General features: G+C 34.4%; 2 protein-coding genes and 1 long non-coding RNA gene across 4 annotated transcripts; 1 reads left to right on the forward strand and 2 right to left on the reverse strand.

Moving 5' to 3' along the window:
- Nucleotides 1–34,100: 34,100 nt before the first annotated feature.
- LOC109791040 (uncharacterized) lies at nucleotides 34,101–38,073 on the reverse strand. Of its 2 annotated transcripts, XR_014431271.1 has the most exons (7): nucleotides 37,802–38,073; nucleotides 35,997–36,100; nucleotides 35,872–35,923; nucleotides 35,324–35,372; nucleotides 34,987–35,096; nucleotides 34,833–34,895; nucleotides 34,101–34,320 (listed from the first exon to the last, which is right to left on the reverse strand). It is a non-coding gene; the product is annotated as an uncharacterized LOC109791040 (long non-coding RNA). The 2 variants fall into 2 exon arrangements; XR_014431270.1 differs by having other exon boundaries at nucleotides 35,997–38,069.
- Nucleotides 38,074–42,108: 4,035 nt separating this feature from the next.
- LOC109810515 (ABC transporter B family member 15) lies at nucleotides 42,109–49,639 on the reverse strand. The gene is given in 8 exon segments (XM_083067824.1): nucleotides 42,109–42,929; nucleotides 42,932–43,841; nucleotides 45,219–46,109; nucleotides 46,255–46,795; nucleotides 47,213–47,670; nucleotides 47,916–48,094; nucleotides 49,101–49,155; nucleotides 49,239–49,639. Coding segments are annotated over 8 exon segments (3,729 nt in total). The 5' UTR covers nucleotides 49,449–49,639; the 3' UTR covers nucleotides 42,109–42,444.
- A 12,775-nt stretch (nucleotides 49,640–62,414) lies between these two features.
- LOC145954638 (uncharacterized) lies at nucleotides 62,415–63,565 on the forward strand. Its single transcript, XM_083069325.1, has 2 exons — nucleotides 62,415–62,657; nucleotides 62,750–63,565. The coding sequence occupies exons 1-2, from the start codon at nucleotides 62,415–62,417 to the stop codon at nucleotides 63,563–63,565; spliced, it is 1,059 nt and encodes a 352-aa protein (XP_082925451.1).
- Nucleotides 63,566–71,170: the final 7,605 nt, after the last annotated feature.

The following is a 71,170-nucleotide window of genomic DNA, read 5'->3' on the forward strand; positions in this document are numbered from 1 at the left end:
GACGCCATAAAAGTTCTTTTACCTGGAATGTTCGAAAGCTGGTTTCAACTCCTCGACCTGGAGTAAAAGAGTTCATCCAAACTACGAAGATGGACCAGTGTGCCCTGAAGGCAACCTCTGCAGAACAATACGTGGATTTAGAAATAAATCCATCCCTGATAAAGCTCTGACAAAGAGAAGGATATGTTGCTCTTCACTTCGGAGCGGTAAGGTTAGTCTTAACCTTACATGGCAGAAAGGGTCTTCCAGTCACTGCAAGAGTCTCTCTTATAGACTCTACCTTTCATCACTACGAGCATGTCGTCATTGGATCTGTCCTGACAACATTAAATGCTGGAAGTGTTGTTCTAACAATATTTCCAAACTTTAATGTCCAATTAAAGGATCCAACTCTCCCAAAAAGATTCAAGGTGCAGGTCCAGATCGTTGGAGCACCACAGGAAGAAGCAGCGTTGGCTGCCACTCTACACCATCAATTGATTTTCAGAGTGCAAGATCATTGTTATGATCTTCCTACAGAAGCACAATTTAATGAAAATGCATTGATGGTCATTGCTAACTCAGAAGACCAAGTACCAACCATTGTCCAAATTCCCAAGCAGATCTCGCGAGGAGATCTAGAGCTACTGATTCCACGAGAGTGGATTAGTAATTATGAAAGCTACAGGAATGGTCAGAATCCTGTAATCGCCACCGAATACTCCTACCAAAGATTAAAGGATGGCTCTGTTAAAACCATCTTCAAAAAGAAAGATCCCACTGAAGCTTCAACAAGTAATGCTGTTTTCAGCACTATGATGATCTCCCTTGGAGAAAGAGAAACAACTGTTCCCATCTATGCTTTCAGATCAGATGGAAGTTCCATTTATTCTGATAAGATAAATGGACATTTTATGTGGGACGTAGCACCAGAAATGTGCGATCCAGAATGTGATTGCTAGATGGACTGCTCAGATGATGAATCAGATTCAGATGACTCTGATTCTGATAAAAAAGATAGATGTAAACCTCCATCGCAGCATCGAAAGCCTCCTCCCAGAAGACAACCATGGGTGGCTTTCAGAACGCCTCCAAGGCCTTTGCCAATCTATGATCAAGTTCTAGAAATTCTCAGGAAAGAAAAGAGAAAGTCGTCTCCTCCACCTCCTGAAGAACCATCACTAATCACTTGGCCTCCTCCAGAAAGGTGTAGTCCAAAAGAAAATCATTACAATACAATCCCTCATGTACAAAGAACGGAGTTCTGCATGATGGCTTCTCGAGAGGAATTTCCACCACTTGAAAGAAGAACCACTCCAACAACTAGGGCAGATGTCAAACCTTTTATCACAAAGACAGAGGTCACTACTGATGGTAGAATGAAAGCTCTTTCTCAAGCAGAGGAAGTGCTAAACTGGCAGACAGAGAATGTTGTAGCCCAGAATACATGGATAAAAGAGATCAATCAAAAAATCGAAAAAATGCATATATCCATGGACCAAGATATCAAGCTTCTGTCCACCAAGTTACAATCCTACCATCAAGAACTGAAGGAAAAAATTGAACAACTCGAAAGAGAAATTGCAGGAGTCAAGGGGATCCATAAATTGAGTATGGAAGTTCTTAACAAACAAAGAAGCCTGGACAAAGCTAAAGAACAATATGAAGAGCTTGTTAGGCTTGTTGAAGAAAAGAAACATCCTACTATCCTAGAGGATGATCCATACTATATCAGACCCACAAGGATTTTTCCAAAGACCAGTTCAGGATCAGGCACAGGCATGTCTACCCCTTTGTTTCCACCAAAAAGGACTCCAATAATCACAAATCCCTTTGATTGGAGCAGAGCAGAAAAAAGAAAGGAGAAATCCCCTGAAAAGACACCTCCACCAGAACCATCAACAAAGAAACCTGAAGTAGAAACGTCTTCTCCAGAATGTACAGAAGAATTTCCTACTCAATCATTGATGGTAAATACAGAGGGAGAAGATACAGAAGAAAATTCAGATATAGAAGAAAAATATGAAAAAGATTTTTCTATATCCGAATATACTTCTTCAGAAAACTCTTTAGAGTTGACAGAGACTTCAGTTGAAACAGATTCTCAAGATAACACCAGTCATGTTATTAGATCATTAATGGCAACAGAAAGAGATGGACTGCACATCAAAGAAATTAATACTCCTGTCCCAACAGGATCTCCATTGTTTTCTTTAGATCATATACCACCGTCTCAATGGAGAAAGAAGTTTTTAGACTTCAAAGCATGGCTAGATGCAAAAATGGTTCATCTTGATGCAGACCAATATAAAGTTATTGAAGAATTCTGTGCCAACATGACAGGTACCTTAAAAGAATGGTACATGAGTTTGGGACGAGTGAATCAAGATAATCTTCACAGAACTTCCATTGATGAATTTCTTGGAGGACTTCAATATCATTTTCTTGGAGAATCAACTCTCCTGGATCAAATCATTCGGAGAGAATATTTTGAAATGAGATGCTGTTCTCTAGAAAAAGAAGATCTTGATCGACACTATCAAAGAATGTCCCAAAGATTCTACCAACTCAATGGTATGAATGATGCAAGTCTGAAAAATACATATGTCAGTTCTCTTCCAGAAGAATTACAAGAAGAAATGTGGAGAATACTACAACAGTCAAACAAAGATGTTCTCCAGATGACCATGGGAGAAATTTATCAGACTAGCATTGCTGCTTTGGACAAAATCTGCAATCAGCAGAGAATGTTCAAAAAGATGATCGATGAACAACCTAAATACAAGCAAGTGTGCAAGAAAGGATATCTGCAAATCAAGTGCAAAGACTCCAGTTGCCATTGCAAAGACAGATCCAGCAAAAAGAAAAAGAAGTTTAAATCCTTCAGAAAGAAGGGAAAGAAGAAATTCAAATTCTTCAAGAAGAAACCCTTCAGAGGAAAAGGATCTAATAGCAGATGTTTTATCTGTGGACAAAAAGGACATTTCTCAAAAAATTGTCCTAACAAGAAGAAGGCCACAAAACTAATAAGCACACTCAAACTGGAAGATGAAGATGTGGAGTCATTGTTCGATGAACAGGAAAGTCCAGATGAATCAACTTTCTTTGGTATCACACATTCAGAAGGAGATGCTGATAGCTCCTCAGAACAATCTGACTACACTGATGATGAATGCAATCATTTTCCCATATTAAAAACAGAAGAGGTATGTTTTCAAAAGGAAAAGGAAATTCCATTACTACCAAATGTTGAAGCATTCATCTTGCCATCAAAATATCATGTGCCTATCAAAGTTATTGCATTCATAGACACCGGTGCATCTAGAACAATGCTCAATCCGGCGATATTACCATCAAATTTATGGACAACTCAAGTTCATAAATTCATAGCTACAGATGGAAAGACTTATGAAACAGACTTAGTCACATCCTCAAAAATTGGAATTAAACTCTTTCCAGATTGTACAATTTGGATGAAGGTAATTGGTGATAGTCTTCATGGAAAGGATATTCTCATTGGCAGAGATCTTTTAGTCTAGAGCACAAAGTTACAAATTTTAGCTCATGGATTAAAATACAAAAGAGAATTCAAGCCTTTCTGCAAAAATTCGAACATGTTCTCATTAGCAGAACTTCCTCCAGGATTTGAAGATGTTGGAGATCAGCTCAAGAAATTATGTGCTGACAGTCATGATCTTTTCAAACATCCTCAACCTTTGTGGACAAGAAAAGAATTTTTTGTTCAACTTCCTTTCAAAATGAATGAAGATATCAATCCAACCAAAGCCAGTCATCCTGGAATGTCACCAAGTGAGTATCAAGCAGGCAAAGAAGAATGCCAACAATTACTAGAGCAAGGACTTATTGAGCCCACAACTTCAAGCTGGGCATGCACGGCATTTTATGTGAATAAAAGAGCTGAACAAGCCAGGAACAAGAAGAGACTTGTCATCGATTACAGACCTCTAAACATGTTTCTAAAAGACGATAAATTTCCTCTTCCAAAGATATATTCACTTCATGCCTACATAAAGGATGCATACTACTTCTCAAAGTTCGATCTCAAATCTGGATTTTGGCAAATTGGCTTAGATCCTAAAGATCGACCAAAAACAGCTTTCTGCATCCCAAATGCTCATTATCAATGGACAGTCCTTCCATTTGGCCTGAAAGTTGCTCCTTCGTTGTTTCGAAGACTATGGTTCGAATCTTTGAACCTATTCTGCATAGTGCTTTGATCTACATTGATGACATACTGCTATTTTCTCCAAATGAAGAAAGTCATAAAAAGCTCCTACAACAGTTTCACCAGATCTGTAACCAATATGGAGTAATGCTTTCATCAAAGAAATCTGAGATTGGAGTCAAAGAGGTCAACTTTCTTGGAATGCATTTTGTTTATGGCAAATATGTCCCTCAACCTCACATTGTAGAGAGACTCCCAGAATTTCCAGAAAAGGATATGACAGTCAAGGAGATTCAACAGTTTTTGGGAATTATTAATTACGTTAGACACTTTATTCCCAACATTGCTCCTCATGTTTCAGAATTATCAAAGTTACTGAGAAAGAATCCCCCTCTATGGGGACCAGCCCAAACTGAAGCAGTAAAAGTTTTGAAGAAGATTGCTCAAAATCCTCCTCCGCTAAAAATACCAGGCGAAGGGAAAAGAATTCTGCAAACAGATGCAAGTGATCATTACTGGGGTGCAATTCTGATTGAAGATCTTCAAGGACAACAGTTTTTCTGTGGATATGCTAGTGGAAAGTTTAAAGATTCAGAACTTCATTACCATACCATCTTTAAAGAAACCCTAGCAGTCAAACATGGAATTCAAAAATTTGATTTCCATCTCAGAGGACACCAATTCGAAATTCAACTAGATAATTCTGCATTCCCACGAATGTTAGAATTCAAAAACAGGGTGCCTCCCAATGCACAAATACTCAGGTTAAAAGAATGGTTTTCCAGATATGATTTTATAGTCAAGCATATCAAAGGAAAAGACAATTCTATTCCAGACTACCTCTCCATACCAAAAAAGCCTGATTTTGATGAATGAACCATCCTCCTCCTCTCAACCTAATCCCTGGAAAAAACAGTTTCCTCCAAAAATTACACCAGATTTCCCTATTTCCCCTGCAACATTGCAAAACTTTGCCAAACAACATATGTTATCTTATCTGGCAGCCTCTCTCCACAAACACCATATTTCACCCAAACCAAATTGGTTTAATCCAGACACACCCTTTCTGAATATCTTTGGTATTTTATTGGGAAAAACATTCCTTGAAGATGACATGTGGTATTTATGGAGCGTCTCATTACTCCATCAATATCCATTAATCTTTCCTACTCAGGAAATGATTAATTTTCTGCAAAACACAGAAAATGAAGGTTCAATACTATGGGAATTTCTGTCCTGGTTTGAGCCTATACAAAAATGGATTGAAGACCTTGAAGCTGAAAAAACTAGGATTCAACAACATCATGATCCTAGTCAGTGGAACTTAGAAAGGATGGTTACTATTGCCATTATTCATCGTCCATATTTTAAACATCCAACAACAAAATTATTATGGACACAAAACCAAGTTCAAATGTGGTCTACATATCCAAATCTTCAAATGTTTACTCAAGAAGATCAACCACTTTTTTATCAGAGTGAACTGATCATTGAACTTCACAGGTTAAATGGAACTTTTGCTGAAGTTATTAACAGAAGTTCTACATGTACCAACTTAAAGCCATTGGATATCATTTGTCCTCCTGAGCCAGATACACATTATTACAGTGTTGCTAAGAAAGTGTGTCCACCAGTCAATACAGCTCCAACGGAACAACTTATTCTTGAAAGTGCTGATACACGTGGACAAATTCTTATGCATGAGGATAATGCATATCACTGTGACAGTCCAAACTTATCTCAAGTTTACAGCTCAGCTTCAGATTCCAGCTATTCAGATCCAAACTTATCACCAAGTCATGAGCCTATCTTTAAGCATTAACTGATGGAATTTCTGACCACCAAGTGAAGGAATCTTATGCAACCAGCTGTGTATCGTTTTAATAAGATGTAACCTAACATCTTTTGTAAAATTATTGAGTCTGAGGGAATCTTATCCCTATACGTACTAGTCTGTTGGCAGATGTGACCCTACATCTTTAGCCATCTGTGTGTATTTATTGTTTTGTGAAGGACAGTAGTGAGTCATTAGGGATGAGTCACTGTACTATAGTGTCGGCCATAATAGTAATGGCCTTAAGTTTATTTTATAATGGTTTTAGGTCCGGGAGCTCAGCTCCTCTATATAAGGACTGCGTATGTAATGTTGAGAGGCAGAGAACCTCAACCATAAATAAAACTTCTGTTTTATATTATCATGAGTTTCTAAACACTTCCTTCTTTCCTGAAAACTTATTCTTGTGATTATGTCTTAGACTTTCTTCCGTGAGAGAATACTTTGCTTTACTATTAAATATAAAGTATGCTCTGCACTTGCCATGAAAATGGAACCTGTGCATCAGAAATATATTTGATCAATGATCCTTTTGAACGGTCCTTATTATTATTAGCGTTAGAATTAAAATTCTTATTATTAATATAGCTATGATTAAGAGAGTAGCAGGACCTGAGAAAGTACGCTAAGGGTGCGAAAAAGCTCGGTCGTGAAATCTTAATTATATTTATGTTCAATGATAAGGGTTTTATAATGATGTTGATAATATATAAGGCTCCCGTCCAATACGTATATATATATATATATATATATATATATATATATATATATATATATATATATATATATATATATATATATATATATATGAAGAGGGTTCAAACGACACTGATATAACTTTTACTAAGTGTTACACCGCTCAATAACTTTAAATTAAATGTGAATTTTGTAAATCTAACCGTTAGATTGAAAGTTCTTTACTCTTAGATCATATATACAAAATTTTATATTAATCCAAGATAATTTGATACTTCATTCTTATAAAATAAAATTGACGTAATATATTTATTTCAAAATATACTAAAATATGAACACTTTGATTACCCTCAAGTTGTTGTTCAATTTTAACAAAATTTGATATACACATATAAAGTGATATGAATTGTCAATATAACGGTTAGATTTACAAAATTCACATTTAATTTAAAGTTATTGAGCGGTGTAACACTTAGTAAAAGTTACACCGGTGTCGTTTGAACTCTCCTATATATATATATATATATATATATATATATATATATATATATATATATATATTAAAAGTCTTCTTAGAGTTATCCCAGTTGACGAGTGTGTCTTCGATCATCGTTCTCTACAAGGCACCTTCCCACTAAGAATACACATCACCAATCAATATAAAAGTAATTAGATTCACCTTCTGGGTAGTATGATACTCCATAGCTTTTAAGATCTTATCCATATTAGTTAGCCAAATCATAGTAGCTTTAGGTTCATATCCTTCCTTAAATAAAGGTAGATGATGATGTTGAAACCTCTCCAACCAACTAGGAGTAGCACCAATTCTATCAATTTCATCACTTGCACTAATGCTTGAAGAGCATCAACAACAATCTAGTCATTCCTACCAATCATAATACTGAATACGCACACAAAAAAAATACCAAATTAACTATCATATACTCACAAGATATATCAAGAACATTATTAAAAAACACAGAAAACACACAGCATGACACATAACACACACATCTAGTTTGAATCAAACAGGCTCTGATACCACTAAATGTGACACACTCTATCCCATATATGACAATGAGCATAATAAAAAAAAGGCTTTCATCGCAAGTTGAATCATACATAAATAACTAATTAAATAATACCAAGTCTGGAAAAGGATACTACATAACTAACTCAACATGTCAATATGCTAGTTATAACCTCAAAATAAAAACATAATAAAATAAATCTAACATCATGTTCTACGAAACAACTGAACAATTCAAATAACAAATCCTAACCACGCTCTAATTCACATATCCTATTAAAGCACTCTCACTCAAGGACTGTGCCTCATCACCAATATCATCAACATCTTGATGAGTCTCACCTACAACAATATACATACAAAAGAAAACACAATAAACGAGGAGTAAGAAATATCTCACTCTGCCTCACCACATAGAATAAAGCTAAATAGCCAAACACACAAGACCAGAATATCATCACCATATGTACAAGCAATTAAAGTAATATCAACAAGATACAATTAGATTCAACCATGATTCACCACATCATTCATCAATTTCAACATAACTCATCACATAATACACATTCACACATGTAATACAATAGACATGGATTCGATTTGTGTATGCATATGATGCCAGTCCAATATATATATATATATATATATATATATATATATATATATATATATATATATCAATTTGTTAATTTGTGTGCATATGATGCATGACACACAAAACTCAATACAATATCATGTTATCACTATGCATATTCACAACGATTGCTTAATCACAATGATTTGCCAACATATTTCATTTACAACATTCATTCATCATAACATCACAAATTAATACTCAATTATATCCTTCAATTAGCACAAGAATCATCCAAATCATTCACCATTAGCTACAACAAAGACAAAAGGTATCAAGCATAGAACAAGGTCTGACGACAACCATTCCACACGCGACATGGTGAATCCAAAGAGCACACATAGCTCTTGGGAAAACTCACACTTGACGAGATAGCCACAGGGAGCTCCCTTGAGCTCCCACACCCGAAGAGGACTAACACATGCCCAATGTGAGTGGCATGGAAAGAAAACTTTACTCTCTACCACAACGGTGCCTGACAAGCCCAAGATGACGCCTAACATCATATCAAGAGTTAAAATTGTAACGACCCGCCATTATTTCTACACTTAGTAGAATCGCACTATTACTAGTGAACTAAGAGAAATATTAACATTGGACAACTCATACATACATGTATAGGTAAGAATAAAATAACTAAGTTCTATGTACCAAAAATATAACATCATATATGTACAGTCATCCAAAATAACATCATCCTAGTGCCGGTCAAGCACAACCAACTCCAAGCTAGCACTGACCTGCTCCCGTACAAAGTATGATCATTGCAGTTCCACCACATGGAAACAGAAGGGTAAGCTAGAGTTCAAAAATCAAGCATACAAGTACAGAACAATAATCTATACTACACAATCATCCAACTATCAATCATGTTCATAAAGTCACACCATACACTCTATCCAATACTACTCATGAAAAAAAAATACAACCCACCAATCATGAAGCCAAACACCACACTCCATCATATTAACAATCATGCAATAAATGCATCTCATGACAGATAACAATGCATATCAATCATCTAATGCGTCGTCACGCATACACCTAGGAGATCTCCTTAACAATAGAGCAATATAAGTGACATTTCATCCTACCGAAACCACCCCAACCGTTTTCACGCCCAATGTGCCCGCTCGGTCACAGCTAAACAGGATATAATCCTCACTCAGGTTTACTCGGATGATGTCACTTACACAATTGGAAGTCCGGATCCACCGTCAGGTATAGCACAGCTAAGTACAGGTTTACCACGACCTTGGCATGCATTACCAAGTCAATTTTGGAATTCGCCCACCGGCAAGGATCCACGCACCTTTTCGAGTACTTGGTTAAGGAAATAACCCTCGACCTCATACCTCGCTTCAACACTAGCTAAGGACTTAAAGGAGACTCACTTAACCTAGTGGCCTACCTGAGCACCACTCTCCCAAATCCAGTGGCCTACCTGAGAACCACTATATCAGTGGCCTATCCAAGCACCACTCTCAAGAGACTCTACATGAGCTCTTCTAGTTCGAAAATATTTTTCCTCTCAAGTCCTAAGCTAGACTCATGCCATAAGGCATCACATGCAATTATGCATCACACATCATACATGGTCTTCCCACCATCATGATCAACAATCATACACATGTCATAAGACATCACATGCAATAATGCATCATACATCATACATGGTCTACCCACCACCATGATTAACAATCATACACATGCCATAAGGCATCACATGCAATAATGCATCATACATCATACATGGTCTGCCCACCATTATGATCAATAATCATACACATGCCATAAGGCATCACATGCAATAATGCATCATACATCATACATGGTCTGCCCACCATTATGATCAATAATCATACTCATATGAACATATACCCATGCCATATCATATTTAAACATTCATATATATCATTACCAAGCATACATATGAATTACACTTCACCATACATCATATATCATACATACATGATATAAAACTTCAACTTTAAACATGCATAAGCATCAATTTCAATCCAAAAACATCAAACCCACTCACGCCCGGCGCAACCAAATCACGCCCAGCCTAACATCCAACCCAAGAGCCCTAAGTTCTTCAACGCCCGGCGCGCTTAACCTGCGCCCGACCTAATCCCAGAGAGTTCAAAAACTCTCATCCAAACCAACAAATCCAGCCACATGCAAACACAAAAACACAATGCATAGGCTCCATACAACACAAAAACAAACTCAAAATCAACATGCACCCATCTGATGCATCAAAATCACCAAAAACCTCATTTTTCCCAAAACCCCGAAAAATGAGCGAATTCTCTGATCCAACCATGGATCCTCGACTTTCATGCATCAATTGAGTTTCTAAACTTACATGCAACCTAAACAACAAACATTCTAGCTTCTCTTACCTAAAAATTGGCTCAAAATAGCCAATAATTGAGAAGAAGTAGAATTTCCTTTCAAAGCTCAACCCGGAACTTCAATCCTCCCAAAGCAAGCTTCCTAGTCTGAATTTCAAGAAAAGACAGAAGACATTAGTGATCTAGAGGAGAAAAAGAATCATACAGAGAAATTTGGGTGAGAAAGGAGCTCACAGACTCAGAGTGTCTCTCTCTAAAACTTCTCTCTAAAAACTTCACTTTCTCTCCTCAACCACACAACCCCTATTTATAGAAGTTCAGGAGTGTCCAGAACGGCTCGTTCTGCACCCCTTCATCATGTGCAAAAATCACATGCAGAACAGCCTATTCTGAAACCAGAATAGCCTATTCTAGGATTCATCCAGAACGACCCGTTCTCCATCCAGAACGGCCCATACTCCGCCCAGAACGGCCCGTTCTGGGGTTTGGAACGACCCATTCTCAACTATGATTTATAGGTCAATTTAGTAGTTTGGAACGGCCTGTTCCAGTTTGGGAACGACCCGTTATGGGCTACTAAATCAATATACAGGCTTTTGGGCCTTCTGAAATAACTTACTACGTTACACAAAAATCTACAGAAATTTGAATTCCACAACACATGTACAAGATATCAATTCACAAACCCAATCGATGAAGCATTTCAAAAGGTCGAAATACACTTCTTAAAGGCACGAATTGATGAAATTGAAACCTTAAAAGGATATAATTCTAGTGTAAGTTTAAGTTTCTAAGTAATTTAATATTATCCAATCAAATCTCTAACACATATATTTTCCTAGATCAAAATTGATTGAGTATTGCACACGTCTTTGTGAATTCGATAGTTGAACTTAGATTCAATTTACTATACTTGCAAAATTTGATATGGTTGCCAAAATAGTAGCACCCTCTACTTGTATATTTTCACTCTTCATTTTTCTTCTTCACTCAAAGCTAACATTATCACCTAACCCCACAACTCGGTTACACTGAGGTACACCAAGAAAAACACATATCGAAATCCATGAAATAAAGACACTTAGATCTTAAACCTTAAACCAAAGCTTTTGCCACCTAGCCTCCCACGTGGTATTTCAAACTATCTAAACAACTTTTCCTTCCAAGGAACCTCGATCTATATAAAGTTTCTTAGGTAATTTCTAATTCATTCTCACACTTCTTACTCATATGCTGACTTTAATTAGGATCTAAACACATGCATATACAATCATCATCATATAGATTTACCGAAGAGCAATTTTTGCATTCATCACTTCATGACAACATTGTCGTTGTTGTTAGGATACAAACAAGTCTCACATCAATAAAATAAGAGAAGAAATAACAACTTATAAAACACAAGCATACTCCAATGATTGAGAGGCCTTTTTGGGTGATGACCAAAAGAAAAATTGTGAGGTCTTAGGCTCAAAGTGGACAATATCTCAAAGTGGAAAAAATAACTCTTATAAAATATCTCCTCAAACAAATATCATAAAATAACCCATCAGTGGTATCAGAGCTGCAAGATTGGATTCGGTGACAACCCTCATAACCCCTCATAACTCATAACTGATAATGTGATATATAAATACATATTCCGTTGCATAAAAGGTTAGGTTAGGCGTAAAGCATATAATATCTCATCATTGTGGAGTTGTGTAAAAAAAATATCTCTTATAAAATATCTACTCAGACAAATATCATAAAATAACTCATCACTTGTTTATGAGAGAATGAGAAAGAGGAGAAAAAATGAATGTATATTATTTCCCCATAAATAATACAAGAATATGCCAAATTTATAGTTTAACCTAAAAGAAATTACCATAAATACAAGATAACTACAAAATATTCTCATTGAGATGATTGAACTAGTTTATGAAAATCACCAATTTCATGCCAACAATATTTTGATTGAGCTAATTACAAGCTAATTTCCTACTAACTAACGAAATCCATGATTTTCGTTAAACATTCAGCTGTTGGAAACATTGAAACATTATAGTTACAAGTTTTACATTTCAACGGGTAACAAAAGACATTATCCCATATTCTAAGGATTTTCACAATGCAATTTAATTTGATTTTTTCCTTAAAAGTTATTGAATTAAATAAGGAAAGTAAGTGTAGTTTCTGTTTGATGACTTTGATTGATTTGAATAAATTATAAAATCTAAATCAAATCAAATTAATATTTAATAATTTAATTTGTTTTATATATTTTATGATTTTTAAAATTTATTATTTATAAATTAACTAAAAATATGTAATATTATATTATTTGTTTAAGATTGCATGTCAAAAATAAAACTAAAAATATATAAATAAAAAATATTTTGATAATTTAATGTATTTAATACCAATTTTTATTTTATTATTTTAGTAAAATAATTTCTTTAATACAATATTAATCATTATATTAAATACTTTTTTTCATATATATATGTATGAGATTTGATTTTATTTGACATAATTTCATATTTCAATTAAAAATTGAACCAAATTGTATGATTCCAAAATTTTAAAAATCAAATAAACCGTTAAGTTACAATTTTCATTAGTTTTTAATTTTTTAAAATACTAATTTATGATTTTTCATACAACAAAATTGATTATTACTAACAATTATTTAGTGACAATAAATTAATTATCTTTATTTTATTATTTAATATAAATATTAATGACTAATATATAATGGCTACTAAAAATTTATTTATATCACACCAAAATTTATTATTAGCGACAATTATTTATTTGGAGATACTTAAGTCTCACATCGACTAGAAATAAGATAATTAAAAAGTATATAAATGGATGATAACTCTCACCTTACAAGTTTGTTTTGTAAGGTTAAGTTAGACCTATAACTTACTATTCTTAGTTGATATCAGATTACTTACCATTACCAAACTCAATAGTCCCTAAACTTGAGGGGGTATATTGACAAAAATCCAAATCCCACATCGACTATTGATAAAATGATTAATTAGGATATAAGACAATTAAAATATATATAAATAAAAAACAATCCTCATCTTACAAGTCTCACATCGAGCAGAAATAAAAAAAATGTCACTAAAAGTTATATATGTTTTTCAACTATTATAAGGATTTTTATCAGCATTCAGAATAATTGCCGTTAAATATTTTAGCAACACTACATACAATGGCTATTGTGGAAATGCAGTTAAAAGATTTTGTAGTAATTTTTATTACCACTAAAACCATATTAAATGTCACTAAAAATGTATTTTGTTGTAGTGATTAGTTTTCTATTTTTTAAATCAGTATGTGATTTTTCATTTGAATTAGTAGAATTTTAAACATCATAAGATATATAGCAAACTAGCCAGCAAAATTAAAGATTTGGAGCATGATTGATTTCTTCTATTCTTTGATTGATCAATAGAGTTCATAAAGTGTACGGCCGGTTTTTTAATGTTTTTACAATATTTCATAAATTAATTTCTGAAATAATCCAAACTTTAAGAGCGTGTTGATCCTTCTAGGTGAAATTCATAACACTATGATTGAAGCTTGGAAAGTGCGTGTAACACGTTTTTGGTCATGGTTGATATGGAAAGACAAGGTGCGTTTACACGTCTTACTCTTACAAGACTATTCAGCCAAACATGATGGTTGCTATGGAAATTAATTTGGCTTTCCACTTCCATGAATTTTAACTATGTATGTTTTTAGTTTGATTGGATGCAACCATCTTTCTTAATGTGCAAAAGAGAAAGATATTCGACATTATTCTTTGAAGATAACAATATACTATTTTTCAAACTTATAATCTCTAATTCAATATAACACCAACTTTTAAAAAAAAAATGAAATAATAATGTATCTTAATTCAAATATACTAAAAAATAATAAAATAAATAATATTAATAGTATATTATAAAATTCATAATATTTAATTTTGAATAGTATAATATATAAATTATGAGACAATTTTTCATTTAAAGTAAATTTTGAATAGTATATTGTATTATTACTATCCTATTTCTTATCACAATCATCATTCTCAACCACGTTATTGTCCTATATTCTATCAAAATTGTTAATCTTATCACCACCAAATTTAACTTAATTATTAGTATTATTATTATTATCAATATCATTATAATTATTATTATTATCATTATTATTATCATTAATATGATAATTATTATTAATTTTTGGGAGATGTTACTGTTAGATTAGTTTGTAATGGATGTCTTTTTTTTTTATTATCAAACAATAAGTCACAAGCAACACTACAATAAAATGCTTTTAGTGACATTTAATATGATTTTTAGTAGCAATAAAAATTGTTACAAAATCTTTTACCGGCATTTCACACATTAGTCATTGTATGCAGTGTCGCTAAAACATTTACCGACAATTATTCTATATGCTGGTAAAGACCCTCATAATGGTCGGAAAAAGTGTATAACTTTTTATGTCGTTTGTTACTGGCATTTAAAATTGTCGCTAAAAGTTTAAGAAAAGATGTATAATATTATTTAATTATCTTATTTCTAATTGATGTAGGACTTGTAAGATGAGTACAAATACTTAGAAGATGAAGGTTATCTTCTAAGTATATATTCTTTAATTTTTTTGATTATCTTATCTCCTAAATACCAACTTAGAATAGTAAGTTATAGGCCTAACTCAACCTTATAAAACATACTTGTAAGGTGAGAGTTATCATTCACTTATATACATTTTAATTATTTTATTTCTAGTCGATGTGGGACTTAAGTTTTTTCTAACAAATAATTATCGCTAATAGTAAATTTTGATGTGATGTAAATACTTTTTTAGTGACTATTATATAATAGTCATTAATATTTTGATTAAATAATAAAATATAAATAATTAATTTATTTCTATTAAATAATTATCGGTAATACTAAATTTTGTTGTAGTGCAGTGACAATCCGTTGAAGGTTTAATTGATCTTAGCGTGTTCGTAATTTGATATTGGGTGTCTAAAAAATTTTCTTTCTCCACATCACAAATAGTGTCCTTGCTGCCAATGACGGATCCAGAAACTTTAGATAGTGGGGGCAATATTTATTTATATATTTGTAATATTAAAAATTTTACATATAACTTTTTAAAATATAAATATATCATAATTATTTTTACAAATTTTTATATTTACGATTACAATTAAAGATGAAAATAAATTAGGTCAAACTAGATTATATTATAATTTAGTAGGTTTGAACCTAATTTTTTTTTAAAAATTCTTATCCTAAATATGACTTATTTATCTATCATAAACATTTTTTTAAATGTTTGGTTAGAAATACAATTCACTACAAAAATGTTGTAGTTTAGAGTCGGCCAAAAGCTGACTCTAAATCATAAAAATCAATGTAATATTGTCGGTTATTCGTCGATTTTTGGCTGATGCTAAATAAGTCGACACAATTTTTTTTGTGTCAGCTAAGCCGTCGATAACAAATTTATTTATTTTAATTTTTTATTATCGGTTAAGCCGACACTACGTCGATACAAAATTTATTTTATTTTTTTCTTTATCTTCTTTTTCTAGTTTATCATTTATTCGTTCGTAATTTTAACATTCGTTAGTAATTTTAACATTCTCGGGACTCGATCTGTGAACCTTGAAGTCTTAAGTGAACTTGATAACCAAGTGATTCCAAAGAATAGCGTCGAGTTTGAATAGCGTCGAGTTTTCCGACACTAAACTTAATTTAAATTTAGTGTCACAAAAGTCCGCGCTACATTTTAAAATAGCGTCGACTTTCCAACAGTATTTGCGTCAGCTATTAGTCGACACTTATTTTTCGCAGCTATTTCAGCGTTTTCTTGTAGTGATTCTAAAGACCCACTTTATAATAATTTAACACTAATAAAAGCATAAAAATAAATATGTTAAATTTTATAAAAATCAAGTTTAATTTATTTATGATATAAAAATATTTTTAATATCTAATATAAATTTTTAAATGATAACTTATTTTAAAATATATTTTATTAAAAATTCTAAATAGAACATAAATCTTCCAATATTTTTTTATTTTAATTTTTTTAATTAACGTATACAATAAATAAAAAATACATAAGATAAACATGTATGCTATAAATTTTTTTTTATAAAAAATTTATTTTTTTAATATATTATATTATATATATGAGTCTTAATATATATATATATATATATATTATAATTAAACTTTTTGATTTTTTTTTGACAAATATCAAATAAATAAATATTTTTTTCAAATTTATATTTTGTACATATGATAATTTAAATATATATTTATTTTATTAAAATATAATTTTTATTTTTTAAAATATATTAATTTTTAATAAAAAAATTATATATGTGTCAAATGATAGTGGGGGCAAGTGCCTCCACTATCCTATATGTGGATCCGTCAATGCTTGCTGCCAATTGTTGGACAAACTAAAAGAGTTCTTGAGCATATTTTTGCTCTAAGAAGGAATTAAGGAGCGGGATATACAATACTATGGATTATTTGTTCAATCTGTCGAAGGGGATATTGTACTTGAATTTAAATTTGTATGTTAATTTATAAACGTTTCCCAATCCTAATACATCTTGTATTTGTATTTTTTATAGTATATAATGATTATATTTGGCTTAAAAAAACACAACCATCATTATTCCATTAAGATAATTAATAAAAAAAAGTTATTAAGATAATTAATATTGAAAATATACTATATATAATAAAATTAAAATTATTTTATTTGTATTCTCTATTATTCACTAAATTATTGAGTAAAAAGTTGTTTTATAATTTGAATTATTCCTTTTATATTATATCTTAACATGTATTAAACACATTACATGTATTTTCTATATTGATTTGATAAAGTACATCACAGAACATTTTTCACTAATTAACTAGTGAAAATATAAATTTTAAAACAAAATTTTACATAAGATATGTGACAATAATATTAAAAAAAAACACAATGACAGCTTTGTAATTAATTTTCTTAGAGGGTTTACACTTAACTCAATCTTATTATAAAATCAACTTATAAGATGAGAGTTGTTCCCTATTTAAATTTTTTTAATTGTCTTATTTTTAATTCAAGTTGGACTTGAATATTTTCTAATACAGTCCTCACGTATAACATTATTGGACTTGATACATGAATAAATAGTGAGTAATTCTTTTTAATGATCTAGGATATAGGCGGGATTTGGATTTTTCTTATTACATCCCCTCACACCCAATACTACTAAACTTGGTGCGTGTATCATCAACGGGTGTAGATAGCTATGATATATACCATCTTAGATAAGTGGTTAATAACTTAACTTAATCTTACAAAATTGACTTAATTGCAAGATGAAAATTATTCTCCACTTATATACTCTTTAATTGTCTTATTTCTAATCGATGTGAGATTTAAATTTTTTTCTAATACATTCCCACATGTTCATCACTATTAGTTTGACACATGAATAAATGGTGGATGACCCTTTCTAATGATCTAAGATAGAAGAAACTTTGATTTTTCCAATACACCCCCTCATATCTAATTCTATTGGACTTGGTTCGTATATCAAATAGTGAGTGACTTTTTTAGAGTGAATTTAAATAATTTTGTTATCATCTTAGATAATGAATTTAAACCTAACTCAATCGTATATCGATTTGTAAGGTGAAAATTGTCAACTACTTATATATTTTTTAATTGTCTTATCTCGATATAATACTTAAACTTTTCCCAATGAATTTAAACTTAATAACATCGGTTATTTATAACCAACAATATTATTTGATTTGCAACACTGTATTTATTTCCCAAAGTTTTTTCATTTGGGATTAATTATTTATATGTTTATATAATTCACTATTTAACAATTAAAAAAATTTACATTTGATATGAAATTATTGAACGGTGTAATATTTAATAAAAGTTATGTATCTTTTACTAAGTATTATAACTTTATATCAAATGTATTTTGTAAATCCAACCGTTAGATTGAAAATTCTTTACTCTTAAATCATATATACAAAATTTTATATTAATCCAAGATGATTTGATATTTCATTCTTATAAAACAAAATTGACGTAATATATACATTTTAAAATGTACTAAAAATATGAACACTTTGATTACCTTCAAGTTGTTGTTTAATTTCAACAAAATTTGATATAAACATATAAAATGATATGATCTTTCAATTTAACGGTTAAATTTACAAAATTCACATTTAATATAAAGTTATTGAACGGTGTAATACTTAATAAAAATTACACCGGTGTTATTATAACCCTCCTCATATATATATATATATATATATATATATATATAAATAACTAATAATGCATCATGCTATAAATTATGTGTCGCATAATCTTATTCTATCATGCAATAATCACGTACTAAATATATTATGCATCACTCTAATATTATCCAAAAGCCAGACTCATTTTTTCTTTTTATAAACAAAAATAGATGTATCAAGAAAAATATCAAAGCATAAAAAAATGAAAACCAAATTATTCCGTTTCTTCTTATCATATCGCCCTTTCATGTGTTTGAATAAATTTCTTTTTCCAAATTCACGAAGGTATTCATATGCTTTCTTCAACCTCCGACTCAGAAATTCTACATATGCTTCCACTATCTCCAATTTGCTAACACTATGTCATCCACCATATCATTCTGCGTATACTTTGAATAATGGACACATCTTTGCTTCCACTAGTTCTAGCATTACATCTTCAATTCCACATTAAAGTGGATATATACGTCTTTGCTATCTCCAATTATATAGACTCACCACTTCACTTTTATTGCCTTTTTAACCCACCATGCCTTTCACATAAAGGTGGATTAAGAAGGCACGACCACCTTCATTTGAAAAACCCTTTATATGTGTGTTAGATATAATTAATCCAACCAAGAAATTTTTATTTTGTCTCTTGGATGGGAGCTAGTAGAAATATAATCTGAATCTTCATGATTAAGGAGAGTACTTGGAATCTATACATGTTCAGCATCCACTACTAGAATTTTCTTTATTATTTGAGGATTTTCTTGCAAATTTTTCTCAAAAATTTGCAGGAAACAAGTTACCTAGGAAATTTTCTGTAAATTAAAATTTGCAGGTAAAACCTTCGTGGATAACTCATTTTTCACGGATTTAAAAATTTGTAAGAAATTTCTTGCGAATAATTTTTGCATGAAATAAGTACTTTTTTATATACCTAAAATTTGCAGCAAAATTTCTTGGGAATTTTAAAACAGTAAGAAAAATCGTAAAAAAGTTACCTGCCAATTTTCAAAATAGCAAGAAATTGTTGCAAAACTGAAAATTTGCGGGAAACTTTCCTGCAAATTTAATCTGCAGGAAATTTTTGCAATATAAATAAACATATTTTCTTATGAGAAGCGACATCCAATATTTACATTATTTTTCAATATTAACTTCAAATTTTATTTTATGTAAAAGGTTAGTGATTTTGGATTGGACATAATAGATATAATAGTCAATTTGCATAATTGGGATCGCTTCCCTCTTGACAATTGTCCTGCTGCTGCTGTATTATGTGCCAATCTTCGATTTCATGGTTTTTTTTTTGCCATGTTTAATGGGAAGCTTGTGGTGAACGAATTGGAGGGTGAATATGAATGTGTATGAAAGGAAGATTCCTAGGTGCCCGCTTATTTGTTGCAGATAAAATCTTAAAAGTTGTTGCTATATAAATAACTAACACAATAAATAAATAAATAAATAATGTTAGGTAATATATAAATATATAATAGATATTTATTTACAAAATTTTAGTTTTTAGTGATGGTTTTTTATTTATCAATATAAGTCAATTTTTTTTAATGTAAATTGATTTATATCTACGTTAAACTTAAAGATTATATTGATAATTGGTTTTACCTATTAAAGTGGCTAATTTGATAATGTTAAAACACTATAAATATTAACTCTAAAAGCTAAATTAAATATTACTTGGTGAAAAAATGCAAATTAATTGGAGTCTGGCTGGATAATAATTTTATTCGTTTAGACAAGGAAAATAGATTTGAAAAAAAAAAGAGTGATTTGATGGAGATATAAATATATAGTTGTTTATGGTGGAATTCGTTTTATGGGTTCTTTTTACTCGGACTAGCACAGTTAATGTTTCAATTCAGGTGCTTTATATCTTGTGATTTTATGAAAGACAATATACAGCTTTAATGATTACTTGTCTCTAGATATTCGTTAAGTACTATCAAGCAATAATGTTCGTACATGTAAATACCTAAACGTACAGAATGAACAATACGAACATCAGCAATGCAAATCATGATTCATTTCAGATAATGTCCAAGCATTACAAGGTTTACAGTCTATAAATGCGGAATTAAAAGGAGAAAATAGAAAAAGGAAAAGATTACACTAACTCTAACTCTATTCCTAAAAAGAGAAAAGGAAAGTGGCCAAGAAATGATCATACCCAAAGATGATTCCTCGCATGGAAGCCATATGTGCAGGCAGAGAATGCTTTAGAATTTGTTTAAAGTATGAGTTTTCCGACCTTTGTTAAGGTGCGTAGTACTTGTATTTATAAAATTAATTAGGGGCAGTTAATTTCATGCACGTACATCATTAGGGGATAACCGCTGCCCACTATGCTCACCACGTGGTTTTAACTTGTAACTTCTCATAACCGCTTATCTCACGTAAATTAACTTCTCGACCCAGTCGTTAACTCTCCTTGTATGACCGTAAGTACTTTGCACCATGTTACTATTTTTCGAGCACATCGAATGTCCCATTTCAAAAAATTACCCATTCGTTCATTGGTAGACGCGTGCCTTTATAATCTCTTTCGAGGAATCTTGCAAATATTTCGACTCGTTCGTCTTCGAGTTGCCCCAACAAATGCCCCCCTAGGAATTCGATTTTGAAGTGTATGCTGATCGGAGAGATTCGAATTCCTATAAAGACTTGCTTTGATTACTTACTTGTCAATCGAAGTACGCCTCTTTCGATGATACCCTATTTTGACCTGTACTTGAGTTTACATTTAATGTACCTGACCGTTGAAGCGACATTGATGGCAAATACGGCGCGTGTGTCCGTTCTTTTTCTATTTATTAAAATATCCTGGCGCCCATGTATAATTTTTTACTTTTGACGCTTATGATTTACAGGCCCATTTTACTTCAAGCCCATCAAACTCCTTTTACCCTAAGGTAAACTTCGTATTCACCACTTCTTTCCTTGGCGCCCAAGTCTTTCTTTGCCACTTCGTTTTCTCCAGTTTCTGAATCTTCTTCTCCGGCGAACTCTGTACTCCTCGGTTTCTTCATTCTTCCATTCTTTGCTCTTGTTTTGATGGCTACTTCTGCTGCATCCACCTCAGCTGTCGTAGCCTCTTCAATGTCTCCTACTGCCACCACTTCTTCCCCTATTTTGACTGCTACTACTTCTACTGCCATGACCACCACTCTTGTAACCACTATGGCCACCGCAACTACTACCCAGGGCACTCCTCTGCTAATGGCTGGTGCTCAAGTTCAAAGGGTCAAAGAGGGTGATGACACTTTCATTCCAATTCCAGGCATGGAGGAGGCTAGTTTGAAAATATACCAATCTCAGGTAATTCTTCCTTTTTCTCTAGCAAATGGTTCTGTTCATGCTTTCCTTGGTCCTTTTGCTGGCCAAAATACCAAGAGATATGGTAATACCCTTTTGCCCGAGGACTCCACCACCCTACCTTTCATTTATTCCTCAGAAATAGACCTAAACCTTTTTGGGGATACTACCAAAATTTTTAGAGCGTTTCCCCCCGTTAAAGAAAGGCATCTCTCTTGGTTAGCTCGTGTAGAGGCTTCTATGTCCTCAGAGTGGAAAGAAACAGGTATTTTTGAGTTTATCCAACTAGCTAAGTTCGACCTCCATCTTTTCGACCCTCAAATGCTCCTTTCTGCTATCTTCTTCTGGAATAGAGAGACTCGGGCTTTCGAGTTTCCTTGCGGCTTCATTTGCCCGACGTTGCTTGATGTTGCTGCCATAACGGGGTTAATGCCTATTGGAGAGAGGTTTTATCCTGACGCCTTTGAAGAGGAAATCTCGATCAAGGATACTTCAATTTCTTGGGATAAGAAGACCTATTTGGCTTTTATTAACGCACATATGGGACAGCCTGGCACGCCTGTCTCACCTTCAGAGCATATTGCCTTTCTTATGTACTGGTTGTCCGCCTGTGTCTTTTGCACTCCTTCGCTTCAAGTCCCAAAATATTCTTACAATTTAGCTCAGGCTCTTCATTTGCAAAGAAAAATTTGCTTAAGCAAACTTCTTCTGGCCTCTCTTTATACTTGTCTTGATGAAGCCTCCGAAAGTCTTGCTCGAGAATCTGGGCCTCGAAATCTCTCCGGCCCGTTATGGCTACTTCAACTTTGGCTCAACGCACTATTGGAGAAGAAACTTCGTTTGCCCTCGAAACCCATTCCCATATGTGAACTTGAAGGGGCTCGTTTAACAACCCTTACCCCTCGAAAGCGTCTGGTAGACAATTTCGAGAAATATATTAGAGCCATCCTTAGCTTCACTGAATTCACTAAAGATTTAGCCCCTTTCATTCGACCGAATTTGATAGGTCCTACATGGTTGCGTCAAAATAATCAAGTTGGTAGCATAAGTCCAGCCTCAACTGACCTGTGGTTTGGATTCTTGTCCTGGGATGTGATCATGTCGGGTATGAGGCAAAAAGATGTCAGACTTTATCCTTATCAGCCCCAACTTTTTGCTCGACAGTTTGGGCTTTGCCAAATGAAACCTCTTCCCCTTCGACGTAAAGAAGGCATTGATGCGGATATTTGTGTCGAAAAAGGGAATTATGAAGAGGTCCTTGACTTCATCCTTCGCCCTGATAAAGAACTTAAGCTTACACCGACCACCTTTTCTCCTTCCTTCTTAGTCTCAAAATGCTACCTTCGATGGTGGTGTTTCTATATTGTAGATAAACTCATCAATTTTGATGGCTTTCTGAAAAAGCTGATTAATTCTTCTCTTTCTTGTTCACAGGGGCCTAAGCAATCAGGTACTTTCAAGAATCAACTTATAATTTATCAATTCGAACAATTTTTTAAGGTTTGTTATCGACCTAACAATGTGCACCGAACCATCTTTGACGCTTCGGTCTCATTATCGAAAATGGTACAACGGAACATTCGCTCAAAAAAGGTAATAAACCCTCAAGGTAAAACTGATTTCGAAAAATTTTGTCCAAAGCATATACCTCCTCTTCCAAATGCCCTTTTTGGTCTAGTTAAACATGTATCTCATCCTCCTTGGGTGAAAACACTCGACCCGTTTTACCTTGAGCGCAAAGAAGTTCCTGTAAAGAATAAAGTTACCTATGCGAGATGTTCCGTGTACGATTTTCCTCGAAACAAATGGTGGCCATTATGTTGGGTCAATAACATTAACCCTCCTCCTGGTAAATATTTTTCACTTACTTCTTCTTCGAGTATACCTTAAACTTGTCTCACTTCTTTGCTCGACCCTTGTAGCTGCCATCCCTCAGCGTGTTCCTCGACATGTTGATCCAACTCCTGATTGGGAGAGTGACGATGACGAGGGTAAAGAGATATCTAAGAAAGGTCGAAAGAGAAAGACCGCTGCTGACAAAGTTTCTTTACGTTCTAAGGTATAGCTCGTTTTGATTGCAGTCTTTCTCAAAACTAATATTTTATCTTACCTTTTCGAGCTTCTACTCTACAGAGTATTGGAACCTCGAAGAAACAAAAAGTGGGTTCAGACAGTACCAAAACTGTAAGTAAATTAACTCAAATATCAAGGTTATTTTCTTGCTCGTGTTTCATAACTAATCAATTATCCTCCAATTCAGGTCTCGACCACAAAGAAGAAAGACAAAGGGAAAGAGAAGATGGTCTTGCCTCTTCCCAAGAAACCTCAACAACCCTCTGGCGAGAAGTTGCTCAAAGACGCCATGAAGTCCGCCCCAAAGGTATTTCAATTTCGACTTCTTTCTTCATTTATATTTCTCTTATGCCTTTAACCGTTCTAACATCCTATTAATAGGATATTGAGATTATCCCACTGGATTCTTCTCAAGAGATGTCTCGAGAGGTGCAGAAAAGCGTACCCTTTGCCACTGAGGTAACCCAACATGTTCCATCTTATCATACCTTGTAACTCAAATTTTCTCTTGATGTTTAGCCTGACTTCTTCATTTCATCAGTCGTCTACCCCTCAAGTGGATGTTGCGACGCTTGCCTCTGCTATGGCTTCGATAGAAGTTCCCCTTCCTGTCGAAGAGGGTAAGATTCTCCAACCCGAACCTTTGGCTAATACGGAGATGCGGCAAGACTCCGCTCAAGGTGAACCCTCTTTCGAGTTACAACCTCCCTTGAGTCCGAACAAGGGTATATTTCTTTCGACTTTACTCTTTGATATGATAACTTGTTAATGGAAGTTTCTTATGTATCTACTTTTGTGCAGGTTCAACTAAATCCCCTAGACCTTTTACCACTTCTCCTTCAACCCAGGGCGGTGCTACTTCTTCTGTCCAAGGCCTCTCCTCAATTCCTTCTCCAGATTTGGATTTGATGAGTTTCTTTAATGATGAGGACGAAGATATCAATACTATCTTTGAGGTTTTGGACAACTGGACGAGTGGTCCCTCTGGGTTAGAGAAAGAAAAATTGAAGGTTGTTGAGCCAGCTTCTGAAACACCTTCTTACCAACCCCTGCTCGACTATTTTCGCTCGAAGGCATACGTTGAAGATCTTGATCAGGCCTTCCTCGTTCCTGAGTTCAAAACGGAAGTGCAACAAATGATTGATGACTTGCTCAGTTATTCCGACCTTCCTTCTGATATTTCTTTAGAGCTTCAAGCATTTATCAAGCCCTTTAGCCGCGCCTGGGAACTTCGAACTCAGTGGTCTACTGCATATCAAGAGGTGACCCAAATTGAGGTCGAAACTGAAGGAGACCGTGCTAAGCTCGAGAAACTCCGAGACGAGTTGGTTTCTATCAAGAAATCAACGGAAGAAATGATTTCTGCTTTGCAGGCATTGCAAAAGGAGGAGGCTGATATCGAACATGCTATCGAAGCTTTAAAACAAGAGCTTGATAGAACTCGCTCGAAGAAGGATGGGGTGAAGGTTAAGAGTCAAGAGATCAAGCAACCTCAAACAGGGCTTAAGGAAGAGGGCAAAGCCATTTCTTCTCGGCTAGCAAAGACTTTGGAGCAGAAGAAGTATTTAGAAGCTCAATGTGCGTCTCGCAAGAAGAATTTGGACGAAGCTTACAAAGCTTTCGAGAACTTCAAAAAACAATTTTGTAATAATTAGCATTTTCTCTTTTTTTTTTCACTCTTTAATTTATGTTCGTCCTGCATTGAACAATTATCATTCTACCCTCTTATGAAAATGTTTTAAGTATTTCCCATTCATGACTTTGCTTGTACTCGAATCATTTATCCCTTTAATTACGTATGCATTCTTTGAATATGCTTGCTTGACTACAAAGGGGCCTTCCCAATTATATGACCATTTCCCCAAGTATCGAGATTTTTGATCTATAGGAAGGATGACTTTTAATACCAGATCTCCAACTTGGAAACGTTGGGCTTTAACCTTCTTATTATATGTTTTCTCGACTTTTTCTTTTTGTTGCACAAGATTTTGCAACGCAATTAACCTTTCTTCCTCTAAAGAAATCAACTCATCATACATTAAATCCCAATAATCCTCAACAGGTAATTCATTTTGTTTCTGTATGTGAATTGATTGTAAGTTAATATCAATAGGAAGAATAGCTTCATGGCCATATACTAATTTATATGGAGTAGTTTTCGTGGCATCTCGAGGTGAATTCCTATAAGCCCATAGTACTTGAACAAGAGTCTCGTGCCAACTTTGAGGTCTGTTTGATATATGTCTTTTGATTAAATTAATCACAACTTTATTAGCAGCCTCGACTTGACCGTTTGCTTGAGCATAATATGGTGTTGAAGTTATTAACTTAATCCCCCTCGACTCTGCATATCGAGCAATGTTTCGACCCGTAAAAACTGTGCCTTGATCAGTAGTGATTGTTTGAGGAATCCCAAACCTTGTAATAATATGATCCTCGATAAACTCATTTATGTCTTTTTGCTCGACTTCTTTTAAAGGAATAGCTTCAACCCATTTTGTAAAGTAATCTATGGCCACCAATATATATTTGTGATTTTTTGAAGAAGGTGGGTGTATTTGTCCAATTAAATCCATTGCCCATCCTCGAAATGGCCAAGGTTTGATGATCGAATGCAACTCACTCGCTGGTGCTTTTTGTATGGGTCCATGTTTCTGGCATTCTTCACAGCTTTTTGCGAATTCGATACAATCATTAATCATGGTTGGCCAATATAAACCTTTTCTCGATAAAACCCATTTCATTTTCTTCCCAGCCTGATGTGCTCCACATATACCTTCATGTATCTCTGCCATAGCTATATAACTCTCATGACTTCCAAGACACTTAAACAGAATTCCATCAAAACCTCTTCTATATAATTCGTTATCTAGCAGCACATAATTGAGGGCTTGGAATTTAATTTTTCTTTCAACTTTTATATTGAGATTCTGTAAATACTCAATCAACTTGTTCCTCCAATCTGGTTGACTCGAAGACGAAGAACCCACATTCAATGTTTCTCGATGATCTGCCCATACACTTTGTACGTGTGATAGTTTCTCCAAACACTTCTTACTTACCCTATATCCTGAAGCGATTTGAGCTAACTTGTTGGCAATAGTATTCGAGTCTCGAGAAATATGATGTAATTCGACTTCGTCAAAAGTGTTAAGTAATCGTTCAACTCGATTTTTTAATTCAATTAACCTTTCATTTAGGCACTTATATTCCTGTGTTAATTGTTTGATGACTAATTGTGAATCACCTCGGATCAATATATTTCGAGCGCCCAAATCCATTAATATTTCGAGTCCAGTTATCAACGCTTGATACTCAGTTTCATTGTTCGAGTACCTTTTGTCCATTTCAAGTGACACCTTAGTTGGCAATCCTTGGGGGTTTATGATTAGAAGACCTATTCCAGCACCTGACTCATGCTTGGACCCATCAAAATATAGCTGCCAAGGTTTTATGGTTAAGTATAAATTATCTTTTGTTTCTTTCGAGTGATCAGCAAGAAAATCCACAAGTATCTGACCTTTAATTGCTTTTAGTGGTTCGAAAGTGAGCAAATATTCAGTTAATGCAAGTGCCCATTTACCAACTCGAGAATGTAAAACAGGTTTACACAACATATACTTAATCACATTACTTTTGACAAAATATTACAACATCACGAGTCCTAATATAGTACTTCAACTTTGTACAAGCAGCATATAAACTTAAACATAATTTCTCTAAAGAAGAATATCGGATTTCTGCTCTTACTAACATTCGACTTAGATAATAGATGACCCTCTCAATGCCATTATCATCATCTTGCGCCAACATGCCCGCAATAGTCGAATCGCTAGCTGAGATATACAACTTGAGTTGCTTCTCTTTAGAGATTGGTGCAAGTACTGGAGGATGAGCCAAGTAAGCTTTAATTTCCTCAAATGCTCTCTGGTGCTCTTCATTCCATCGAAATTCTTGCTCCTTTCTTAAACGCAACAAAGGAGAGAACACTTTAGTTTTACCAGACAAATTCGAAATAAATCTCCTCAGAAAGTTTACCTTACCCAAGATAGATTGAAGCTCTTTCTTGTTCGATGGAGGCCTGGTCTCCATGATAGCCTTGGTTTTGTTCTTATCCACCTCGATCCCCTTCTGGTGTATAATAAATCCCAGAAATTCACCTGCTGTGACACCAAAAGCACATTTCAGTGGATTCATTTTCAAACCATATTTCCTCATTCTCTCGAAGGCTAGTTTCAAATGATATAAATGGTCTTTCTTTTGTTTTGAGCCAACAATTATGTCATCAATATAAACTTGCACGAACTTACCAATCAAATCATGAAAGATTAAGTTCATTGCTCTTTGATAAGTCGCACCAGCGTTTTAAAGTCCAAATGGCATCATCACCCATTCGTAGACGCCTAAGGCACCTGGGCATCGAAAGGCAGTTTTCGACACGTCATTAGCTGCAATATAAATTTAGTTATATCCAGAATAACCATCCAACAAACTCATAATTTCATTACCTGCAGCGACATCTATCATATTTTCAGCAATGGACATAGGGTACTCATCCTTGGGAGTTGCCATGTTGAGATCTCGAAAGTCAATGCAAACTCTGAGTTTCCCATTTTTCTTTATAACCGGCACTATATTCGAGATCCAGTCAGGGTATCTCGAAGTCCTGATGAATTTTGCCTTCAGCAATCTCTCAATTTCCCCCTTGATTTTCTCGATCACTTCAGGAGCAAATCTTTGAGGACTTTGTTTCATGGGTTTCCTTCCTGGGATCATTGGTAGCCTATGTTCCACCAATTCTCGATCTAGACCTGGCATTTCATCATAATCCCATGCGAAGCAGTCTTTGTATTCATGCAAAACTTGAATTATCTCCTCTTTCAGCTCCCCTTGCAAGAACTTGCTAATGTAAGTGATTCGCTTATTTTCGATAGTTCCCAGATTAACCTCTTCGAGCGGATCTTGGGATTCTAACTTATGTTCTTCATTAGTGGCCCTCTCGAACCCCAAAGGTGAATCATCGAAAATGCAATCCAGTTTGAGTTCTAGCTCTTGCTCTTTACCTTCTTTTGTCCTTTCGATCTCTAGGTCTGTTTTTTCCTTTTGCTTTTCATTTTTATCTGAGACTCCTTGGTCCCTTTGATTTTCTGTTTTTTGTTTTTCTTCGGCCAAAATGGCCGTGCTAACCTCATTGTCAAATTGATCTTTCTCGGCCAAGTTGGCCGTTTGATCGGCCACGTAGGCCGATATTCGAGCTAAGAAGCTCGAGTAAGGATCTTCGTCCTTCATGCATCCAGTGGAGCCGAATTCTTTTCGGCTCGAATCACGAATCCTCTCTTTACGTCCCAACAAAAAGTTTTCTTGACGCCTTCCTCTTCATCCATCACCCCAGAATTGTAGGCGTCGAATGGTTTGGTCTTGGCAAATGCTGTTAGTTGTTGATCAGCAAAATACATGCCAACTTCATAAGTCTTCTGATCAGCTTTGAGGACCTCTAACCCTTCATCATCGTTCCAGAAGAAAACCTTCTGGTGTACGGTCGAAGGAACAGCACCTACACCATGGATCCACTCTCGACCTAGCAACACGTTGAAGTTTGCCTTGGAAGGCGTCACTATAAACATGGTAGTCCTCTTCACACTTCCGATCTGTACATCGAGCAGAATCATACCCTCAGGATGTGAAGACTTGCCTGCATAGTCGGAGATCATGATGTTGTGGGGTTTCAAATCAGCCAAGGATTTCCCAAACCTTTTTAGCATTGTCTTAGGCAAGATATTCACAGCTGCGCCTCCGTCGATCAACACCTTGTTCACCTCTTGTCCTTCGATCATCAAGGTCAGCAAGAGAGGTTTAAGGTGCCCCTTCATTTCTTCTGTGGGAGAGTCGAACACCGCCGAGTTGAACTTGGGGAGAACCCTCGAGATTTGATTCACCCATATAACTTTCGACTCATAGTTAGGATCCTCAAAATAATCTTCTCGATGAATGTCCTTTTGTTCATTGACGGACTCCATAGCCCCAGCATACTCGGAAGGCAAAATGGAAACTACCCCACAAATGTCTTCCAGAGAATCCTCGAACCCGCTCTCAAAACAATCAGTAATCATGTCCTCATCATCCTCGATATATTTTTGGGATGATTCTCCTCTTTGAGGTACTTGGACTGAAAAACGATTTCCCCCAACACCTTCGAAAGTAGCCTTTCGCATCCTCTGTTGTCTCCTCCACTGGGTCTTAGTTAAATTATTAAATGGTTGTCGAAAACCCCGTCCATATCCTCTAGTCGAAACTTTGCCAGGTCCTGGGGACAGATTCGAGAATCTCCCAGCATTTCCCTGCATTGGGTTCTTAGGGTGAGTTACTATCTGTTTCCCTCGACCCATTCCACCAACCATGGACCTCGGAGGTGCATTCCACTTTCCAATCGGAACATTTGCATTTGGCACAAAAGTATTGCCAAACTTTGCAGAGTTGTACATCTCCATTTTCCCTATGGGAGCATTGTACTGAGGCATATGGACCTGCCTCATCATCACCCCACTGTTTGATCCAGCATTAAGCTTAGGTTTCTCTCGAAGACTTCCTGCCTTATAACTTCTCATCATATCTGATTCTTCGAAGGCTTTGGCGGCAGCTCTGTCGAAGACGACACTACATCGGGGGCACAACATTACCTCCCTATCAGTCTCCTTCTTTTTCGACAGAAAGTCAACCAAGCTGTCCCCCTCTTTAGGATAGATGGGTTCTTGCTCTTTGGCAAAATCCTCCATCAGTTCTTCGAGCTTCTCATCAGAAATGGGCTCGATGTTCTCCTCTTCTTCAACAGTAACGTCTACCATATTGATCCCCATTGTCACAGGTTCCACATATCCAGTATGGGCAGCGAATGGATCAGTATCCACTTTCATTTCCTTCTCTTCAAAAGCCAGGCGACCATCAGTAATCGCCTTCTCGATGAAATCCCTGAAACGCACACAACTGTTAGTCCAATGCCCATACATGTTATGATACTTACAAAATTTTTTCCCTTTCCTTTGCTCGAATGGTGGAATTTTATGGTTTTCTGGAAGTATAATTTGTTTATCTTTTAGTAAGATATCAAATATATTTTCTGCTTTAGTTACGTCGAAACTATACTTCTTAGTTGAGGTTCCGTCTACATTCTCTCCTGGTTTTAACATTTGACATTGATAAGTAGGGCCAAGACGTAGTTCTGCTAAGTTAATCTCAAAATCTTCATTCGAAGCCTCACCGTTAGGATTTTCACTCGATTCGGGATTTTCTAGATAAGCAACCCTTTCTTTTCGAACAAACTTATCAAATTTTCTTAATTTTTCCTTCTCAATCTTAATCTGTTCGATCCTCCTCACTTTTTCGGCCAGTTGAGCCATATCCCTCAATTGTTCGTTTACTAATTTCTTGCGTATCGAGAAATCTAACCCTGTCGCCGCAATCCTAACTAATTCATGCTCAGGTATATTGGTATAGCATCGAGATTTTAATTGCCTGAATCTATTCAAATAGTCATCCAACGTTTCATTATTTTGTCTTTTAATATTCATCAGATCGACTATACTAACTTTCGTTTCTTCTCTAAAGAAGTGTTCATGGAAATTACCCTCTAACTGTACCCAGGTGCGTATCGAATTAGGAGGTAAGGTAGTGAACCAAGTAAAAGCATGTTTAGTCAATGAACTAGGGAAATATTTCATTTTTAAATATTCATTATTTACTAAATCCCCACATTCGACCCCATACCTAGCTATGTGTTCGACTGTTGACTCAGTCAATTCTCCTGCAAATTTCGAGAACTTGGGTACTTTTACTCCTCGGGGTAGTTCTGCTTGGGTAATATAATCAGGAAAGGCTGACACGAAATATGGGCGTTCGTTTCGACCTACATCGAATCCATGCCTATTTAATATTCTTTCCACCATCTGGTCTAAATGATCATTGGGATTCCCATTAGGTCGAATTACATTCTGAAAATTTCCATGCCCCCCAAGGTTTTCTCTGTCATTCAAGTTCGCACTCATGGCTCTCGAAGGTGTTCCCTCACCTAGTTTATCCCCTATTTTGTTTATCAATTCATACAGGGGAGTCATAATGTTACGCATTTGGGTCGACAACAAATTGATCATGTCATGATTACTATGGTCCATTTGCTGTCTAAGAGCCATCATAGCCTGGTTACTAATTCTAGTGGGTACGTAACTGCCTTGTCGAATTAACGAACCTTCCTGACTCGTTCCTATATGCTGATAGGGGTCTTGCATAACAAACCCTATGCCGTTTGGTCCAGGATTATATCCCTGTGGGGATATATGCATTTGGGGATTAGGCCCTATCAAAGGTACTGGCATATCAGCATGTATAGGTTGGGTACTTCTCCAATTAGGTGGCATACCCCAAGGATACTCCCTCGTGACATCTACCAGTTCCTGAGTTGCATTATTTGGCCTTGCTGTGTTTTCGAGTAACACAGGAGGAGACCTTGCCCCCCCGGTCACATTAGTAGCGCTATCAGGATTGGGGTTAGGCTGTTCTACATTTACATTATTATGGCTTGCATTCGGATTATTAGACGTAGACATAGTTCTCCCACTCCTTAATCTCATGCAATTCACACACCTAAACTAGTCCAATTATGTTCTGAATTAAACGGGTCCCACCGGGCGTGCCAATTTGTTTATGGTGGAATTCGTTTTATGGGTTCTTTTTACTCGGACTAGCACAGTTAATGTTTCAATTCAGGTGCTTTATATCTTGTGATTTTATGAAAGACAATATACAGCTTTAATGATTACTTGTCTCTAGATATTCGTTAAGTACTATCAAGCAATAATGTTCGTACATGTAAATACTTAAACGTACAGAATGAACAATACGAACATCAGCAATGCAAATCATGATTCATTTCAGATAATGTCCAAGCATTACAAGGTTTACAGTCTATAAATGCGGAATTAAAAGGAGAAAATAGAAAAAGAAAAAGATTACACTAACTCTAACTCTATTCCTAAAAAGAGAAAAGGAAAGTGGCCAAGAAATGATCATACCCAAAGATGATTCCTCGCATGGAAGCCATATGTGCAGGCAGAGAATGCTTTAGAATTTGTTTAAAGTATGAGTTTTCCGACCTTTGTTAAGGTGCGTAGTACTTGTATTTATAAAATTAATTAGGGGCAGTTAATTTCATACACGTACATCATTAGGGGATAACCGCTGCCCACTATGCTCACCACGTGGTTTTAACTTGTAACTTCTCATAACCGCTTATCTCACGTAAATTAACTTCTCGACCCAGTCGTTAACTCTCCTTGTATGACCGTAAGTACTTTGCACCATGTTACTATTTTTCGAGCACATCGAATGTCCCATTTCAAACAATTACCCATTCGTTCATTGGTAGACGCGTGCCTTTATAATCTCTTTCGAGGAATCTTGCAAATATTTCGACTCGTTCGTCTTCGAGTTGCCCCAACAATAGTGCACCGTGAATTGATGCGTGTTAAAGTGAAACGTACCTATAGGTTTGAATTTTGAGTTGTACGTCTCTCTCAACAAAAAGATACATGCCTTAATGGATTAATGCATATTAAAGTGAGTACCGAAGCATGAAAATGAAAGAGAATACAAAGGTTGAACTAAAGTCGTAGTTGTTACTTTTGAATAAGAACAGGAGTCCAAGAAATTAAACATAAAGATGAGTATATAGTATATAATGTGGAGGCAAATGAAGTGATTAGCCTATGTAAAAGTAGATCTTAATGGAGATCAAGAACAAACAAATGAGACCAAAGTAGAGGAGAGAATGAACGAGAATGGAAGCACCACTTGTCTTAAAGTTTCCACCAGGCACCTGAAAAAGCAAGCCAGGCATCAAGAGCACGCATAGGATCACAACCACAACCACTGCCCCACAGTTCATTCCTATTGCTTAATTCATGTGTTTTAGTATACACACACACACACACACACACACACACACACACACACACACACACACACACATATATATATATATATATATATATATATATATATATATATATATATATATATATATATATATATATATATAGCAACTATTGAACCCAAATATAGCAGTCATTTCCCAAGTTCATAGCAAGCTAAATATGAATTTTTCTGAGAATGAGGTCTACAATAATAGTAAATGATAAACCACAGTAGTAGAGTATAAATTGTTACTATGCCTAGGTGAGGAAACTTTGCCAAAGTTTGAGCCATTGATAAACTTCTAAATACCATGTATGAAAAAATAAATGATATACCATGTAATAAAATCAACTTGTATCTACAATCAACCATAATGTACTAAAAAATAAATGATATAGCATATGCATGATATACCATGAACTAGAGTCAACTTGTATCTACAATCGACCATAACTTGTACTTATAATCAACCATGCCCTGCATAAAAGTAAATCCTCTTTCATTAAAAAAAATGAAGATATTAAAAGCAAAATCCTCTTTCAAAGAATGAAAAGGTATCAAATATCACCTTCAATATGATCACTATATTCATCACCATTGTCTTCATCATCTTCGTCATCACTTTCATTATTATGTTGATGTGTAGACATTTCTATGTTCAAATTGACTCCAAAATCACTAGGACACAAGAATCAAACAATAAATTCTCAATCTCAAAAGGTTAACTCATAATAATGAAAAACAATAAAATTAAAAGAATACCTCTAACAGAAAATAAAATATATTTTAAAATATATTATTGAATATTTATATCTAATAATAAAAATTAAAAGAAAATAAAATACAACAAGAGTAAATAAATTAGAAGCAGGACTATAATTTGGAAGTTAAGGAAGGAAACATACCTCTAACAGATAATTAAACATCCAAACTATCACAAGGCACTTCATAGTACTGCATTATAAACTTAGATAATTATAACATTATCTTTGAGTACTACATAAACAAAATAAAAGTGGCCTAGTAAAAAGGATAATGACATAAGAAATAGAAAATAAGTAAACACTCCTTTTAATTACTCAATTTAAAAAAGATGTTATTATATTAACAAGAAGGGTAGTGTTTTAACAAGAAAATTTATTGCCATATATTTTTAAAAAATTACTTATATCTAGAAGTATAAAGAAAAGAAAAACGAATTAATATAATTTAACAACTTAAAATGAATAAGTATTCGATATTTTTGTGCAATATCCATCCCTACTTCTGAATGACTCGTAAATGATAAATTTTCGGTAACATTATTGGTTAAGGTTGTATGTGACAAAGTGAGTGCAACAAAGCAAGGTTGTCATGTCACGTACTCCAACAGAATAAAGAATTAGAGCTATGAACTAGACATACTATCTAACTACATTTTCATATATTCATGGAAGCAGCTACTAAAGCATACCATCATTCCTCTCTGCATGCGTTGTTGTTTCTTTTTAGTCATCCTCAGAACCCTATAGTAAGATAACATGAATATATCAGAACTATTGTATCTCAAATGCCTTATGCAAAATAAAACACTTTCACCTGTTTTTTAAGCCCTTTAGAAGATCTGCTTTAGAAATTTCTCCGGTCTTTGCCAAAGTCCACACTATCAATACGTCGAAGTGCCACTCTAGGTACCAGTTTTCCTGTACATATAATATACATCCAAGAAATGCACAAGAAACATGTAGAGTGAATATACTTAAACTGCCCAAAAAAGAAAATTTTTCCAACATCATACTTGAGCGAGTGCTCAAAAGCTGCATCAAAATCATCACTAAGAAACACAGACAGTACATTTTTAAAAGTTTTTCATTCAAACTCATGTTTTATATGTAATGTGCATTCCTTCTTGAAAATTATAAATTTATGGGCTTTAAAATAGTTTGATATTGTTAAATATATATATTTTTCTTATTTGGTAACTTGGTACTTAGCATTCAATTTGCAATTTTTTCTTAGAAATTCACGTGCCTTATTCTAAACAAATCTTAGAAAATTTCTAGAGACAATCCTAAACTTCTTGCACCAAGGCCAGGATCCAGTAAAACCACCTATTATAACCATTATATATTTAACTTTTCTACAGAAAAGAAAATGAGGAACTATTCTGCAATGGCTCACAATAATAGATAGATATATAATCTAAAGATAAATTACCAAAATTCTCATTCTAAATAAAAGTAAAAACAATTTTACCAGTCATGCACTCACAACAACAGAACAAAAGCTACCCAACTTTCTTCCAGCCCAAAACTGTGCCTAATCATCGTTTCTCACTGTGTCTAAGAAAACCTTTAGTGGAAGAGGCAAAATCCACTTCAGTGATCTCTGTCTCAAAAGGAATTAATCTCTCACTGTCAACTCAATAATTCCCTTGTTACACACAAACAAATCACCATCTCCCACTCCATTAAAACGGGTCTTATGATTCCGAGCATTAAATTCATAATTGCAAAATAATTGCTTGCTTATAATTTATTTTGAAAGATTCTAGCTTCTACTGCTCAATGCCCAGTTCCCTCTATTAGGCTTTCCAGAAATACATTCAATTAAAATACAGCAAAAAAGAATTTACATGTGACCAATAAGAATCAACTAGAACATATAGTGAGAATGAAGAATAGACATATTTCAGCAAATCCAGAAGTCAGAAACAATATATCACCTCTCAAGTATCAACTAATGTACTAGTCAAACAGCAAACTATCAATATGTATTCTGGATATGAGTGCACTTCAGCAATTTTAGAGTTTGAAGGTTTGGAGTATGCATTTTAATTTGCTATAGTAGGATAAGATTCTTCACCCATGTTCTGTAGTCTAAAGAGTAATTTTTTGTTCCAAAAACCAGAGCATTTTCCTTAAATTTGATATCCGATTATGTTAAATGGTCTACTAACATATTAGATTGCAATATAGCAATAACAGTTGTTCACGTGTTCTTATTCAGCTACACAAAGAAAAAATGGTCATTTTTTAAAAAGGTAGAAACTCTAGAATCTCTAGTCATAAATTGTCATTCATTCTTGAGAAAACTCCACTTTCAATAGGGATGAAATACATATAATGAATAGTTCATTCTATGAAAGTAGCATTAGAAGAATTCTGCACTCACATACTTGATAAAATTCAAATCAAAATCCACCAAGCCTAGCCAAATTGAAATTTAGTTAATAGTTCTACTATAACTGAAGAAGCTGAAGCCTGAAGACAGTGTTATTTGTGATATATATGAAACATTGTTAACTTTGTCAGACCTATAAGAGTATGTTCGGGTGAAAGAGTTTTGACGAAAGGCAGCACACATTTTCATTTTAAAATGAAAGGAACAAGAATAGATATTACCTTGTAATCTCCCGGTCACCCCTTATTCATTTTTGTAAAAGAATTATAACTCTTACAAAACCGAGAAATTAGCATTCCATTCCCTCTCCTGATTTGATTTTCAAGAAAAAAACAAAAATTAATATATAGATAATTGTAAGTTTGATTGAATTAAAATCACATGCAGCTGAGTGACTTATATTTCTCTCTGATTTCTTGTGAATGTGAATATGAATATATCTAATCTTTTATATACTGTTTATCTTGTGTTCTGAACTGAATGAAGTGAACCACCCTAGTTTCTGTAACACCCAACTTTTATTATTTTATTATTATTATTATTATAATATTATTATTAAAGGTATTTTCGTAAATTTATTAAAGTTATAGGGGTAATTTAGTAACTTGGAACGGGGTGTTCCAAAAGTGGAACGGGCCGTTCCAAGAATTAAAAATGTGTTGTTTTTGTTGTCCCAGAACGGGTCTGGAACGGACCGTTCTGGAAGGGAGGACGGGCCGTTCTGAAAGCAGAACGGGCCGTTCTGAAAGCAGAACGGGCCGTTCTTTTGGGTTTTAGAACGGGCAGTTCTGGTTTCAGAACGGGCCGTTCTGATTTTTGGGAACGGGCCGTTCCGATTTTGGAACAAGCCGTTCCAGTTGTACATTCTGCACAGATTCGAAGGATCCGGAACGGGCCGTTCTGAATTCAATACGGGCCGTTCCGGGTACACCAGGTTGCCTATAAATAGGGGTCAGGGGTGAAAAATTTTATATTCAGTAAGAAGTGAAAATTTTAGAGAGAGAAAGAGAAGAGAGAGAGAGAGAAAGAAAGAAAGAAAGAGAGAGAGAAAGAAAGAAAGAGAGGGAAAGAAAGAGGGAATCCAGAAGAGGAGGCTCTGCCCAAGTTTCAACTCCGCTTATCCAGGTAAGGGGGGGAGTGAGAAACCTCGCTCGGGGGTGTGGGGATAATTGTTGGATAGTTTATTTGTCGGATTGGCCCCTAATCCCTTGCCGTTGTGTTGTCTTATTTTCTGTTTGCTCTACTTTATTCCTTGTTGAAAATAATAAATGATTATGTAATCACAATTCCTTGCCGTTGTTCTGTTGAATTTTCTATTTACTCTACTTTGCTCTTTGTTGAAGGTGTCGTTGTTCTGTTTGATTTTCTATTTACTCTATTTTGTTTTTTGTTGAAAGTAATAAATGAGTATGAAATTAATGTTAATAATAAATGAGTTTTAATATGAATAAGAATACTCTCTGAATCTCTGTGAATACCTATGCGGACCTTATGAGGAGTATTTATGACATGACCATGGAAATATGGACAAATGACATGAGACCTAAGAATGGACTATGAGACCTAAGAATGGACTATTGAGACAAGCTGTGATAATAAGAATATGAAAAATAATGACATGATATACTTGATGAAATCTTGTAATAAGTTAAATGTTGAGTTCATGAAATAATGAATGTATGACATGCATCATATGCATATATTACTCCAGGTGTGCCGCTGAGGCCGCATACCAACGATGCTAACAAGGTGTACCTTAGGGTCACCGACAGTTGATGCTAACAAGGTGTACCTTAGGGTCACTGACAGTTGATGCTAACCAGGTGTACATTAGGGTCACCGACAGTTGTAACCAGGTGTGCCTTAGGGTCACCAGTGATGAATTGTGAAACTTCCTTATGGCGCCAAATGCATGCATTTATGAGTCGAGTCCATGATATCATTGCATGATAAATGAATGTATATGTGATATTAATGATGTATGTGTATTTGTTGTGTGTGTGTGGGTGCTATCTAACTTTTATTTCTGCACCTGAAATTGAGTGAGATGTTTCTCACTCCCTTGTTATTTTTGTATATGTTTAAATTATGTTGCAGGCGATCAACATCATGAGGATGTGGTTGATGAGGCTTAAGGCTTCAGTTGGGCATGCTCTGATAGGATGTGACATCGGGGCATAGTTAGCTTAGTTTAATATGTTATTATTTTAATAACTTTAGTTTCTCTTCTTTTGTAATTTCTAACGAAGAGACAATGTAGATAAAGTATATAATTCAAGGAAAATGTATGTTAAGAATTGTAATTTAAACGTTCTTGATAAAAGACCAAAATGTACATCTTTGTTATATTTTTATTACATGATTTGGGAGTATAAATTAATCCCTAACCAGGAGGCACTGCCACCTTTACTGGAGTTAATTTATATTTCCTTTATTATTATTTGTATATATATGATTTCTTGTTTTTCACTAAATTGTATTGAAAATCTTAACTTCTTTTCTTTTATAATTTCTACACTGGAGTTATGATTTATGAGTTACGAATGTGAATCTTCTACCTTGTGATATTTGAAATATTTGTCAACTATGAAAGATTTTATTTACCCAAAAAGAAGAAAAGAAAAATTTTATTGTTACATTTGTTGTATATTAATAATGGGGTAGAGGGTGTCACAGTTTCAATCAAATAAAAATTCCTTAATGTATTTTCAATGTACAGAGATGTCTTCCATAGTGAAAAGCATATTCATAAGGAGCACAGGGGATGTGTGCAAGAACAATAATAATATGGTTTTGAATGGGAAGAACAAGTATGTGAAGTGGCAGTTTCAACTTAGATCAAAATCAAACAGGTTCAGAACATGGAAGAAAGCAAGGAAATCATATCAACCTTCAATTCGAAGCCAAGCCATCCTTAGCCTAGCAACCCCACCCACCACCAAAAAGGTACTCTACACTGAGATAGCTTTTTTTACAGGATCTAGTTAACATTGTCTAAATTTTCACAAATACATTAATTACTCCATAAAGTGCAAGAAATCAATCATACATTAAAATGAGAGACAAACAGAGACACGTGATTAAATAGATAGACATCACAATAACAATAAGCACACACTCCCTCCCTTGTTTCTGATTTGTTCAGTCACTCCTCTCCTTATATTCACACTTTCACATGCTATCAAATCCTAGCTAGCTCTTAACAAACAAAAATGTGGTTTAAAATAAGGTATGCAATCAATAAACGAGACATATATCCAACCAACATCTTACCTCCAGCCAAGCCAACATCTGCTTCTATATTTTTCAGATTACAAGCATTGTCTTCTATCTCGTTGAGTTAGTACTTTAAATCTACATTCAAAAGCACACAAAAAATGAAGTTTTGTGCGGTGAGAAAAACTAGGAAAAGGAGAAAAAAATGAAAACCCTAACAAATGTTGTGCGGTGCGAGAAAAGGGGAGAAGTGTTGTGGATGTGGCATGGTGGAGGTGATGAGGAAAAGTTGAGAGAAGTGTTATGGTGACTTACTTGAAAAAAAGTGTGTGGTGTACGGTGATATTGTGGAAAAACAGTGTTAATAGTGATGTTGCGGTGGTGATGTAGTCGATGCAATGCAAGTAGTGTGGTGGCAAGGAGACGGAAGTGTGTGTTTACGGAGGATTCAAAAATATTTTTAGTTTTTAAATTAATAAAAAAAATCATGAATAGGAAAATTTGCAGAAAATACTACTTAAAAAAATAAATTACCTGCGAATTTATATTTAAAACAAAATTTGTAGGAAAATAAAAAAATTCCTACAAATTTTTTTAGAAATTTTTATTTGCAACAAAAAATTCATATAATTAATATTTTTTTAGTAAAATTTGCAAGAATTTTCTTTGAATTTAAAATTACAAAAATATTTACAATAATTTATTATAGATTCACATTTACAAGAATTTTTACAATAATTTCCTACAAATATTTTTTCACATGAAAATTCTTAGGTAAATAACATATTTCTAGTAGTGATTACTTGGATTTCTACTTAGAAAGTGACCAATGATAATTTACTTAATTAGATACACAACACTAATATAAATAAGTGGATTATTGTGTAATTATTTGGTATTTTTATATTTTAATCAATTACGTAATGAGTTACTTTTATGATTCTTTGATTTTACTTAGTCCCTTAGACAACAAAGAGGAATGAATACATTCTCCTACAAATTCTCCATTTATCCAACACAACACTTTGATTAGAATTCCTTTTGGTGCTCAATCTATAAATCACCACCGTAAGAGTCAAACAAGATAATATATATATATATATATATATATATATATATATATATATATATATATTATAACATCATTTTTAATAGTTAAAAAATATTACCTGCAACTAATTAAAATCAAAAGAAGATCAACTAATAATCTCAAATTGACAAATTAAATAACTTGACTTAATTTGGATTAGTTAGTTAGTATTCATTATCATTAGCACTTGTGGTTGTTTCATTTCTTTGAAGACTCACCAAAGAGCAATAAATTCCACTAAATCCCTTAGCTAACAAAGAGGAACATGTCCATTCTTCTACAACCCTCCCTTTATCCGACGCAGCAATTCGATCCCAATTTCTTATAATGCTTATCCTATGAGCCACCACCATGTGTGAGTGTGTCTATGTGTACGTAGGTGAGAGTGTGTGCATGCTCATGTGTTCGTGGTCGGAGGGAGCACAAGATATATATCTTTTTAACTTCCTTTTCCATAGTAAAAAAAAAAGCAAAAATATAACTTGACTCAAAACCAAAACAAGATCAAATAATAATCTCAAATTGTCAAATTAAACAACTTGGCTTGATTAGGATTAGTTAGTATTCGATATCAGTTGCACTAGTTGTTGTTGTTGCATTTCTTTGAAGACTGACCAAAGAATAGTAATTTCCACTTGGTCCCTTAGCCAACAAAGAGGAATGAGTCCCTTCTTCTACAACCCTTCCTTTATCCAATACAACAATTCGATTACAATTCCTTACGGTGCTCAACCTATGAGCCACAACCACACTGGTCCTTCCTACCATTACTTTCTCCAAAGCATCTTGAACTACATTCTCGGATTGACTATCAAGTGCACTGGTGGCCTCATCCAAAAGTAACACTTTTGGGTTCTTCAACACAGCCCTGGCTATTGCTATCCTTTGCTTTTGGCCCCCAGATAACTGCACTCCTCTATCTCCACACCATGTGTCATAACCATCCTTCATGCTTGCAATAAAGTCATGAGCATTAGCTATCTTTGCTGCTTCAATGATCCCAACTTCATTAGTCTTATCAAATGCTCCATATGCAATGTTGCCCTTATGGTCCCATTAAAAAGTGTTGGCTCTTGGCTCACAAGTGCAATGTAGTTCCTTAGTGACTTAAGGTTATATGACTTTATGTCTCTACCATCCATAGTCACTATCCCTTTAAGTGGGTCATAAAATCTCTCTATTAAGCCCATTATAGTTGATTTTCCAGACCCACTTCCCCCTACCAATGCTGTGGATTTGCCTGCATCAATTTTGATGGAGAAGTCTTGGAAGATCATCACATTGGGTCTTGATGGGTATGCAAAATAAACATTTTGGAGTTCTATATGGCCTATTAACTTTTGGGGCTTGTATGCACTCATTTCATCAGCCTCTATTTTTGTGTTTCTATCTAAGATTGTGAAAACTAGGCCAATGGCATTTGCTCCTTTAGCAAGGTCACTAGTGAGACTACTAGCATCTGCTATCATCCTACCAGTATTTGCCATTATTAAATTGGTCTCAAACAATGCTTTTGAAGTAATGTGGCCATGGTAAACAAGATTTCCGCCATACCAATATTCTAAAGCCCGACTGAAAGTTGTAAGGCTTCGGGCACATCCAAGCCCAATGCCAGCAAACCATGACTGTCGAATGCTTTCATGGCTTGGGCCCTCTTGGGCTTTTTGTAGCATTTTTATGACTCGGTCTTGTGAGGAAAAGGAAGTGATGGTTCGAAGGTTGGAAATAGCTTCAACTGCTATTTTGCTACTTTCATCTTGGGCTTTGATGGCCTTTTTAGACAAGCCCTTTAGGATTACACTTCTTGTGTAGAAACTTGCAATGGATATAGGTTGAACAATTATCAATACAATGGCAAATCTCCATGCAATGATTAGGCTCACAGTGCATGCTATTACCACGGCGGAGGTAGTTTGTAGCAACAAAGACATTCTATCTCCCACTAAAGACCTCACCTGTAAATTATAAAATGCCATAATTAGCATAGAAGTTTCAAAATTAGAACTAAAACATGAATCACAATCACAATTGACAATAAAGTACTCAAAGCAAAACTAACAAGGGATAAGACCCAACAAAAATGTCAATCACGATAACATAAAATAAAAGTTATAAAAATATGCTTAAATATATGGTTTTAATTTCTTAAATTTAAGATAAATATATTTTTAGTCCCTCAATTTTAAAATTGATCTTTTTAAATTTTATAATCTTAAAAAATCTTGTTTACTCAAGGTCATTAATAACACAAATAACACTGATAAATTAAAATAGTTATTTAATATCAAATGAATTTAATGAGATTTTTTCATTAACAAACAAGGAAACTATCAAGTAAATTTTGTGCAAAAAATAGTAATAAATGGATTTTAATTGATAGACCTATTTTTTGGTAAAGATAGGAAAGATTACAAAGATGGTCACAATGAGGATTGAACCTAGGTCCTCATGCTTCTAACTACCCCAACCCCTCCCCACCCAACCACTAGGCTAACCCTAGTGGTCAATTGATAGACTTATTTGAGTAAGTGAACTAAAATAACATTTCTTTAAGATTATATGGACTAAAAAACTCACTTTTAAATTGGAAAAATTGCCCTGACCTTCTCTGAGATATTTTTAAATGACATACACCTTCCCTCTAATTTTTAAGTGAATATTAACCTCCCTTATTTATTTATCTAAGCTATACATATAACCTCTTATATAAGATAATACCATTTTTGTACTATTAAATGAGAACAAATTATTAACGTAAGTGTCAACAATTGAATGAGACTTAATCTCTTACTAAATTTTAACTCCAAAATGATATCCTAAATATCATGTGTTGTGATTTAAAAAATATACCTTCAAAAAACAATTTTAAAAAATGGACCAAAAAATTATTATTTTTAAAATTAAAGAACAATTAAAATTTTCATAAAAAAGACACAACATTATACATGACTCAAAAATGAAAGATAGACGCATATATGATTGGCATAATATAAAGGGGAGGTGATTGCAATTTTCCGTTTTAAATTTAAGGGGTGAAAAACAAATACACCTCACATCTAAAAGACTAAAAACATGTTTAAGTTTATAAAAATATCACTTTGTTTATAGAGTTTGACTAATATGTAAAATAAAAAGGGGGGAAAAAGGATAAACAAGGGAAAAACATCTTCTCGAGATATAACATCAATTGATTTTAAGTTTTTATAAACATCACATTTTGTAATTGTAGTTTTCTAAATCCTACTTTAATTATTTCATTTTCGTCATTGATAAAAAAGAGTGAAGTAATATGCAACATTGCATGGTATGTTTAGATGAAAACAAGAACTTACTATATTAGCTTCTGTAGATAGTCTAGAGCAAACAACACCTGTGGAATTTTCATCTTGATCGAACCATGCAACTTCAAAACTGAGTATCTTGGCAAGCATTCTCTCTTTGACCCTTTTGGTCAAGTATTCTCCCATGTAAGCCAAATTGTAATGTTGGACGATATTAACAACCAATTGAAACACAGTCAACCCCGCAAAAAATATGCAATAGGTTGCAATTTTCCTTTTAATCTCATCATGATCCGTGAGGAAAAAAATTGATATCATGGACCCCATTGCAAATGCATACATTGGCTCAATTGCTCCAAAAAAAACTGCACTCAAACACCCCAAACAAGCTTGTTTCCACTCAGGGAGATTCAAGGCTAACAATTTCCAAAACGAAGGAGATGTGTGTTTTTTATCATCACTAACTTTTTCAACACTATCACCATCAACAAGAGAAGATTGACCCGTTGATTTTGAAGAAATGGAATGACTTAGAATATGTTGACTTTTGTTTTGCATGTCTTCAATATTTGATGTAGGAGGGTGAGAAGGTAGTGTGTCACTTTTGGATTTCTCAACTTGTTGAAAATGAACAAGAGATTTGTAAAACCCATTTTCGTTTTGCATGAGCTCATCGTGAGAACCCATCTCCATGATGCTCCCATTCACCATCACAACAATGGCATGTGCATCTCTTATGGTGGATAAGCGATGTGCTATAGTAATGGTGGTTCGATCCACAACAATTTTATCAAGAGCTTGTTGCACTTTTCGTTCGGATTCAGAGTCTAATGCACTTGTTGCTTCATCTAAAAGAAGGATATGAGGTTTTTTTATTATTGCTCGTGCAATAGCGATCCTCTGCTTTTGTCCCCCTGACATTTGAATTCCTTTCTCTCCAACCTACATAACAAATATTTATTGCAAATAAATTTAAATGAAAAAGTTTAAGAATAGTGACAAACTACTAAACACTTAATTTTATACCAGCTTATAGTAATGTTGATTCTCTATGTTATTTAACAAAGAAATTCTTAAACTCACTCACCTGGGTATCATATCCTTGTGGCAACTGGGAAATGAAATCATGAGCATTGGCTGCTTTGGCAGCCTCAACAATTTCTTCCTCAGTGGCATCCTCTCTCCCAAAAAGTATGTTCTCCTTAATGCTAGTTGCAAACAGAGTAGGCTCTTGGCTCACCAAACCCATCAAAGACCTCAACCACTTGAGTTGCAACCTATGAATGGCCACACCATCGACACATATCTCTCCCTCAATTGGGTCATAAAACCTTTGCAGAAGTGTCACCACAGTGGATTTTCCTGAGCCACTCCCTCCAACCAATGCCACTGTTTCCCCTGCTGGAATCCTTAGGCTGAAATCATTCAGAATAACACTCTCTGGCCTTGATGGGTACACAAATTTAACATGCTTAAATTCCACTTCCCCTAAAACCTTGTCTAGAATCTCACCACCCATGTTTTCAGAATCAATCTTCGGAACTCTCTTTATCATTTCCATGATGCGTTCCCCAGCAGCACATGCTTCTGTGAAGTACTTCAAATCAGATAAACTAGAACCTAATGCCCTGCAATGCACACAAAAAATAAATTGTGATAAAACATTTCACAGTCTTACAAATTAGGATTTGCCTCATTTTAAAGAATAATGCAAGTAGTCTATCGCTGATGAAAGAAATATTATTACGTGCATAACAAGTTATGAACGTGTTAGAATATCAACTATTAAATTGTTTTCATCAACGGTCAAGATTACTTACTTTATTCTTGTTACATGTTTGCATAAAAATTTAGAAGAATTTTTTAGAACTTCTTCATTGAAATTAAAGAGCTTTTTCCAGTAAAAAAGTTACTTTTTTAGAAGAACTTCTGCTTATATTTATACAAACTTGTTGTTTATGATGGCTTTTGAGAAGTGAAATCTTATGAATTATGAAACTTTTGGGCTGAAATGAATGCAATGAGATAAAGGTAGGTATAATTACGATCCACCAATACATATGGATGATCCAACTGCAAACACAGTTCCTCCTTTAGCACCATGGTACATGACCAATCTGCTTCCATAATAGCACATGAAAGCCCATATAGAAAACACCACACCATTGCATCCAATGGCCAAACCTTTGGTTAAGCCTTGTCTTAGCCCTAACTTGACAGACCCTTGTAGAGCATCAGAGAAAGCCTCTATGGTCTTATTTTCCCCCACAAAGGAATAAACGGTTCTTATGGAAGATATTGCTTGTTCTGCTATTGTACCAGCTTTGTTACTCTCTTCTCTGATCTTTCTAGCCAACCCCATCATTGTCTTCCCATAAATTAAACCAGGGATCAGAAGAAGCACCACAAAGGGAAACCCCACAATGGCCAATCTCCAGAACAAAGCAAAAGCCACTAGGTAGCTCCCAACAAACCTAAAGAAGTTCATCAAGAAATTTGGAACCTAGTTTCCAAAATGGAACAAATTGTTAAAGTCACAATTGTAATAAAAAATCACAAATTGAAAAGGCTTATACACAAAACATGGTAATGAATTACGATTGCTGTTGAAATTGGGATTGTGTCATGATCCTTGACATTGCTGCAAATTATGGGAGAATACGACTGATGTAGCACAATGACAGTTGCATACAACAATTTAAAACCATGATACAAAATAAAAATAAAAATTGATTTTTTTTCTTATACCTTTTCACTAAGAACATCTTGAATTATGAGGCTGTCACTAGAGACACAGGTGATGACCTCAGACGTGTTTGTGACATGCAAATCAAAGTATGCTACATCTTGTCTCAACACTGCTTTTAAATACTTAACTCTCATTCTTGTAGCTTGTCTTTCACCTGTTCTTGTCCAACAGTAACCCTCTATAGTTCCCCAAAGTGAAGGAGAGAGAGCACAACATTAGTACCATGTTCCATACAAATGAAAGAAAAATTGGGTGTTTAGATTAACTTATTTAAAAAATAATATATTTTTATACCACCACTCAATCATACATTTTTAAAACATACATATTTAGATTAATTTATTTTAATATAATTAGAAACCTTGTTAGAAATCCTACTTCGAATATAATATATAAAAATTAGTTATGTAAAATTGAATTAGACTTAAACTCACATTCATTTTATCAAAGTTTATTTTAACGATTAATAATGAGCCTACCTACCACTCATTATCATATTAGTACTCAATGTGATGGGGTGCGCCTCAATGTTAATGGGGTATGATGAAGATTTTATGTTAACTAATATGATCAAGATAATGTACATGTGAATAACAACTAAGTTTACTTGTTTAATAAAATTTTGCATAAAAATAGTACCTATAGTGTCTAAAGAGCATTTGTTTCACCGAAAAATGTTATATTCTTGAAATTTCGAGATAAAAATAGTATCTATAGTATCTAAAGAGCATTTGTTTCATCAAAAGATGTTATATTCTTGAAATTTTGAGAATCATATTCCTACAAATAATATAACCCAAAATTCTATTTGTGTGAATATAAGAAAGGTGTTTTGTTTATTTTAATATTTTTAAAAATATTCTCTAAAATTTATTTATTTTTAATTTTGAATAAAAATAGAATTTACAAGAGTTATACGAAATAACTTCTAATATTCCCTTGAAAATATCACATACACACTCTTTTGGCATCGGAATAAAACTCTTTTCCTCGTGCGAATATAATTCACATAACTTTTCTAAATTAGAAATGTTGTTACATGACGTTCAAACAACGTGAAAATAAATATTTCAACCATCACATTTCCAAGATTAGAACTGAAACTAACACTTCTTGAGTAATTTTTCTTCAACATAAACAATTTATTTACCTAAAATTAAAATGATACAAAAATCGAAACTCACCAAGGAAGGAAGCAAAAAAGGCCGCACTAGCCAAGTAGGACAATATCACTGAATACTGCATCAAATTGATCATAAAGCTAAACCCAATAAGCCACACACTGCATGAGTTGAGGTAGCTAGAGAGAGAAAATATGTAACCTTATTAACGTTGTGGATGAAAGTAGTTGGTGTCTTTTTGGAAGCATCACCAATGTTGTTCATGATTCCACTCAAGATGTACATGGTGATAGGGGTGGTGAAGCCATCACCAATGGCACCAAACGTACCCAAAACCATGTAAAACCAATCCAATGTATCAGCATGCATGAAAATTGATCGAAAAGACCCATTTTTCTTCTCCGCACGCATTTTGCACCTTGATCCCTTCACCCAACCAGCACTTATATAGAAGGTGCTTTGGGTGGATGATCGATGTGGGAGTCTAATGGACACAGGGCATATCAAATTTTAAATGCCGTATCATGTACGAGAAAAAGTGACCTAAAGCAAAACTTTTGTAAATGTGTGCATATTTTAGTGAGATACGTCACCTATTGTGAAAGCTGTAGATAAGATTTTTTTCGTGTAAAAGATTTGTAACTGTTATTGCTGTTGAGATATTTATATTTATATTTTAAAAAAATAGGTGATTTGTTTTTTTATTATTGAAAATGGTAAATTGGAGATGACACTCTAATCTATGGTTCATGGACATAGTATGGACTCTAATCTATGGTAAAAAAAAATTGGATGTGCAGTTAGAAGGTCAGATGCAAAAATTCCAGAGCATAGGATTAGGGATTTTATTTTACTAAGTTGTTATAAAATGGTTTTTAATATCTAGTGACTTTTATTGAATAAAACTTTAATTAGATAAATTTAATTAATTTGTTTAAGTATCTTTTCTACACATTATAATAATATAAATATTATTAACCATAAATAATTAGTTATAATTAGCATATGTAATCTGGAGAGAGGGTTACACATAGCGACACCAATTGGGCTGAACAACATGCAGACTGGAATTCCATTTAGAAAGACAGATGCAAACATGTTATTTTTGGGGAACCACTTCAGGGACCTCTCCAACACACTCCTGAGTATTTGCAATGGTTTCGTGCTAATTCTAAATTATTTCTTTGTAGCCAATATTCTTCATCTTGTGCACCCACTTCTAGTACACAACTCCCAACAACTATAGGAACAACATTCCCAGTGGCTGGAGATAACCACCCACCTTATAGTGTGGAACAACATCCCCAGTCTAATCCACCATTTCATACGTACCATGAACAATTCATGTACACCCCACCATCAACAACAACTCCAACAAGGGACTTCATGAGCAATCTTTTCGGCGTCGACGTACACACGCCACAAAGTGAATATAGCTACATGCAAAGCATGAATTTTCCTTCATTTTCTTCTTTTCACTCTGAGGTCGGTGGAAGTGATTCGTTAAATTCAACCACCGATACTGTTAATATAGAACATGATGAGAAGCAAGTTGAACCACAACAACCACGCATTGGTCTTCGAAACCCAACAAGGAATTGACAACCTCCGAGGTGTGGAACTAGTGGGCATAGACATCATTAAAGTTGGATTGTAATTTCGTGGATTGTAATTCTGTTGTTATTCTTTTTTATTCGATCTCCTATTTTATTGTTGTTATTTTATTTTTATTTAAAGTTGTTTTTATTTAAAGTTGTAATTTATAATAATATTGTCATTTATTTAAAATTCTATTTAAAATTAATTTGATTAGATTTTATTCTTTAAAAATTATTTTATTTAAATATTAAATAAATTTTTATAATCTAAAAACAAAAACTAAATAAATTTTTTAAAAATTCATTATAATTTTTTTAAAATCTGAATATTAAAAACTGAAAAATAAAAAATAACAAATTTGAAAAAAAAAACAAAAAAAAATACCTAAGTGAGAAATCAGTTACCCAGTAACCGATATCTCAAAGGGATTTTGAAAAAAAAAATTCAAAATTCCTTTGAGAAATCGGTTACCCAGTAACCGATTTTTCACTTGGGCTTCAAAATGGGTTATTTGGGTAAATAATAATCAGCTCGGGTTATTTAAATAAATAAAAAAATTGATATATTTTTAAAAAAAGTCTAATTTTCCCATTCAAAAGTATTAATCACTTGAGTTTAACTAAGTTCACTTTATATTTCGAAGAAAGTATTAACTATATTGATAATTCACATTCAAAAGAAACTAAAAATTATGATTGTGATTTTTATTGTAAATACTTTTATGATGTACTTGATAAAAGATAAATATTTTTATATTTATGAATATAGTTGTCAAATGGTTTAGGCTAATTTGACATTAGTTGACCCTCATGAGTTACATGGTGTCTTTAAAGAAAATGGATCTTGTAACTTTGTAGTGTAAACGTTACACCACATTTCATTTATTTTAGACTTTTCAATCAATCTAATATTTTAGATTTTGCCATTAACGAACAAAATATTTGATTGTGTTACGAAAGTTACTAAAATTTTGACGCTCCTATTTCATTCCCTTCTCGTGCCATCTTCACGTTCTTATTTCTTCTTCCTTGCTCGCCTCTATTGAAGTAGTTGTGTTGGTTGTTTGTTGACTCCATTATTGCATTTGTTATTATTGTCACAACGTAAGGAAGAAGTATAACTTCCCCTCTTTCCCTTTCTCCAACTCCATCTCTTGGCAACACCTAATACATTGTTTTATCTTCAATCTTGTTTTCCCATTTATTTTAGCTTCAATATTGGTTTCCCATTTGATTATATGTTGCATTGTTATTATTTACTATTTTTTCTTTTCATTCCTTCTTATTCATAATACAATCTATAAAACTACTCTCAAATCATTGTATGCATGATTCCTATAACTTGTATTTATTATTTTGCTTATTTTTTCTTTTAAAATTTATTTATTTATTTCTCTTTTTTGGTAGGAAGTATAAAATGACATAGATAAAAGTTAATTGCAAATCAATGGTTGGTATGGAATTTGATAGTGTAGAGGTAGTGTGGAATTTTTGGCACAAATATAGTGCATGTATATACTGGCTTTGAAGTTAGAGTACAATATTGGAATAAGAAAAAAGAAAATGATACTATTGTTTCATGTAGGTTTGTTTGTTGCAAGGAGGGGATGTGAACAACAAACAAGAATGTTGCTTTAGTTAACAGTCGTAGAGTCGAGAATAGAACTATTTGCAAAGCAAGGATTTCACTTGTATTAAAGAATGAAAAGTTTGTCATCCATGAATTTATAGATGACCATAACCATCATCTAAAACTTCTAGAGACAACACACTTGCTTGTGTCACATAGAAAGATAACTAAAGTCTAAGCATGTAAGATTGATCTAGCAAATGAATCTGGATTGAGATATTTATATTTATATTTTAAAAAAAAAAATAGGTGATTTGTTAGTAAGCATGATGAGGTGGAAGGCAAGTCAGAGTGATTGGTCATGGACACGTTATGATGCAACAAAATCTGTTAAGAGGAACAAAATCATGTCACTGACTACACGCAATTATGGAAAAGGAGGAAAAGCACGATGCTTAGAGTAACTAACTTGCAGATTTCGTGCACTCGGGGTATAAGCTGTGGAATGAGAGTTGTGTGATCTTTTGGAATTGCACGTTGGACGCTCAGTTGGAAATTTGTTTATCACGGGTGTTCATAGATTATTATTTTGGGATAACAAAATTATTCGTATGTGTGGATATATGCGGATAAAATTTATCCATAAATAATAAATGGATAATCTAAGTGGATACTCATAAATAATGGATACAGATATTTTTTATCTATTTATAAATACGACAGGATGAGTATAGTAGTATTTATATTCGTGGGTGTCCATTAAATAATATTACTTAAAATTCATATTTTTATCTTATATTTTTTACATTATTTTTAATATTTCAAAAAAAATATATTAATTACATGTTCAAAAAATTAATATTAATTGTTTATCTTTAATATTTTAATATAATTATCATCAAATATAAGTTAAAAATTATAATAGTATTTTTTGTAATTTTAAAAAAAATTCACACAGATATGTGACAAATTTTTAATTGATGGGACGAGGAAGGATATCTTACTACTCACCCCATGAGACCCGTTATCATCCCTATTCTTATTCTTAGTGATGATTAAATTTTGTTTCATGGGTTATAAATGTTTTGAAAGTGTTATTTGGTAATAATTTTTTATTATAAATTAAACAAGTAAGTAAAGGACGTTTGATAAACGAAAAATATTTTTTTATATTCAAATATCGCTATTCATGGAAATCATAAATCTTAAGAATTGTGTTTTTCAGGAAAGATCAAAATTTGTTTTTTTATCATTGAAAATAGTAAATTGGAGATGACACTCCAATCTATGGTTCATGGACATAGCATGAGACTCTCGTATCTCTGCGTCCGACACTTTTTAATGTGGACACACTGTGAACACCTCAGACACTTTAACGGAATGTGTCCATACAAATCGAACACATCTCCATCTTGTACACCTATAAACCTAATGTGTTTCCATCACGAACATTTGCAAATGAATATGTCTCCATCTCAATGCACAATATCCAATATGCGGATTCAAGATTTTTTTAAAAAAAATAAAGAAGGAAGGATTTGAGATGTTTTTTAAAGAAGAAGAAGAAGAAGAAATCTCAATAAGAATAGAAACAAAAAAAAGGGAGAATTTAAGATTTAAAAAAAATCTTGATAAAATTAGAAACAAAGAATAGATGATTTGAGATTTTTTTTATAAAAAAAATGCCTTGATAAAATCATAAACAAAAGGAAGAGAATCGTTCTCGTCTCTCCTTACTTAACCTTTGCATAATAGAAAAGAAAAAAAAAATCTTAATAAAAATAGAAAAATGAAAGGAGGATTTTAGATTTTTAAAAGAATTGTTGTAGAATATAATGTCTCTTAATAACTTATTTTTTAGACTTAATAAGTTACTGTCATATTAATATATAATTTTTTTGACATGCTATTTGTATATATATATATATATATATAGATCTATTTATTTTAGGAGTAAGTCTACTTAGAGTTATTCCGTTTAATAATATTCATGTTTTACATTACATTTTAACAATTCAACCATTCAATTTAAAGTTCTTAATGCATAGATTAAATTTATAAATTTTTAAACAAATCAACGTATAAAATAATTTTATGATTATTTGTCAAAATAAATTAATGAAAAGAAGTATCAAATGATTTTCAAGTTTTTTAATAAATTGTAGACTTAATTTATGCATTAAGAACTTTAAATTTAATGGTTGGAGTGTTAAATTTTTATGTAGAATATGAATTATTAAACGGAGTAAGTCCAAGTAGACTTATTACTAGAGTAAACAAATCCTTCCTTATATATATATGTTGGGGGGGGGGGAGGAAAATGAACACAAATATTAAGAAAGTTTACAATAGTTACACACTCTATTTGATTAATTGAGTTAGATTATTTTAATCATTTACTAATATTTGATATATTTTTAATACATATCAAGATAATATATTTTTAATATATTCTTATTATTAATTAAATTATTAAAAATTACAAAAATTTATAAATCTTAATTCTTATTTAATGAGCTTCATTTATAATTTATATTTTTTAACCAACAATCAAAAATATTAGAAAATGTTTTTAAAGTTACTAACACTCCTAGTGAAACAATTTTAAAGGACAACTTACGAAAATAACATATAATGCCTGCGAAAATAATTTAACCACTAGTGTAGATAAGATATTTAACAACAATTAAAATGAACGTTATATATTGATTTCAAGACTGCTGTGGATCTCGCCCTGCAATGCTCAAGCTACTACAACAAGACATTGTTTTTTATTAAACTTTGATTTGGCCTAACCACAACGACTTTGTTTCATTCCTTTATGTCACTGCTAGAGTTTCCTTCCCCAAATTCTTCCTACTCTAGTTATAACAACCTGTCAAATTCTTACCCTTAATGGTTCACTACTAGTAAAGAAAAAATACACAACTAAATTACCTTGGATTCACATACTTACGAAGTCTAGATATACATATCATACTATATATACAATAAAAGTTTATCAACTACTGAATCATATAATAAGTGTGTATATGTATATATATACATATACATATACATTAAACCTGGCTACAATATGAAAAGAAATCTTAGTTACCAGTCAAATAATAACTAACAACCACTAGGCTACCTACTTTGAGGTAGCCCAAAAATCAGCACTGCCAACCAACCTAGTTTCCAAAGGGCTCTATCAGATAACTTATCCTTGCTTTATTTCCATACCAAATATGATCATCACAGTCCACCACATGAAAATACGCAAGGGTAAGTAAGAATTCAAAGAAATCAACATAAATAACTTGACTTAATTCAACATAGTATCAACTTACAGCTTTTCAACACAATACAACAATGTTCTTCAACTTGAACAACACAACAACAACATCTCTATACAACTCATCACAATTCAACATAACATATAAATAACACAACTCAATCAACACATCATATGTACAATATGTCAACTATATGTGTCATCAATCATTTCAACTAAGGGATATTGTACAATATAGGTGAACAGTTTAAGTGACTTGACCTTATCGAATCAATAACCCAATCTTTTCAATCCAACTAGATCAACAACCAATTTTGATAAAAATCCATAACATAATAAGGTTTCTCGAATTTCACCACTTAAATTAGGAAGTCTAGTATTCTTGTCAGGGTAAAACAACTTGGGTGCCTATAACGACATTAGTTAGTATAATTAAACTACCTATGGGATTAGCCCATTAACTACCCTCCAAATATTATGTCCTTCCAGTACTTAAAGTAGGGATTTTGGCCCTCGACCTTGTACTTTACTCTAATTTGGTGGCTATATATTTGTATGTCTCGACCTTGCCCATATACAGATCAACAATGGTTGCTTATAGTTGGTATACCTTGACTTGACCCATATGTTGTATTAACAAAGGTCTTAGAGGAGATTCAACTATCCACTTATAAGGTCAACTTTCCAAGAAGGGTTTTCAACAAACAAGACTCTCGGCGCACCATAACACAATATCCTCACAATGAGATATGCAAATTTAAAAATAAATTCTCCTCTAGCCTTAAGTCGATCAACATAGTACAACTTTAATGCCAATGCATTTTCAACATATAGCTACCTAATTGAACAACATACAACTCAACTCAACTTTCAACCATTTAATCAACTTTATACATTAAGGTACACCAAGGTATAAAGACTCAACCTCATGTATCAACATATGATGTAAAACAAAACTTAATCATCATATAACATGTCATAGATTTCACAAACTTATACATATTCAACTTTTAGCAACACAAACAACACATCTTTATAAGATAGTTTATGTCTAGCATCACTCTTCTTGCACTTAGCGTGAAATGAGGCAAAGGGTCTCTAACTTGCCCACACTCCATGCCAAACTTCCCACATCTGGCGTGGCCAAAACCTATGTTCGACCTCATTTTAGGCAAAAAGTATTTACTTGACTCACACCCGTCACCACACTAGCGCTCGACGTTGTTTAAGTAGAGAGTGCTTTGGCCTGACTATGCTAGGAACCACTCAACCTTAGGCTTATCATGACCAAGGCAGAGACGTTTCACTCTCCTTACGCCTGACGTCATTCAAACCATGCTTAATGCCACTGATCTTGTGCCTGATGTAAGTAAGGCAAAGAATCTATAACATGAGTCATTCTTGATGTCATGAAGGCGTGTCTTACGTGATGTGAATTAAGCACTTAGCAAATTCACGAATTTGGCTCTCCACACCTGAAACTCAAACAATCCCACATGCAGTAGTAGAAGAAACACAACTCATTTCTATCCGTAAAAACAACATGCAACAATGACTTAACCAAAATCACCAATTCACATCCACATGCATTAATAACACCCAACTCAACGCACACTCATTTCCCTTCAAGATTCAACCATCCAATCACCATTTCAACGAATCAAACAACATTTTTCTTCCACCAATTCCCCAAAAAAACAAGTCTAGCTTCCCTTACCCTTAAGTCTCCAAATCCAAGAGAAAAAAGGAAGAAGATGAATGAGCTTTGAGAACTCCACACGACGACCAATACAAGACTGATTCTGAGCTCCAATGGCCTTGAATCACCAGCTAGCCACTCAATTAAGAGCTTTTACAACTCTTGGGAGGCTAAGAAAGAGGAAAAAGATTTTAGAAATCCAAAGCTCTTCTCATTACTATCTCTCTAAGGTTCTCTAGGAAATGAACTTATGAAGTTCAATTCTCAAAAGAAACCTTGTATACCTTTTCCTCATGATCAAACTGGATCTCTAGCTAGAGAAACCCTTAAGACTACCTAAACCACCACAACACAATAGTTAATAAATCAATAACAACTAGTAAGAATGTACAATATTACACCAGTCTCTCCTTCATGTTTATGTCATCGTCATATTCTATCATTGCTCCAAAACCCTTAAGCAAAGGGACTTTGAGTGGATTCAAGAGAGAATCCACTATCGTGTTACTCTATGGTAAAATCCTTAATGAAGGTTTGCATCGATAATATTGTCAATGACAATGTTAAATTCACCAAGAAGGGACATTAATTTCAAGTCACAATAAGACATTGTTGATATTGAAATCACGACAACAATGGTGAAAAAAGGCTTTCATGAGGAAGCATAGGTGAAGGTTTCAAGAGCATGGATGCAAAAATGAAGCATGATGAAAATTTTAAAAGACACATTACATCAATTCTAATTTGAACTGATGTAAAATCTTTTTTTTTTTTTTTTACATCATTCTAATTAAAACCAATGTAGAAAGAACTTTTTTGCACCAATTATTTTGGAATTGCTATAATTTTTTTTTTACATTGATTACTTTAAATTACAAAAATATTATCACATTACTTTTCTACATTAGTTATTACGTAACTAAAGTAAAAATGTTATAAAATACTACCTTCATTCTTATATATGAAAAATATGAAAAACAAATACCTATTCTATTAAGTCCAATGAAAATAGTTAAATTAATTAGTTAGTTATAATAAATAATGTCATAATTTGAAATTTATTCAAAAATATCCATAGAATTAAATAGTATAGATTGTATTTATATTTAATGACATTATTTAAAAGTTACGGAATATTTTTTTATTTCAACCAATGAATATAATTTATAGTGTTAGTTACTCAATAAAATACATTCACTTTTATGAAAAAAAAAATGAATAGAAAAATTATTAATAAACTCATAATAAATTAAAGATATAAAAGATTATTACTAATTAATATATTTAAAAATAGATTCATATTTCTTATAATTAAAATTAAAATAACACTCTCATTATTTATTTTTTAATATGTAGAAATGGAGGGAATATATTTTTGCACCGATGAACCTATCTTCTTTATTGATGATGTAATATAAGTCAACTTATTCATAAGCGTTTACCTAAGGCTTATTTAATAAGCTTTTAATTAAATTGTTTACATTCGTGGAAATTAATTTGTTTACTTAAGTATACCTTATTTGGTCTTTGGCATCCTTGTATCAACATTTCCTCAACTTTAGACTTTTCTTTTTAGTTCCATGCGTGGATGATCTTTATGACTATTTAACTTCATAAACGTACACACACAACTAAGTAAAATGAGAGTTGACTTACATAACTTAAATTCCAATTAAAATTTCAAAATAAGTAAACACTTATACTAATTGAGCACATAAGGATGTTAATGGATGGATTTAGTCCAAAAGTCAAAATTGAGCAATAAAATTACACATTACCTATGATCTATGACAAGATGAAAGATTCATTAATATCGTCCTATGGTAGAAGCACTTTACGAAAGTGAAGGTGTTTGTAGACTTTGAAAAGTAATGGAAATAAAGTAAATGATGTTGATTTGTAATCGAGGGAAGCAAAAATCTTCTCTGCTCCCACATGCTTAGGGCGGCGATTTGTGGAGACAGATTTTTACACTTTGTTTTTTCATGGAGCAGCTCCACAAGTTTTTCTCTAATAAATAAAAGTTATTTTACTCTTATAATATATTTTTATAATACTATTTTGAAATTATTTTTTTCATCCTTTTTATTGCATCGTCTATTTTATTTATATTTTTGTTTTTAAGAAATTAAAGATATATAGAGTAATATTATGGTATATTCAACCAAAATTGATTAACATAAGTGATAATAATGACTTGTATTCTTTAAGTAAGAGATATTTTGTTGAGTGTCTTTTAGGCTTGTTTCGCACTCAACTTTTGGTACTCTCTTTGGATAATTGTAGATAATATATATGTTATTTCACCCCTTTATTTAAAGAATTAAGTTATACTATAAGAGTAGAGGAGTAGTAGCAATCTTAGGGAATTTCCTCATTTTTTGCAGGATTTTTGGCAAGGCAGAAGCTGTGGATCTGGAGCTCGAGCTGTGGAAGTCTGGGAAGGATATAGAGGTCCAGAAAGTTGGAGCTATAGCTGTGGATCTGCAGCTATAGTTGTGGAAATCTGAAATGCACTTTGAAGCTCCAGAGAGATGAAGCTAAAGCTGTGGAATCACAGCTAAAGCCATGGAAACACCCAGGACCCAACAAAAACTCCAGAGACCCACAGCCATAGTTGTGGCTTCACCGCTTGAGCGTTGGAGGTTTCTTAAGATTGAAGGAATTGTCACAGCTATAGCTGTGAAACCACAGCTGCAGCCTTGGAGGTTTCTTCACCCTGAAGGACTCTCCACAGCCATAGCCGTGGATCTACAGCTGCAGCCGTGGGAGTAAAAGTCACTTTTTGGCCCTGTTTTGAAGCTCATATAAAAGGGGAAAAGAGAGAGAAATAGAGGCATGACAAAAAAACAGGGAGAAAAACAGATTGAGAAGCACGTGAAGGGAGAAACGGAGCAAGAACGAAGACTTGGGCAGCTGGGTCATTTGGGAACGAAGCCCAACCCCTTGTTCTCATCTTCTACTTTGTAATCTCTTCTTTTACTTCTTAGATCTTGTAATGGCTATGTGTGGCTAAATCTTTTGAGGATTGGTCTTGGTGTAACTACTAACTCTTCTATTTCTTAAATCTATATATGCATTTCATTCTCATTACTTGTGCTTGATTCTACTTTTAATGCTTATACCGGTTTGATCACCCGTTATATGATATTTGGTTTTTGAATCCGGTTGGAAAACGTTTTTGAAAACCCGAACTGAATCTTGCACCTAAACATCTCCTGCTCTAGGAATAAACTTGATTTGTTTAGTCACCTTGTTCAAGTCATTGTTCTTAATGCAAAGTGTTAATCATAAAACATAGAGGAATCATGTTTTAGATTAATTACTTTAGGATTCAATTTTGAGGGATCTTGTTGAATTACTAAATGAACGTGGAAGTTATCAAGATGAAATCATATTTATTTTAAGGAAATTTAAGAGTTAGCAAGTGCCCCAGGGTCCAATCCTTGTTTTATATAATTGTTCTTATAACTTTTACCTTACCGTGTTAATTTTGGTTCACATTAACTTACTTCCAATCATATCGACATCTCTTTATTAATCATTGGAGTAAGAATTACTAAACTCTCAAATCCCTGAGGACGATACTTAATTACTACATCGAAACTTGGTCCACTTGCCAAGTGGTGTGTTGCAAAAACCTCATCAAGTTTCTGGCGCCGTTGCCGGGGATTTGGTGCTATTTAGTAATTCTTAATCTTGTGATTTTGTAATTGTGTAAATAATTCATTTTGTGAATATTTATAATATATAGAGATATTTGTCTTGTGTTTTGTGGACTCACCTTGCTGTGCAGACTTCTTAAAAGTGTATGCGAGGGAAAACTCCAGCCGAAGAATTGCATTTTGATCCTGAAATTGAAAGAACGGCAAGGAAGAACAATAGTAGAACAAGAAGGCTTAGACAGTTAGAAAGAATCCAAAAACAACAGCAAGATCTTCTGAGTTCTTCTACTTCATCAAATCAACCACACCTCGAAACAGAAATGGCTGAAGAAGGAACAAGCACTCATAATGGTGGACATGGACCAGCTAGGCCTCCTAGAAGGACCCTAGGTGATTATGCACAACAACATGGTCCTAGTCATTTCTCTAGCATTGCAGCTCCAAATACTTCTAGAGCCATGGAGATGAAGCCTGCTTTCCTTACTTTGGTTAGCTCACAACAATTTGCTGGCCTTGATCATGAGGACCCATACTCACACCTTTCAAATTTCTACGAGTTATGTGGAACAATGGGAATCCCTGAAGGTGATGAGGAAGTTGTATATTTGAGGTTGTTTCCATTCTCTTTAACAGGAAAAGCTAAAGTTTGGTTACAATCTCACCCAAATCAAAGTTTGACAAGCTGGGGTGATGTGGAAAACAAGTTTGTGAATAGATTCTATCCATCATCCAAATATATTAAGGCCAAGTCAGAAATTACTACCTTCAGGCAAGGTGCAGATGAACCATTTTGTGAAGCCTGGGAAAGATTTAAGTCATTGCTTAGAAGATGTCCTAACCACGGGTTTGAAGATATAACTCAACTTAATTTCTTTGTCAATGGAATCAAGCATGAGGTGAAGATGTTACTGGATGCAGCAGCTGGTGGCACCATGATGACTGTGAGTCCAGAAGAAGCTACTCAAATTATAGAATCTTTGGCATCTTCTGATCACCAAGCAGAGCATGGGAGACACCAATCTCATAAAAGAGGGGTTCTTGATCTTAGTACTAATGATGCAATCCTTGCACAGAACAAGCTGCTGTCTCAACAGATTGAAGCATTGACTAAGCAGATGGCCAAAATTCCACAACAACTTCATGCTATTGCTTCTTCTTCAACTCAATCACATTCTTCTTTAAAGTGTGATTTTTGCGGGGGAGATCATCCCAATGGTCACTGTTCTGAAACTCCAAATGAAGAATAAGTCAACTATGTGGGCAACCAACAAAAAAAAGGTAATTTTAATTCCCATAATTATAATACTAACAATTATATGTAGGGGAATTAAGGTTGGAGAAACAACAACCAAGGATATGGATGGAGGAATGAAGCTGGACCATCCAATAGGCCACCACAACAATCACAGCAACAACAACCTGTGTATCCCTCTATGCATGAAAGAACTAGTAAATTGGAGGAGACTCTGAACAAGTTCATGCAGGTACCTATGAACAACCAGAAAAACACTGAAGCTTCCATCAAGAATTTGGAGGTGCAGGTGGGTCAGCTAGCTAAATAATTAGCTGACATGTCTAAAGGCCCATTTTCAGCCAACACCAAGACCAACCCCAAGGAGTATTGCCAAGCCATAACAACAAGAAGTGGGAAGGTAGTTGGTAGTGATATTGGGGTGAGTGGTGACAATGAGGGTGCTGATAATAAGGAAGAAAATATTAAACTGAAGGCGGTTGAGGAGGAGATTGAGAAGAATGAGGGAGAAAGCAATAAAAATAAGGGTGTAGATAGTGGGAAAATAAAAGAGAAGATTGGAGTAAAGAAGGAGAAAAATAAAAAAAAAAAGGCAAGGAAGTCATTTCCACTGTTCCTATTAAAGACTTATCTTACCCTCATGCCCCATCTGAGAAAGAGAAGAAAAGACAATTTGCAAGGTTTCTGGACATCATCAAGAAGCTCCAGATAAATATTCCCTTCACTGAAGCCATGGAACAAATGCCTACTTATGCTCGGTTCATGAAGGATCTCTTGACTAAGAAGAAAAGAATTCTTGAAGAAGAAACTGTGGAGCTTGAGGCTGGGTGTAGTGCCATCATACAAAAATCTTTGCCTCAAAAATCCAGAGATCCGGGTAGTTTTACTCTCCCCGTGTCTATTGGAAATCTATCAGTGGGTAAGGCACTCTTGGACCTTGGAGCTAGTATTAACTTGATGCCTTTATCAATGCTGAAGAAGATAGGAGAAGTAGAGGTACGACCCACAAGAATGACCTTACAGTTGGCAGACAGATCCATCAAGATTCCACATGGCATAGTGGAAGATATGATAGTGAAGGTTGATAAGTTCATGTTTCCAGTTGATTTCGTAGTCATGGATATCGAAGAGGATGTAGAAGCTCCTTTGATATTGGGCAGACCCTTTATGAAGACAGCTCGAGTTATCATTGACATGGATGAAGGAAAGCTGAAGGTGAGGGTCCGAGATGAGGAAGTGAGTTTCAATGTATTTGAAACAACGAAGTTTCCAAAAGGCCACAAAGATTGCTTTAGAATTGATGTATTAGATGATGTGTACTTGGAAACTCAAAATGATTTCAAGAGCTCATCGCCACTAGAGAAGGCTTTGCTTCTTTCTAATGAAGAATTGGATAAGGTCATAGATGAAGAGGTTCAAGATGTTATTGATGCACTAAATAAAAGAGAAAACTCTTTTGCCAATGTTTAGTCAAAAGAAGAATTGAAGAAGGAGGAAAAATAGCAAGTAGTGAAGCTGGAATTGGATGATAATGTAGCTGGAAAACACAGGAAGTTACAGCTTCTTGAACTTGAAAAAATTAGGTTTAATGCTTATGAGTCTTCTAAGCACTGCAAGTAGAGAATCAAAGCATATCATGATAAGAAGATTTTAAAAAGGAGCTTCAAACCCGGCCAATCAGTGTTACTATTCAACTCTAGATTGAAGTTATTTCCGGGCAAACTCAAAACTAAGTGGTCAGGCCCATTTGTAATTAAATCTGTAAAATCACATGGAGACATTGAGCTGAAAGATCCTACCTCTGGAAGGACTTGGTTAGTCAATGGTCAAAGGCTCAAGCATTATCTGGGTGGTGAAGTTGAAAGACTCACTACCATCACTCATTGGAAGGAGCCATGATCAAACAGGGATTGTCAAGCTAAAGACATTAAATTAGCATGTTCTTGTTTTATTCCTAGTTTAAATTCTCAATTTTGTGTTGAATATTGTTTCGTTAATAGTTTTTGCTCATAGCTATGTTTAGTTTCATAATGCATGTTGTTTTGTGTTTTGAATGATATATCATGTGTTAAAACTACCACTCATGTTGACAGCTTGTTTTATGTTTTGTGTGTTAGGATATATAAAGTTAATTTGATGTTTTAGAGTGGTTGTGTAGCATTCTGAGTTTTGGGTTTGTGATTATTTTGATGCTTTGTTTTGGTAGTGGAGTTTTTGTGCGAATTTTGAATTTCATATTTGACTTCAAGAGGTGTTGCTGTTGAAGTTTACTATGAGTGGTGACTTTGGCTGAAATGTTTGGTGTCTACTTTTCAATAAGCAAGCTACTGTTATTGTTGTGCTTTATTATGCAGTTTGACATGGATGTTAGAAAGGTAACTGTCAAGAACTCAATAGGGAATTTGACGTGGCTAGTTTTCAAAGGGTTCCCTTGATTTCATACCTTAGGAAGTAAATTACATTGACTAGGCACCTTACTGTTCATTTAGAGTGTCACTAGTGGCTTTGCATAGGATTTTGAATGCGAATTGTTGTAATAAGATTGCTAGCGCTGAAGCGCCAAGTCCATGGCCTTAGCGCCAACTTGCTGCCAGGGACTCTCATGTGGAAAAAATTCCACAGCTGCAGCGCCCCACTCACGGCCTTAGCACCAATTTGCTGTCAAGTTTTTTTTTGTATACTAGTTCTCAACGCCCCAGCGCCAATCTTGCAGCTAAAGTGCTCACCCTCTGGAGCTAAATTCCAAGTTTAAAAAGTCCACAGCTACAGCGCCACACTCATGGGCATAGCGCCAAGTTTCGGTCTTGGCACAATTGCATGTTGAATCCCCAGTGCTCAAGTGTCGAATCTCACAGCCTTGGCGCTAAGTCTCTGCCAAGTTCTTTTTATATATGTTCAAATTCCCAGCGCTCTAGCGCCAATCCCATGGCCTTAGCGCCAACTCCAACGCTCAAGCTCTAACTCTCACAGCCATGGCGCCATGTTGCTGTCTTAGCTCAATTGCATATGAAATTTCTAACGCTCAAGCGCTAGTTCCAGCGCCTAGGCGCCAATTCTCTGGAGCCACTTTTCTAATTTAAATGAGAAGCTTTAGATAGTTTTGGGTCAGTTTTAAAAATGAGCCCCTCTCTCCACATCTTGGTCTCTCCTTTTCTCTCATCCCAAATCGCTCCACCTCCCTACGTTTCATGCCTTTTCCTTATAATCCCCATCAAACCTTCATTTTTCTTCATCTACTGTGCACAACAAACACAAAAGAATCAATTTTTATTGGCATTGCAAGGTAAATTTTTCAATTTTCTTTTCTCTTAAGTCATTGCATGAAGAATATTCATGAACTCTTCTTCTTTCATGAACCATCATCATTTCTGGGTTCTTTGTTCATCATGAAAACATAATGTGGAATTGATTCTCTTCTTGGATTGAAAAGTTTGAATTTTGGGATGTTTAATAATCCACCTTGCACATGCATGACCATTACATGTTTTTGCTTGCTATATGCTTGACAAAATGCCTAAGTGAAAATTGATTTCATTTTTCTAAATCAAAAGAATCTTGTGGTGGGATGATCGTGGAAGCAAGTAGGATTTAGTGCTAATAGCATTTCATTGGTGGCTTTGAAATAACTTGAGCGTTTCACATGTCAGACTGTTTATCAATCATTCATTATGTGATGGAAGGTGGCTTAGTTCCATGCACGCCCTTGATCTTGGTTCAACAAGGAGACTCCCAAAATGGTGGAAGAATGGTGGTGATGTTGGCGGAAGCACAAAGAGGATGGTTTGCTCAAGGTTGTTTCATCCAAGTGTAGGATGAAACCTATGTAGGGTTTTGCTCTCTTAGGGTGGAGATGGGAGGAGGTTAGCCAAAGACAACCTAAAAACTAGGGAAGAGTGGGTGTTTAGGGTGGTGGTGGTCACGCTCAAGGGGAGGAAGGTGTTTGATGGGGGTGTTGCTCCTTTTGGCTAGCTCACTTCACTAAGGAGGGTGAAGGCCAACCAAGGAAGGCCAAGCTCAACTCACTCATGGTGGTTAGGGAGGAGGAGAAAGGAAGGGCCGTGGAGTCCCTAGAGACTATGGAAGAGAAGTTGAGGCAAAAATGCACACTCAAATTCAATATGATCCAAAGTATGTACAAGGTGATAGGCTAGGGTATAAATAGGAGTGCTAGCATCTAGGGTTTCATTTGGTGTTGCATTGGCCGAAATTCACCAAGCCAAATGCACACTAAATGAGATGCAAATTAACCCTAGATGCTACTTGGTGGCCAAGTTTGGCATCTTTAAGGGTTTAGGTTGGCTACAACAAGGTGCATGATAAGTCCATGCATCCTTGGCCCTCCAATTGGGCCTAAGCCTACCTAACACCAAAAAAATGACCAAACAACACCACTAAGTGTGCGTCACCTCCTTAATGGATGCACCCTAGCCCAATTAAAATCCTAAGCATCTAAATTACCCCAAAATACAAGGGCAAAATGGGAAATACAAAGAAATAAACCCTAGGACTAAAATACCCCAAAATACAAGGGTAAAATTGGAATAAACCAAATAAATCCTACACTACTCAAAATTAGTCATAGCATTGGACCATGTGATGGGTTTCACATGAAGTACCATGGATGGTCCTCCATCATACCTCCTTCTTGAGAAGGATTTGACCACAAATCTTCAAGCTCTTGCATTCCATTGATCCTTCAAAAGAAGTGAAACCACAATTAGGGGAGTAAAATATTTAAAAATTAACTATGCAATCCTTAAGCACACAATTTGTTGAATGAAAGCACTAGGGGAAAGGAGAGAGCCAAAGAGGCTTCACCATTAAAATTATTGGCCCCATGCAATTCATTCACCAAATTATCTAACTTAGGGATTGGGTGCCTTTTATACAATGATGGCTTTCTAAAATGGTGCACATCCTCTATGGCCATCTTTCCTTGGCACCAAAGAAAAGAGGATGGCACAAGGGTTAAGGTTCACTTGAACCTAGCCCTTTTTCTTCAAAGGAAAAAAATTCTTTTTTTTCTTTTCTTTTCTTTTTGTTTTTATTTTTGCTTTTTTCCTCTTCATCTTTCTTAGCTTTTAATTTGAGTTGGTCCTCATTCACTTGATAAGGTGATAGAGGACACCACACAAATTTCTTTCCCAAGTGTTGGAAACTTATTTTATTGGTGAGGCCATCATGGATTATGTGCTTGTCAAATTGCCATGGCCTCCCAAGCAAGACATGACTAACCTCTAATGGCACTATGTCACACAAAATTTCTTCTTTATATTTGCCAATAGAGATTGGTATGCTTGCTTGTTGGTTAACTACAACACCTTTTTCCTCATTGATCCATTGCATTTTGTAAGGTTTAGGATGAGGTTTTGTAGTTAAGGCGAGCTTATCAACCAATCTAGTACTACAACAATTAGAAGTAGACCCACTATCGACAATGAGAGAACAAGTACTTTCCAAGACATTGCATTTTGTTTGAAACAAGTTCTCTCTTTGTGATTGGTCAATTTCACTAGATTGATTGTTAAGGAGCCTTCTAACCAACAATAGGTCTCCTTCACAAGGTAAGATTTCTTCCTCGGATGCTAAAACTTCTTCTTCATCACTTGAAAATGAGGAAGTAGCTTCATCAAGGCTACTATAGTGATCTTGGCCCTTTAAAAACATTGTTTTCTTGGTGGGACATTGTGAAGCAATGTGCCCACGGCCAAGACACTTAAAACACTTGATGTCGCTTGTTTTAGTGTCTTTGGAAGAAGCTTTAAAAGATGGTTTTTCTTTTTCTTTTTCTTTTTATTCCTTGGGATAAGGTAGGGAAGAGTGGCCCTCCTTCTTGAAATTCTTGGAATAAGAGGGAGTGGAGTCTTTTCGAAAAGGTTTTCTTTGAAGTTGGTGCTCCACCCTTGAACAAAGTTGAACTAGTTCATTCAAATCCCTATAAGGTAAAAGTTCAACTTTGTCTCTTATCTCAAGATTAAGACCACTTTGAAATCTAGAGATTGTGGTCCTCTCTTCCTCCCTAATCCCAGCCCTCATCATTAGCAACTCCATAGATTGCCTATATTCTTCCACGCTAGAGGACCCTTGTTTCAATCTTTGTAGCTTGTCCATAAGCTCTCGGTCATAGTATGGAGGAATATGCCTCCTTCTTAAGGCACTACGGAGCTCATTCCAATATTGGATTGGGGGCTCATGATTTATTCTCCTTTCTTTTTCTAAGGAGGTCCACCAATACATAGCATGCCCTTGGAAGCTAAGGGTTGCTAAAGAAACCTTCCTATCTTCACTTATTCCATGGCAAGAGAAAAGTTGTTCAACTTTCATTTCCCAATCAAGATAATTTTCAACATTATCCTTGCCATGAAATGGGGGAAGAGTGATGTTGGGTTCCTTATTGGAAGACTCCCTATGTCTATGATGCCTAGGGGGTCTTTGATAGTAATCATCATTGTGATGACTACTAAATAAAATGTCACTTGGAGGTTGGGTATGATGCCCTTCCTCCTCATGAATGCTAGAATGATTATGCCCCCTACCTCTAGAAGGTTGAGGAGAAGTGACTCTTGGCTTGGAGCCACTAGCCTCTCCTCCCACAACTAATCTTTCTAATAATCTCTTTATTTCTTCATTATTTCTTTCTTGCTCTTTTTCTTTTCTCCTAATTTCTTCCTCTCTTTTTATATTTTCCTCTTCTTTTCTCCTTAGGTACTCTTTAAGTTGCCTAAGTTCATCTCTAACACTAGACCTAGTGCTATGAGAGTTATGACCTTGTACACTAGATTGTTCACTCATCTTTGATCAAAAAGGTTTTCACAAAGGTTTTTGAAAAGGTTTGAAAAAAAGGTTTTCACAAAGATTGAGTGACACAAAAATGTTTTCACAAAAAGTTTTAAAGGTGCAAGATAAGTAGAAAAAGGCCTAAGTATACAAATTGAACCTTCAAGGGGAGGTGGACTACAAAGAATCACTTAATAACCAAGCCCTTTTCAAGTAAAAATCACTAAGCCCTTTTTACCTTTCTTACAAAAACAATTTTGACACTACCAAGTGTGTGTGTGCACGCACCCCTAGTAGGCAAAAGAATTAAGCCTTCTAAACGTTTTGGAAGCAAAAGTAAAAAAAAGACCTAGACAATTATACTAGTAAAGCTATAAAGCATGCAATGGAAAGTAATTTAGAACATACACTAGTCGAGGTCCTAGTGAAGGTTTTCAAATCACCTTCTCTACACGCTCTAAAACCCAAGTTGAAGAGGTTTAGAATGGCCAAAATTACAAACCAAAGGGAAGAAATGAATGGCCTAAAACAAAGGGCCGAAAGTAAGTAAAACAATGTAAACAAGAAAAACAAGTCTTCAAACTCCTTCAAATTTGCCTTCCCTTCACAAGTAGCAAACGTGTTAGCACCTCTCCCAAAGTGTTTACTCTCCCTTTTGGTTTAGTGAAAACCCTTCCTAAGGCTAGGTTGGGTTTTGGTTCACTCTTCTACTCAATCCACCAAAGGATTGCTACTTTGCTAGATAAGTGCGTCACCTACAAGTAAATGAAAGCAACCAAGAGCAAGAATTCCAAAGAAAGAAAACTGAAAAGGCTAATTATGAAAGGCTAAACTCAGATTGATTAAGTTGAGACAAAACAAAGAGGCCAAAAAGACAAGCAAAAATTAAGACTCAATCAAATAAAGCAAGCACACAAAGGAATAAACCTAGAATGGCACTAGAATGGGTTTGTGTTTAAGTTTCACTTGCTTAAGTCTTGTTAATGTTTTCGGTCCAGCCAAGGTATAAGTCCCAAAATGTGTCCAAAAATGTCAAATATCCAGCTCCAAAAGCATAGGTATTGTCCAAGTCCACAAGTCTAGCAACTAGTCCTTTTTATCCAAGGAAAATTTTTTTTGTTTTTTTGATTTTTCTTTAGGTCACGGTCTTTTCTTTTTAAATGTCCTTGGGTCCAGATTTTTTTTTAAATTTTTCAGCCCAATTAGTTGCTTAGGTTTTGCACTTGTGGTGGTACAAAAATTAGGTCAAAATTTTGTAGTATAGGAGCAAGACAAGTGGCACAACCTTAGAGGTTCTTAAAGAATCTTTTGAGTGGAAAATGATCTTGTACTATTTAGGTCAAGTTGTTTAGCACAAAATGTCCAGCACACTTTTTTTTTTTTTTTTTTTTTTGATTCTTTTAGGGTTCTTGGCCAACAAGAAATCAACTTAAACAAGTGAAAATGCAAAGGTAAGGTGGGCGGTTTTTAGCATGTGCAAGAAAGTTCACACATGGAAAATTATGGCAACATATAGAACATGCTAGAAACTAATAGCATGCATGAATAACCTAGATAGTATTCTATATGGCACGCCCACTTAAGATGTATGCATCATGGTATTTTTCATGTTTTCATGCAAGGTATTTTGGCACATACATGGAGAATATGTAAGACAAAATATAGGAAGTAAAAATGACAAAACAATAGGTAGATTCAAAAAGAAAAATGCATGAACATGTAATACTCAACCTAGCATAGAAATATAACAACCTAACAATGGAACCTAAAACATGGAAGGTTCAAGGAAAACAAGTATGAACCACACACAAAAATATTCGGTCAAGGGAGGAGTAGAAGAGAAATGACCGAATACACAAAAGAGAACAAAGAAGACTCAAAGGAAAATAAGGAATGGAAAACGTTTACCCTTGAAGAACCATGGCTCTAGATACCACTTGATGGAAGGTGGCTTAGTTCCATGCACGCCCTTGATCTTGGTTCAACAAGGAGACTCCCAAAATGGTGGAAGAATGGTGGTGATGTTGGCGGAAGCACAAAGAGGATGGTTTGCTCAAGGTTGTTTCATCCAAGTGTAGGATGAAACCTATGTAGGGTTTTGCTCTCTTAGGGTGGAGATGGGAGGAGGTTAGCCAAAGACAACCTAAAAACTAGGGAAGAGTGGGTGTTTAGGGTGGTGGTGGTCACGCTCAAGGGGAGGAAGGTGTTTGATGGGGGTGTTGCTCCTTTTGGCTAGCTCACTTCACTAAGGAGGGTGAAGGCCAACCAAGGAAGGCCAAGCTCAACTCACTCATGGTG

This window comes from Cajanus cajan, chromosome 2, assembly GCF_000230855.2.
Source record: "Cajanus cajan strain Asha chromosome 2, NIPB_CcT2T_4, whole genome shotgun sequence".
NCBI lineage: Eukaryota > Viridiplantae > Streptophyta > Magnoliopsida > Fabales > Fabaceae > Cajanus > Cajanus cajan.

Coding starts and splice junctions, on each gene's coding strand:
- LOC145954638 (XM_083069325.1), top strand. CDS start 62,415: ATGTCTAAAGGCCCATTTTCAGCCAACACCAAGACCAACCCCAAGGAG. Junction 62,658..62,749: donor AAATAAAAGAGAAGATTGGA/GTAAAGAAGGAG, acceptor GCCCCATCTGAG/AAAGAGAAGAAAAGACAATT.